The 72089-nt window shown below is 39.8% G+C and overlaps 1 protein-coding gene across 3 annotated transcripts; it reads left to right on the top strand.

Annotated features, from left to right (window-relative positions):
* The first annotated feature begins 23329 nt into the window (after window positions 1–23329).
* On the top strand, window positions 23330–35778 carry LOC132050207 (tubulin-folding cofactor E). 3 transcript variants are annotated; one of them, XM_059441337.1, is made up of 15 exons: window positions 23333–23794; window positions 25305–25475; window positions 28549–28595; window positions 29336–29482; window positions 29556–29630; window positions 30717–30826; window positions 30910–31052; window positions 31140–31201; window positions 32407–32514; window positions 32595–32629; window positions 33510–33575; window positions 34075–34166; window positions 34259–34335; window positions 34417–34600; window positions 34703–34902. In XM_059441337.1, exons 1-15 carry the CDS (start codon window positions 23455–23457, stop codon window positions 34729–34731), a joined length of 1686 nt encoding a protein of 561 aa, XP_059297320.1. In that variant the 5' UTR covers window positions 23333–23454; the 3' UTR covers window positions 34732–34902. The 3 variants fall into 3 exon arrangements, with proteins under 3 accessions (XP_059297322.1, XP_059297320.1, XP_059297321.1); XM_059441338.1 differs by lacking the exon at window positions 34703–34902 and adding an exon at window positions 34935–35778 and having other exon boundaries at window positions 23339–23794; window positions 34417–34494; XM_059441339.1 differs by lacking the exon at window positions 25305–25475 and having other exon boundaries at window positions 23330–23794; window positions 34703–34906.
* The last annotated feature ends 36311 nt before the right edge of the window (window positions 35779–72089 follow it).

The raw sequence follows: 72089 nt of genomic DNA, 5'->3' as shown, positions 1-72089 counted from the left end.
AAATGCTTCTTCGAAAGTACGGGGTGTAGCAGGAAGTCCATGAAGGAACCTGTGGTAACCATTCGGGTGCCAAACGGCTTGGAAGATAATCGAGGGGGGTATTGATGAACGGATGGAAGAGGACGCGAAAAGCTTTGTCCGTAAATGTTATGGGTGCCAAAAGCACGCGCCGATGATACACCAGCCGGGGGAGTTGCTGCACCCGGTCCTGTCCCCTTGGCCGTTTATGAAATAGAGAATGGATATCGTCGGCCCTTTGCTGTGGGCCCCAGGTAAGGCTCGTTTTATTTTATTTTATTTATGACTGATTACTTTTCAAAATGGGTTGAAGTACAAGCCTTCGAGAAAGTTAGAGAGAAGGAAGTTATTAACTTCATTTGGGACCATATCGTTTGTCGGTTCGGCATCCCAGCCGAGATAACTTGCGATAACGGTCGTCAATTCATTGGCAATAAGGTTAATGACTTCCTCGAAGGACTAAAGATCAAAAAGATTGTATCAACTCCGTATCACCCGAGTGCAAACAGACAGGCGGAATTAACGAATTAAATCATAATAAAAAATCTGAGGAAGCGGTTAGAGTCGTCAAAGCACAAATGGAAGGAAGTTTTGCCGGAAGTATTATGGGCCTACAGAACGAGATCAAAGTCAAGTACGGGAGAAACACTATTTTCCCTAGTTTATAGATCCGAGGCTTTAATTCCTGTAGAGGTTGGTGAACAGAGCTTGAGGTTTCGTTATGCAACAAACGAGTCAAATGAAGAGGCTATGGCCGTAAAGCTTGACTTAACGGACGAACTACGCGAGAATGCGCTGGTCCGTTTAGCAGCTTAAAAACAGCGGATGAGAAGATACTACAATCGAAGGACGAACCTTCGACATTTTCAAGTTGGGAACTTAGTGCTTCAAAAGATTACCCCGCACACTAAGAATCTCGCTGATGGGAAATTGGGACCGAACTGGGAAGGACCGTATAAGATGATCGGAATAACCGGCAAAGGATCATATCAATTGTAAACCGGAGACGGCCAACAGCTGCACAACAACTGGAACGTAGCACACTTACAAAAATACTATTGCTAAGGTACGATCCGGTAACCCTTTGTGAATTCCGATAATTCTTACCTTTCTTCTTTGCAGGGTCAAATCGGAGTAAAATCAAAGGTCTTAGAATTAGGTCTGAAAACACGTGTTGCACTCTTTTTCTTAGCTCGGTTTTATCCCCAAGTGGGTTTTTCGGCAAGGTTTTTAACGAGGCAACAAGTACAACGTGTTACCTTAGTTTTGAAGAATGAGGCTAAGTGCCGTGAACTCGAAGACTAACTAATCGGGGTCTGGGCATTCAACAGCATCATTTTCGTATAGTGTTTCTCCGTTCATGCTTCATGAACAAACACTAGGGGACTATGATACCCTAGCTGGAAACAATAAGACTAGAGAAAAGCTCAAAGAAGCGAAGTAAGAAATGAAGTCAATGTCGATACAATTTTCGTTTTCTTTTGGATTTAACTGAACCTTCTGTATTAGGTTTTGATGTAAGGGCCAAACTATCGAATAAATCGTGCCCAGATAGTGTTTGCTACGGCAAAAACAGAAGGGGTCGGATGAAGTCCTTAGTTTTTGTATGAAACAAATATGTGAAATGCAAAGAGAAATATTTTTGAGAAATACGTTTCAAAATATGCCTTTTTATGAATGATGCCCTCGACTGGGGACTGTCGTCAAAAAAATCGACGAAGGCACTAAGGTTATAATTAACCGAAGCCCAAGCTACAAAAAATTCGAACAGTCGGAAGAGGGTCAGATAATTAAAGACCTCGACTTAAATGCCTAAAGTGATTCGGAGACGTCTGAATTCACAAAGCATAAAAAGGCTCCCACGGGCAAGCCATCAATAAGTCTTTAGTCAAGCAGGAATCGGATAAAGTAAAGCCCATAACTCCAAAGTTAAGCTGGCTCAATTTTCTAAGAGAAAATTTGTTAAGGGCTTAAGGTCGAACCTCAGCCACTTGTCACGAAGCTAACATCAATACGAAATAATATCATAAAGCATACCCGACTTAAAGATAAAAAAAATACTGGCAAAAAGAAATGCGAATTTTATATATAGAATAATGGGCCGAAGCTTTACACTTGTGATTTTCATAAAGATCAAAAAAAAAAAAAAAAAAAAGAGGAAGTTCCTACGGGCCCTATTTACTCCGTCAAAGAAGAACCCGAGTCATCAGAACCTGACCCTTTAGGGTCTTTCTCGGAGCAGTCCTCAAGTGATTTCTTAGCCCTATCCTCTATCATCTTTGCGTCGAGTATACGAGCAGGAAGATCTTCAAAACCCCGTTGAACCGCCTCAAGTGTAACCCTTCGAGACTTCCACCTCTCGTGTTCTACTAAAAGGGTAGAACGAGCCTCGGTAGCCTCAATTTCTTTGGAGGCTTCCTCCAGGTCGGCCTGAGCTTTCTTTAACTTCTCCTCCAACTCGGACCTCATATCAACAAGAGTGACCCGAACCTCGTTGGAAGATGTCAGCTCGTCCTGAAGGGCATCATTGGCTAGGACAGCGGCCTCGAGCTCTTTTTTGAGTTCATCGTCTATTCGGGCTCGAGACTCGGCCTTTTCTTCCATAACCTTCAACTTTTCCTTTTCCGTGGTCCTCTCGACTTTAAGCTTCCTGAATTTCTCCTCCATTTTTGTAGCCTCTCCTTTAACTGAATCGAGCCCTTCCCTCAATTGGGCAATGTAGCTTCAAACGCACTAAGTTTGGTGGCATATTCAGCATTCTCTCGGCTGAGTTGTTTGTTGTCCCCTTCCAGGACTTTGCTTTTTTTAACTATATCGTCGAGCTCAGTCTTCAACCGGAGGTTCTCTTTTTTGGCTGCCTAGAGCTCGGATTGGAGAGTTGGAGGAGCAATGATCCGGCTCAGTTGATCCTCTTTTTGTTGCAAGAGAAGTTTGAACTTCTCCGTCTCTCGGCCCTGAGCATCTAACTGGGCCCGTAAGTCGTCTATCTCGTGCTGGGTTCAGAGGAAACTTTCATTCACAAGCACAACACTCTACAAGAATAAAATAAACAAGGTTAAGAAATCGGCAGACGGTGAAATTTACATCAGATAAGTTTAAACTTATTAGAATGGGTAGATAAGAATGCTTATCGGTTGTCGGCATGCATACCCTCGTTTAAAAGGCACTGCCACAAGAGTCCCTCCATCTTCTCTTTGTCCAAATCTGAAATAAGAGGTCTTACATAACTAACAACCCCCACGGGGCGAGATGAAAAACTGCAGTCCTCAGGGACGGTGACCATAGTCGACCTGGTCCTCTTCGGCTCTACACTTGCAGCCGAAAAAATATCTACGAGTCTAGATCTCTAACCTTACTCAGTGGACCGGCTAGCAATTCTCATTGCCCATGGAATAGGGAGGTGTCCGAACCCCGAGGCTTCCGCCGTTGCAGGAGGAGTATTGGCAAACATGTCATCAAGATTCTCATATTCCGAAGACGGAAAATGAGGAGAAGTTGGGGCTGTATTAGCCCTTGGTGGTATCTCGACAGTAATAACTGGTTCAGCCCTTGGGGGCAGGTCGGTAGTTGTAGTTGTTTCGGCCCTTGGAGGTGACTCGATCCTTGAAGTTGTGTCGACCCTTTTGGTCCTCTTTACCAAAGGCACCACCTCGGGTGAAGTGTCACCTGTTATATCGATAAAATTAACAGATCTTGGTGGAACTGAGGCTTGAAGGTATTCGGTTAACGGGGGAAAAGGGGCCTCGACTTCCCCACCTGTGGCCGGGCTCGGCAAGTCAGCAGCAACATTTTCTTATGGGAACTCCATCGGAGTTACCTCGGCCCCAGTGGCAGCAGGACCCGTGGTGATAGTCGCAATCCAAATATCATCCTCGGGGTCGTCTCTCAGACCTCGAGCTCCGGATGAACCTACGACATCCTTTGAGTTTTTCTTTCTCTTTTGACCCCTAGACTTGGTTTTTTTCCTTTTCTTTTTAGCCTCGGCAATAAGCCATGCTGATCCTGACATATCAAAATTCGAACTTGGTGTGGCAGGCTCGTCTGCTGGTGCAGGCTGTAGGGTCGAAAAGCCTTTACCCAAACCTGGATATCGAAGGATTAAATCAGAGTAAAGTGGAATGAAGAAGAGTGGCAAGAATTAGGGGAAGAAGAGGATACCGTGGTTCTGCGCTATGCATCGGTCACGAGACAACTCTCCCCATGTCCGATCATCGTGTGGGTGCTGACCGATGATTTTTTCAATCCACCTGGCTAATTCGCGAATTGCTTCGGGAATCCATGCTTCGCTCTATAACAATAGAAAAGGTTAGAAGAAGTGCTCGAAGACACGTAAAGGAGATAAGCCCACAAAACTTACGTTTGTTATTTCACTTTTTAGGGAAATACATATATTCGGCCGGTAAATGTCCTCGGTCTTAACCCGGACAAAATGCTCGTACTAGCCCCGATCCCTGTTCTCGTCGACATAGGAAAGAATGGGGTACTTTGCTCGTTTGGAGACTTTTATAACACCGCCTCGAAAGATCCTCGGGACATATAGTCGGATCAGATGGGACAAGGTAAAGTCAATTTTGGCATTATTGGCAAAAAGACAGAGGCAGGCCACGATCCTCTAAATGTTCGGGCCTATCTGAGCAAGGCGTACCTTGTATGTCCGGCACATTTCAAGAATAATCGAATCTATTTTAGGGTTGAGCTTGAGGGTGAAAGGATATGTATAAACATATAAAAACCCCTCCTTGAACTCGGTGACTGACTCGTCATCACCGGGAGCAAAGATGTCTACACGGGGGTTATCCCAGCCACATTCAGCCCGGACTCGACCAAGATGCTCTTCTTTGATCGAGGATGGGTAACGTCTCACGTCATAACCCCGGTCAAATGTCTTTGCGGCCTTCTCAACGGCGAATTCATGGTTAAAATTGTATTTCACGAGTATAATGTCTTTGGCCGTCGGTTCGAAGGGAGTGGTTTGTGTTTTGTCACCGGGATTGGCGACAGGCTCGGTAACCGAAGAAGAACCCAGAGGAACATTCTGAGAAGTAGAGTCGGTGTCCGTTGCCATTTGTTGAGTTTAAATGATGAATATATGAAGGTATGAAGATTTGGGATGAAGGTATGAAGATCTGAGTTGAAGATATGAAGATTTGAAGGCTAAAAATATGTAGATATGAAGGTTTGGAGATGAACAAATGAAGCTAAGGAAAGATTTAAGAAGATTTTGCAAAAAATGGTGAAGGTTTTGGGACGCCGGGGGAATTCTCTTAACAATTTTTCGAAGAAACGAAATTTCGGAGCAAAGAATTCAAAAGAGAAGCAAGAACTGAACAAGATGGGTGATATGATCGAAGAAACGAAGGATGAAAGAAGGAAGAGAAAAGTGAAAGTAAAAAAAAAAAAGATCACTGTAACGCCTTATATAGAGAAAGTTTTGAGGCGGTTACCGAAGTCATCCAACCAAGAGCGAACACGTGTCCGAAGTCAGAAAGACGTGACATGACCCTGAAGCGGTTATCGAAGCCGTCCAACTGGAAGGTGACACATGCCCGAAGTCAGAGGGACGTGACATGAAAGGACGTTTTGTTTACCGCTTATTTTCAAAGTAAAAGCTTACTAGAGAAGTCACCGAGGCAGTTGTTCCACTTCCCGTCACTTCGGTAAAACTTCTATCCGGAAAGTGTGAGGACTATCTGTATGCGGTAAAAACCGATGCAATTTGTACCCGGTAGGAACCGTGGTAAAGTTTAAGGCCGTCCGATATGAGATCGAGGGAAAGCAAGGTCGTAACAACCGGTAGGAATGAAAACCGAGGAGTCGTAGTACATTCAACTTTACGCCAAAACCGAGGGTATTTTGATGTGTACAGATAACCCGAGCCAGAAGAGAGCACATTCAACATAGATCCGGAGAATCCGCTATGGAACAGGCCACGCGTCATTTGACCGTTCCGCCATTTGCGCTCACAACTGTACGGGTGTCAGACCATACGAACGCAGCCTTATCTATTTTAGGATTTTTTTTTAGAAAGGCTTTTTCTTACATTGTACTATGGCCCATATATTGTTAGCTATAAATAGGGGTCTTCTCTTTCCTTTTTTTTAGGTTAGTTTTTTCATTATTCAACACATTTGTAATCAGTAAAGTGGCAGAGAAATCTTCTTACGTATTTTGGCTCGGTTAAAGGGAGCATCTTTCAGACCGGACCAGTTTGCAGAGCTTGCTAACTTGTCTTCCTAAGTTTTCTTTGCTATGAATTTATCAATATATTACTATTTGCTTGCTACTATCTTATACTATAAATTAATCTAAACACATATCCTATCAACCACTTACAAATTTAATTGTTATCCATTTTAAGGGGAAACATTGTGCTTAAAACACAAAATGAAGAAGTACAGAAAAGATCTTCTCTGCAGACCGCAAAATCGAATTTCGAGCCGCAGATGAGGACTCAGCATTGCAGAATTTGACAGAGAAAGAAGAACTTAGGACCTGAAATGCGATGGCCATCTGCGGTTCGCATTCCAGTTCTGCAGACCGCATTTCGATCTGTGATCAACTACTTAAGCCCAGTCAAGTTCAATATAATCATTGTGAAATTTCATTGCCTTATTTACTTTTATGTTTTGTCTTTCATAGACTATGAGTAGTTAATTTTAAACTTTGGGTTGTGGGTTTAAATAGGCCTTTGTAAATGGGTTGAGTTTTAAAACATGATAATGTTGTTGTAGGTATGGATACTTAATTACCCCTCATAAATATAGTTAAGTGCCGGTTACAAAAACACCCATTGTACGTATGGTCTTTACTTAAATTTGAAAAAGGAAACTAGAGTCTAAGAAATGTGTAAATTAATTAGGACTTGGGGCTTTAAACCTCATTTAATGAATCCCAACTAGATATAAAAGGGATTCAACTAAGGGTCTGTTTGGAAAGCCACCTGGTAATTGAAAGTGGTGTAATTACTAGGGTAGCAATTACGTAGTATTGTAATTTTAATGACTTGTTTGTTTGTCATAACGTAATTACAGTGTAATTACAATGCGTTTGTTTGATTGCACAAGTATAATTACATAGTTAGTTTAATTTAAAAATAAAATTTAATTATCAAAACTTAAAAATTAATTTTTTAAAAATATGTGCCTTTATAAAAGATATTAAATTAGGTATTTAACCACACATTGTTTCTTAAAAATATATTAATTAATAATTATATATTTGTAACTAATATTGTAAAAAAATAATTGATACATATTTTTCAAATTAATAATATGTTAATTTTAATTAATTATAAAAATTAAAAGCACACCTTTTTTGTGAGAACATCATGGATTGGATGTTTAACAAAAAAAAAAATTAATATTTATAAATATAATACTATAACATTATTCAAATGTTTGACAAAAAAAATCTATCAACTGTAAGTGAAAAATAAACAATATCCAATGTGAAATAACAAGTGAATAGTACTAAAGCAAATAAATTAAAATCGCAAATATAACCTAAATTCAAAATCCAAAAAAAAAAAAAATTTAACATAATACTCTTATGTCAAATTTCAAGATTACATCAGTAAGTTCCAACGTAACTTAAGTAAATATAATTCAAAAGAAAGGAAAAATATAAGTCCATAACCTCATTCACAACGAAATTCTACTTTAATAGCATCACTCATGATATGCCAAGTTTGTCAATGACTCATTCTTTCTAATATTAAGAGCGGTAGTTTTAAAAATTAGAATAATAACACAGTTGTGCTAAATGAATAAAATAAGAAAATAAAAAAAATACGAGCAATTACATGGAATTTCAAGAAGTAAAGGTTAGGAATGACAAGAAAGGAAATGAAAGATAAATAATATAAAGAAAAATATATTTTAAAAATAAAACTAAGTAAAAGTAAAAAGACAAAAGAATTTAAAATAATAGAAATAAAAATAAATTAAAAAAGAAAAGAAATTAAAATAAAAATAAAAAAGAAAGAAACTAAAAAGTAATCCTGTAATTACACCAATTCTCAACCCCCTTGAGAATTGGAGAGTGTAATTACACCATCTCAATTACACCCAATTCCCACCTAACCAAGTAATTACTTGCTCAAACAAACAGGCCAAATTGTGTAATTACAACCCATTCCAATTGCCTTGGTGGCTTTCCAAACAGACCCTAAGGGGTTGTTTGGTAGGAGGGATAAGTTATCCCATGTAGATGGGATTGGGTGGGATAAGATAAGATAAATTATCCCACTCTATATGTGGGATGACTTGTCCCACCTTTTATCCCATGTACATGGAATTGGGTGGGATACCAAATGAGTTATCCCACCAACTAATCATGGGATTAATTTCAATCCCATGAGACTAATAATCCAATTCCATCCTATCCCTCCTACCAAACGACCCCTAAGGGTATTAGTGAGAGTTTGAGAATTCAACACTTTAGGCTTAAAAAGCCTATTTGTGAAATCAAGTGGGCGATTGCGACCCAGTCTCTCATGATCGCAAAGCACTATTGTTGCGCTCAAAAAAAACAAAAAAACACATTCCTACCCTACCAAAATGAAAACTTTTTAGTTTCAAAACTCACCTGAGCCCCTCTGATCCCAACCTGAACCTCCTCAAACAAGTTTCAAATAGTAATATTGACTTGTACAAAGTCTTAAGTTCTAAAATAGAATGTTAAACTTAAAGTTTAAGGATGAGTTGTGACATGAAAATACGTCTAGAATCAATAAGGAGAAGAAAGAAGAAAATGAATATAGTTAATAGAGAGTGGATCTTAAATACCCTGCGAACGTGTGAAATAGTTATTTCAAGATATATATATATATAATGGGCTTAATCGTTTTAATTATAACCAGTATGCATACCAACGCGATGCGCGGATCGTTTCAAAGAAAAAAAGAGTTGAGAGAGATAATAAAAGAAAATGTATATGAACCATGTGTGATATATCACATATTTTATATTCTCATTTTTTAAGATCACTCTTATTACAGACTAACATTTTTACGATATATGTAGCTGTTTCTGCTTCATTACTGACCATGTAAAGCGATATTGTTCATTGTCTTGCGTTCGAAGGGATTTCTAGCAGAATAATATAAGAACTATTTGAAAAAATCATAGTAAAAGATACTAGAAGTGTAACTTAAAATAGGACAGGGAGGAATAAGTTTTGAAATCTTAGAGTAGCAATTTAAACTAAATTTTTTATGTTATCTTTATGTGTGATTTCTTTAACTATATGTTCTACTCAATAAAAGTTTCCACTTCCACCTTAAATTATCTCCAACTACCTTCAATAATGTACTTACACATGAATATTGAAATATAAAGATATTCAAAGATGATACAAAGGGGTCGATCACTTCAAAGAATGTATATGTGAAGCATTGCCTCCAGTGGCGTACGCAGGATTTTTTGTCAGCGGTGTCACCTTTTAAAATGAGAAACAATAAATAGAATAATGTAACACCATAAAAAAAAAAAATGTACAAAATATATATAAATAAAACACAATTCGGTACATTACTATAACACTTTTGTTTTGGAAATTTACTTTTCTTTTTTGAAATAAATTCAAAAAAAAAAAACTCATTAGAAATAATATTAAATACTTAGTCAAAGTGATTTTGTACCACTAATTTGAGTTTGGACAAATTGGTTAATGTTTTGTTGACTTTCAAGGGTTCGAACCCAAGCATGTATCATTTGTAGAGAGGGAGCAAAACCTTAAATAAAAGAAAATGTGATGCTGTATGGTTAAAAGAACCGTTCATTTCTCATAATACTTTTTAAACATTCGTCATGCGTACTTACCCCCTTATTCTCCTAGAGATACACTTGTTACATCCACCTGCTTACATATACAATAACTCTACAATGCAAGACATCCACGTGCCGGCCATATAGGCTCGGTATCACCCAGACTCGGCCCTTCCGGGACTCGATAGTATCCGCACTCGGCCCTTTCGGGACTCGATGCTATCCGTACTCGGCCCTTCCGGGACTCGATGCTATCCGTACTCGGCCCTTCCGGGACTCGATGCTATCTTACTACATTTACTGCGCTATACGGCCTTAATTTTCCTTGCGTTTGAGTACCTTAAGCTTGAAACTCTCGCATAATCCATCAAATTTTTCTTCTAAATGACCATACATATCTTTTCCTTTTGAATTTAGGTTGCTACCATCTAGTATTTACACGCTTTTAGATAATTCATTTCCATTTTGCCTCTCTTATCAAGTAGCGCCGCACCTTTCCGTTGGCAAAGGCATTACTAAATTCTGAGTCAAGCACTCCGCCTTTAAGGCTTTCACTGTACAATGCTTCCTAAATTATTATGCGACATTGAAACTTCACATCCATGTAACTTGCTCGCGGTGACTATTGCACTTGACTTCCCATCTCAATCCATCATTTACTTCCCCCCTTTTTGTCCGAATCTTACCCTCGTCACCTGGAACTCCTTGCTATGAAATCATTCGTGTGAGCCCTTATTATATGGAGACACCAGTTTATTCCTGTCTACCTTACGCTTGAGCTGAATCCGCGATACTCACGCGATGTATCTCCTTGGGATTAATACTACTCTTACGTCATATGCTCATCCGTTAACTCTACCTCATAATATGCCTTACTATTGTACGACTGCCACATTGGATTCTCCGCCTGTCTTACGTTCTATGGCCCATATCTTGTATTATCTCCTCATTACGCCTTCGGCGGTCACCTTGCCCCGGATAGTCGGAGGCTACTTCTTTGATGATCTCTTTTGGTTACCAGCTTATTGCCACCACTATCAAACCATAAGGGGATTGCCTTTAACCCTATGCTTCTTTCATTACTTCTATCAACACCTATAGATCAGCTTGTATGCTTGCCATTTCCACTAATATAACTCATATCCACTCTATACTCCCTATACCGTATCGTCCTCAACTTACCCTCTCTTGGCTCACCCTTTTCTCAATAATCTTCCTGAGGACTTTCACTGCGTAACTCACCGGGAATGCGACTCCATTTGTTGCTGTCTTGACATATATATAAAGTCAGTTCATTGATCATTCACAATCAAACCTTGTTTCTTCATTTGTCTTAATTCTCATCCTTTTTCTCAAATGATTTCATTCATAGGACAAAAATCCTGAACATTGAGTATCATTGACTTCCTTTTGATAAAGGCGCAACTTAAGATTCAACGCTCTTCCCATAGTCTCCTCTCGATCAATTCACGCTGCCATAGAAGTACTATCCTCTACTACCTCAACATTTTAATGGCAGGGTAATACATGGCCCTTTTAGAATTCTTCGAAAAGACGTTGTGTAACGTCGCCCTCCACACATAAGATATCTTACTCGGTAGTTGGTTCCATGCCTCGGGTCATAATTTAATTAGCCACACCGCTCTCACGACTTGATTAAAAGTTTCAATCGCTTCACGACACCTACTAACATTTCCTCGTAGTATTAGGGGATCCGCAGGGTTTGATTCTCTTCCATCCTCTGCTTATCGAGTTACCACTCTAGTGGACGTCTCTCCTATTTAACTCGTTCCTACCCTTCCTTCTTTGTTTCTAACACCTCTACCCCGTACATCACATGCGCTAAGCGTTCATCACTTGTCATCCTTTTGTTTCGCCGATCACTTTTGTCTTAGTTTCGCTTTTCCTCATATCTATAATAGCAATCCCTGTCGTAATATCGTCCGAACAGATTCCTGGAAGTATAACTTAAACTATAACACAGAACACCACTGCGATGACAAGGTCAACCAATTACTAGGCAAATAGCTTTTGTGAACACATCTCTTCTAATCTCTCTCTCAAAGTATCGCAAGGTCATTAAGGTTAACTTATAGTGACATGAAAGTCTCTCCCACTCTATTCCCAGCGGCATAGCTTAATAATCGGTTTGGCATATCGTGCATCGTTTACCACACACATCAAGTTTATCTTATAACTTAATGCTTCCCAAAACGAAGGGAACTAACCAAACTTTCTAACTTGCAACTTCTTCTGAAGTGCTTATCCCTTCTAATCCTCCTTAGTGTATAAAAATTCATTCTATTCCGAGCATATGATTCTCTCTTCCTATGTTCTTTATTCCACCCTAACCTATTCATCATTCCCTTGGTATAATACATACTCTCTATGTCTATCCTGCATTTTAACCAATAGCTCCGTTCTCAATCACTCGTTGCTGGCCTTCTCTTCTTTTCACGACAATTTTGTCTACGGTTCACTCGCAATTTCTTTTAGATTCCTAGGAAAATTGCAAGGTTTCTCTTGTAAACATAACAATCCTAAACCCGCACATAGCCCAAAAAACACGTCCCATGCCTTAATAGGACATATATCTACACACACATAATACGCAACTCAAAGCAACACAAAATCACTTACCATTAAAGGATATAAATAATGAGCTTGTCTCATAAGTTGTGGCTCGCACACTCGGCCTAGAATTCCAATATATATATATATATACATACACATATTATTATATATATATTTTCACACACACCGTCAATCGACTTACTTGTAAATCACGATTCGCTATCACTAGGTCACTAACAAATATAGTCATCTCAATTTGTTGGGTTGGCTCGCATTTTCACCTCAACACAATCATCACATCGGAGTAATATATGACAACGTAGGACCCGAATCAACCCGCGCATACATATCATAAGAGATTATCGAAAATATACCTGGGACAATATCGCAGTGGATACTCAAGATCCCGTCGCCCGCCCAATGTATAGGTATGGCGCCGGGATCCACTCGACCGGGCATTTTCTTTCGATCTCTATCACAACCCGGCTACTATTTGCGCCCTCCGCCCAGGGAGGCGCATCGATGATGAAGAGCTGGGCCGCCTACCACTCCCGTAGACCGAGCCCTATCTTTACCACGTATCGATGGACAATCGCGCTAAAATGGCTCCGGCCGAGCACCGGTGCATAACAAACATCCGAGCCCAAGCGGCACGGTCCCCAATGTAACTTTCTGCATTGACTACATCATGGTACGAGTAATCTCATCTGGCTTGAATCACCCCTAACCCGAGAACTGGGAACTCTGAGGCTCTAGGGCGGCCTAGAATTAGTAGATCCATCAAACACGGGTCCAAGAAACTGTGGAGGAGCGCTAGTTGTTGAACGAACCGAGTGTCTGGAGAATTGTTATCTCGGAGCGCCCCTAAACTCATGATCAAACCCTGGAGAATTAACTCTCTTTCTATGACCCTTGTTACCGTGGCCCACATCCTGCCGCTGAGCTTGAGTGGCTACTAACCGAGCCGCAAAAGAAGCGGGCTCGTCTCATCTCTTGGCCCGAGGCATCCGGAGGGAGGGATTGGGGGTGCGGGAGCCAAAGTGCCGAGGCTCCCTCCGATCCTCAAGCCGGGCGAGGTATGGGAAAATCGAGATGGGGGCCTTATTTTGGGGTTCACTCTCCCCGCATATCCGTAGACGGCCCCCGTTCAAGCCCTTCGCAACCACCGCTTGTCTCTTCCGGGGTCGGGCAGTAGCTTTTTCCTTTCATCAACTTTGCCGAAATCATAAACGCACCATTGTGGAGGGAAAATCTTATAAATACGGCTCTATAGCACGATCTAGTAAGAAGAAGAATGGTCATTTATCCTAAATGCCCTGTAGCCTCCTTTTTATTAGCATGGCGCGAACACACCATAAACAAGACACTACTAGACGGCTCGTAGACACTTAGACCGAACCTGCTCCGATACCACTTTTATCACGACCCGACTGGGGCCACGACGGCACCGGGCTAACCACCGAGTACCGCTCATACTTTTATCCATCGTACACATCAAGCGTTCATTCATTAATCTTATACTCAAATCATAGGAAAACCATTTTTTTTCACCTTGAAACATAATTACCTTTATATACATAAGCCCTTCGGCTATTAAAATAATATACATACGATAAGGACATCGTGAGACCATACTACCCACATATGCGTATCTACGAGCCTCTACTAGAGTACTAGACATATGGACGGGACAGGACCCCGTCGTGCCCAAAACATATATGTACACAAAATAATAAATCAATGGCACCTCCGGAATAATGGAGTGCCCTCAAATCTGCGAAGCGCTGTGAATAACGGGTCGCTTCCCGTCTACCCGCGGGCATAAACACAATGGGCCCAAAGAAAACGACGTCGGTACGAGTTAGCAACGACCGAGTATGTAGCGAGCTGGATAATAACATGATAAGAGCATGAGGAATAAGATAAGATAAAATAACCGTTCATTTCTCATAATACTTTTTAAACATTCGTCATGTGTACTTACCCCCTTATTCTCCTAGAGATACACTTGTTACATCCACCTGCTTACACATACAATAACTTACAATGCAGCACATCCACGTACCCGGCCATATAGGCTCGGTATCACCCGTACTCGGCCCTCTCTGGACTCGATAAGATCGTCCGCCCTTTCGGACTCGACGCTATCCGTGCCGCCTTCCGGACTCGATGCTATCCGTACTGAGTAGTGGGAGTGCTATGCATACATACATACATACATATACATAAAAATACATAAATGAAATCAACATCATCCTTAGCATTATCATACATCTGTCATTAAAGCATACATTAGAACATCAAAGCAAACTATAGGCGATGTCAAGCGATACGAGGTCGTGGACCCCCGATTACATTATGGAATAATCATAATCATCATATCTCACCTTGAAGGGACTAACGTTTTAAGGTGAGTGTACACAAGAAAAAGCATCAATGGAACCATACTTAGAATCATTATCTTCATGGGCATCATATCTCACTTTAGGATTCTTTAGACTTAAACTCATCATCATCATCCATTATCATACTCGTGTCTTATCTCTTTTCTTTATCCTATACATAAATAGGTCCTTATAGTCATAGACTCATAATTGCCGTTATGTAGGAAGATCATGGAAAAATGGGAAGATTCATGCCACAGGAGTCATGCCATAGAAGGAAAGTATTAGCCTTACATACCTCTTTCTTTTAACAATTCTATCGCTTGATTGTTCTCCTTCGAGGCTCGCGTTTCTACCTTCAAGAAAGTTCGTATTAACATTAGCTAATCGATTATAAGAACGTGCTTACTAAAGCTAGAGAAAATCGGGCAGCATTTCCTTTATTTATACCACTTTCCCTCACGTCACATATCAACTCCCAAATGTCTATAAGAACATTTACAACATTATAATCAACACTCTTTATTCATCTACAAATTTCACTCCAATTCATCTATAGTCATGGTCATAGCACACTAGTACGTTTTCTCACATATAATGTTTATCCCGTGTTCTAAATGTCATTCATAACATGCTTACAATCACAACATATCAATATTCATGACTCATTCCAAACTATTATTCACAATCTCATTATTCTCATCTTTGTGACCCATTTTCTATCTCCTTCCATCATCTAAGTCTTTCAACCTCTCATTACCCTAAACAACATGGAAAGATCATAAAACTTACCTTAGATAGTGTAGGAATAAGCTTTAAGTGGAAATACTTCTCTTGCACCAAAACCCTAGTTCACTTTCAATGGAATTTCTTGACTTGGATGAACTCTAATGAGTTTCTTACACTTGATTTCCTTGGTTTGATGAAGTTGATCCTTACTCTCTCTTGGATTCTTGTAGGTGAAGTGTGGAGAAATGTTTAGAGAGTTCTAGAGAGAAGGGAGTGAAGGGAAATGAAATGAAATGAACTTGATCCCCTTATTAATAATACATAATCTGTCCCGCCTTGTTTCTACGGACCAACATACGGTCCGTATAAATTATACTGATCGTATGTCTGGCCGTAGATTTGGTCCAGTGAATGCTGCCAATTTGGGCTAAATATACGGCCTAACATACGGCCAGTATGTTGGGCCGTATAATGCCCAGCTATTCCGATTTCATTCTCGTCGATTCGTTTGATCTCCACTCCTTATGGAACCTTCTTAACACTTGTTTAACACCTCATTAACAATCTAAGGGATGTTATAGCTCTTCTCCAAAACATCATTAAGTCATCATTAATTCGTTACTCATAAATCCTTTCCGATACATAACGTATGTCTTGCCTTTCTTGGCAAACTTTCTTCTATTACCTCGAATGCCTTCGAAATCTCAATTAGGATCATCAAATGCTATTTCTTACTTATCGAAACATTGTATACTTCGTGCCCTTCGTTAGTCTATTCACTGTGCATGAACGAAAATTTTTCGAGGTGTAACAATTTAAGGGTGATAGGGTCACTATGCTATTCACACACAAAAGGAAGAACGAGGGACAAGTTTGAGAGTCGGAGTCGTAAGTGTGTCTTCTTGAGATATCCCTACAAAAAGAAGGGTTGAAGATTGTATGACTTAGAGAACGATGAATATTTAGTCACAAGATATGTGGACTTCTATGAGACTAAGTTCCCCTTTGCTGTAGGATCAGGTAACTTGGTCGATAACATAGAAGTGATCCCGGAAGAAACGGAGGGAGAAAGAAACCAAAACAACTTCGAAGACTACCAGACTGATAATGTAGGTACGAACGAAACTCGGATAGATAAAGCAAGAACATCAGATACCGAACCTATAGATCAGCCAGAATTAGACCTAACATATGCCGGTCCAGATAGAGAAAAAGTGGTGGAAGTACAGACGGAAAGTGTCCGGGCTAATAAAGTGCCACCGAAAGAACAATTGGGTCGGGATAAACGTCAGAAGCATGAATCGATTCGATTGTCCGACTACGTCACTGAAACATTCCTAAAAGAAAGTCCATCAACGCGTCCGCCCGATCCTCAGCAACCCTCAGGTATGCCTTACCCTTTAGCTCACTATATATCTTGTGATAATTTTTCCTCGCAACACCAAAGCTTTCTTGCAGCAATCACCGCAGGAACCGAGGCAAAAACCTTCTCGGAGGCAAATGAACATTGGAGAAAAGTCATGCAGCAAGAGATCCAAGCATTGGAGGACAATGGAACGTGGACATTAGAAATATTACCACCGGATAAGAAAGGGCTCGGATATCGATAGGTGTACAAGATCAAATACAACTCTAGCGGCACAATCGAGCGTTATAAAGCTCGATTGGTCATTTTCGAAAATAAAAAGGAGGTTGGAATTGACTACAATGAAACGTTTGCCCCAGTTTCTAAGGTAGTAACCATTCGGACCTCCCTGGCAGTTGCGGCTGGGCAAAATTGGGAGTTGCATCAGATAGATATTCATAATGTCTTCTTACACGGTGACTGTATGGAGGAAGTTTATATGAAATTGCCACCAGAATTTTATGTTCCTGGTCCGGATCAAGTATGTCGACTCCGAAAATCTTTGGATGGTTTGAAACAAGCCCTACGGTACTGGTTTGCAAAATTGTCAAGTGCTTTGCTAAAATAAGGGTTCAAGTAGTCGTACTCGGATTATTCTCTCTTCACGATGCACCAAGGATGTATGCAACTTAAGGTCTTAGTCTATGACTTGATTATCTCTGGAAATGACCATAGTGCCATTGAATGATTTAAAGACTATCTCCGAGCATGTTTTCACATGAAGGATTTGGGCCCTCTGAAGTATTTTCTGGGAGTTGAAGTTGCATGTGGACCAACAGGGTTATTTCTCTGTCAACGGAAATATGCCTTAGATATAATATCTGAGTCCGGATTACTAGGAGCTAAACAAATCAAAACACCTATGGAACAGAATCACGGTTTGGGGTTGGCCGAATGAGCCAATTTGGGAGATCCGGTAGATTGATATACCTACGCAACCTGAGTTGTCGTACTGTGTGCATGTTCTGTCCCAATTCATGCAGCAACAGAAGGAAGCACACTGGAACACGACTCTTTGTGTGGTCCGCTACTTGAAGAAGAACCCAGGACAAAGCATTGTGATGAGAAAAGATTATGATCTCCATTTGTACAGATGGCGTGATTCGGTGGGGCTGGATGTCCGTTGACTCGAAAATCACTTCCTGGTTGGTTTATCTCCCTCGGGAATTCACCCGTGTCATGGAAAACCAAGAAGCAGCACATTGTCTCTCGCTCGTCAGCGGAGGCGGAATACCGATCACTGGCAATGAAAGTCTGTGCATTGAATGGTTAAAGAGAATTTTGCATAGTTTGGGCGTTGAACATAAATCTCCGGTGAAAATGTATTGTGATAGTCAAGAAGCATTGTATATTGCACAAAATTCGGTGTTTCATGAACGGACTAAACACATTGAAGTCGAATGTCACTATGTACGGGAAGCACTCCAATCTGGTATAATACTTCTCAGTCATATGTCAACCAGTGAGCAATTGGCTGATGTGTTTACAAAGGCTTTGGGCAAATCGCAGCATCAATATTTGATTGGCAAGTTGGGCATTCGAGACCCTCATGCTCCAACTTGATTTACCGGGGTTGGGGGGGGGGGGGGTGGTGGTTATGGAACCCTATTATAATCTAATTGTAATAGTTTTATTTATGGTGAAATTGTAGTTATGTTAGTATAGGATGTGTAGTCCTATTATAATAGGGTTATCTTATTAGATTAGGAGAAGGAAGACCTTATTTCTATATAAGACGGTCATTATAATGAATACAATGTAAAAAGAATTCATTAATTATTCTTGTCTCTCTAAATTCTCGTCCTTGTCTCAATTTTAACAGTATGCATCAAAAGGAGCATCTACGACTTCTAATGGTTTCAATTTAGCCTAATCATCCAACTAGCTCAAGAAATGTTGGTACCTTTTTAGGCCAAGAGGTTGATTTTTAGAAAAAACAATAATGCAAAGATGATTTCGATACTTAATTTTTCATGGATACCCAAGATAATCTCATTTCAGCATTTTGCTCTAATATTAATTAATTGTTCACTAACGCGGTTGAAAAGAATTCTTCAAATATGTAAAATAGATTAATTAAAACTTGACTGGAAGAAGCGTATTTGACATTAGCACTCAAAAAGACTGAAAGAGTAATGGTAGATGTTTTCTCTATCTCAATATATTTGTGAAGCTTGTTGATAGTGATTTATATTAAAATTTGATGAAAATTTCTTTTAATTTATAACATATTATAACATAAAAAAATTTAGAAGGAATCCTATAATTTTGCATGTGAGGGTTTATTTCTTTGGTTTGGTCCAATCATAAATAATTTATGAGTTCAAGTAAACAAAGAAATGGTTGAATCAATTTTTTTTAATTAAAATTCAATTTTTTCAAAATGCAAGACAGTAACAATTTTTTATTTTTTCAAAATTCTTAACACTATTTTAAATATAGTTAAAACTATTAATTCACTAAAAATTGGTACAGCTCACTATCGAAACTTTAAAAGGACAAAAAATAGAAGAAAAAAAAGGCTAGACATATTGATACTTCCCATTTAGGGTGTGTTTGTATGAAGGAAATATGTTTCAAAAAATGATTTATTCAGCTTTTTCATGTTTAGGGTGGTTCAAATATTTGAAAAAATATTCTTTTCTAAGAAAAAGAAATTTCTTAATAATTACCAAAATTATGAATTTGAGCTGAGGTTCTACCTTAAACGACATCTCTATTTTTCAATTCAGGGGTAAGGTATGCGTACACTCGATTCTCTTCAGACCCCACTTTGTGAGATTATATTGGCTATGTTGTAGTTGTCTAAAGATATGGAAAATAAGTTTCACAAGTGACGGTAATCCAACTCATTTCTAGACACTTATTTGAGATTAAGGGAATTTATTTACCCATTCAAAATGTGAAGGGGGTATTGTTTCCCAAACCCAAAATGTTAAGAGCATAAAGTGACCTTTACTCTATTTGTTTAATTACCCGTTTGGCCATGAGAATTTTTCATTTTTTCCCAGATTTTTTTTTTCTCTTTATTTGAAAATCAGCGTTTGGGCATGAAAATTAATTTTGAAAACACCTAAAACTCTATTTTCACTTTCAGTACATTCAAACAAGGCCAAAGTCATAGACAACCCCCTAAACTTTTCCACATATTCCTCATGACCACCTAAACTGACTCTTATTCCGATTGAATATCTAAACCCCTCCAATTTGTACCATTTAGACACCTTTTGCTGATGTGGCAAAGTGTGTGTAACACACACAACAGAGGCGCGTGAAAGGCATTATTTTGCCAATTTCTCCATTTTTTTAATCTCTTCTTCTTCTTCTTCATCTTCTCTCCTTACCGCTGACGCTGACGCCACCGCTACGCCGCCGCCGACCATCTTTCTCTTTCCCCTTCTTTCTCCAACCACTCACCACCTCATTTTCCTCCAGATCTGTCGCCACCCACGATACCACCACCATCCACCCTTCTCTCTCCCTTCCTCCTTCTCTTCTATAAAAAATGGAGCTTGTTCGCTAGAAAAAATGGAGCTGCCACCACCATCATACCCCTCTCTCTCCGTTCCTCCTCTTCTGTCAAAAATTACTCTATCAAATCTAAACCTAAAAGCAAAATAAATCCAAAAACAAGGAAGAAGAAGTGGGGATGAAGATGACCGATGGAACGGCGGCGGCGGAGGAGAAAACATGTTCAATTTCAATTTTGGGACTGCTTTGATCTTCCGTATTGCTCTCTTCCCACCAAACCTAGTAACATTCATTTTGTTCCTTCCAGCACCATCTAGATTGTGATATCTTCTTCTTGATCTCCACTGCTTATTCACGTCTCCATGGAATATTTTTGAAATTAATTCCATCCCTTCTACCTAGTCTTGTTTTGTGGTAGGGCTTACACACCACCCATGAAGATGATCAATGGGTGGGTGATTTAAATTGGTGAAAATAGAGGAGATTGGCGGCGGATTTTTGGTTTGTTGTGGACATGGAGGAGAAGAAGAGTTGTGGGGGGCGAGGGGGAGGGGGTATGAATTTTTTTTTTTTAACTTATAATTATTTTGGACCTCAATTGCCACATGTCATTTTTTAATTAGTTATTTTGTCACGTCATCGCGAGTGTATCACACACAACTAATATTTTTTGCTCATTATCAAAAAGGTGTCTAAATGATACAAATTCGAAGGGGTTTAGATATTCAATCGGAACAAGAGTCAGTTTAGGTGAACATGAGGAATATGTGAAAAGTTTAGGGGGCTGTCTATGACTTTGGCCTTCAAACAACCAAAAATCCATTGCAAAAATTATAACCAGACACCACTTCATCTTTAAAATTTCAAATAAAATAAAAAGTATTTAGTTTTCATGACCAAACGCCTACTTAGATTATATATAAATTTTTTACGTTTATCAAATACCAAAAGATATGATAAAGAACCAATTTTTTCAGAAAAAATATTTTACTTTTTCCTTCAAACACGACCCTTAGTTTATGAAGTTCTTCAAAACCAAAGCCACCAACGTTAATACGTATAGTCTTAAATTTGCCATGTAAAATGTTAAAATCGGGAAACTTATTAAATATAGAAAAAATACTCTATTTGGGACAAATAAAGAGGAAAGTAAACTCTTGCTCCCTCCGTTTAGTTTTCCTTGTCCACTATACAAAAAATAGTTGTCCAATTTTACTTGTCCACTTTAGAAAATCAAGAGATAATTTATCACTTTTTTCCTATTTTACCCTTAGTATTAATAAGTCAAAATTTTCAATTCTTTTTTCTAACACTTTGGAATTATACTAGTCAAACTTGGCTTAATATGAAAATTTTGGCTCCAAAACTAACTTTTTATAGGGAATACTAGACGGCGTATGCCCGTGCGCCCAACACTTTGGATTATAGTGTATCTATGTGTATGTAGTTATGTTTGGGTAGTGATAATATATATATTTTATATTGCTAATAAACATACATAAGTTTGCACCGTTTATATATATATATATATATATATATATATATATATATATATATATATATATATATATATATATGTTCAAAACATGATTAATATAACATTATAGTTTGTCTTTCGTATCCAAAACTTTATTATAGTAGTGTTTGCTACGAATACAAAGTTGGCAAAAATTTATTAATACTTTTTAAAGAGAAGACTTGTTTAAAAGAAAACTATTTTCCTCTCTTTGAGATAAAACAATAGAATTTTTAAGATCGGTTGATACTTGAAATTTTAATTCGATTAATTTAAAGGTGTAAAATATTCTATTAACATTGTTAATGTATGTAGATTGGACCTAAACAATACTTATTATTTTTTATCAAATTTTGATTTGGATAATTCTAATTCAAATTATTAAATTAATTTTACATGTTTAAAGCGAAACAAAGTAGAAATTTGATTTTCTATTTAAACGAAGAACTACTATTTTTTAATTTTTGGTAAATATTCTTGGTTTAGCTCATTTTACTTGTCATGTTGTCTTTTGCATGGTTTTTTAAGGAAATGTCAATTAGAATTATTTTTGACTAATTGACCTTATTAATTATTTGATCTCCATTGAATGTATTTTTTTTACGACATTAATCTCTTTTCACATTTATTAGAGTAAGGAAAAAAAATGAAAAAGTAATTAAATTCTATCTTATTTTAAAATATAAATATTTTAAGTATATTTATTTTAGTAAACATAACAAATAAATGACATGGCAGAATAGCAAATACAACAGTTAAATATCTAGATTAGATCTCAGGCTAATATAAGAAAAGAAAGAAAATTGTATGGTTTGGCTACTTAACCTTTTGAAGAAAAGTAATAATATGGGGTCTATGTTTTTTACTGTACAATAATTTCATTTACTCCCACTAATGGGTTGATACGCATGTGACTATGAATCCACCATTATTGACTTAATGGGGATACATTGGGAATTACATGAATATTGTTTGCTTTTTTAATATGGGGTGCACATTTTTTTTTCTTGAAATTGCTTTTTTTTTTTAATATGGGGTCCACTTTTTTTTTACATTGCTTGATTTTTTTAATCTGAGGTTCACTTTTTTTTTCATGAGTTTGGAGATGGTGAGTTCCATTTATTTTTAATATTGCTTGGTGTTTTTAGTATGTGTCCCACCTTATTTTTTTTATATTACTTGGCGTTTTTTTTATATTACTTGGCGTTTTTAATGTGAGGCCCACCTTTTTAAATTTTTTTTTTTAAGGTTGATGACTGACGACGAAGCATGACCCATGCTTCTATATAGTAGTAATGTGAATTGTTGGAACCAATACTCAATTGGCTGCACGTTTTCTTTTTGTAAGCTTTAATTGATTTCAATTATTAAATAATTAACAATAATTAGGGATAATATGGTAAACTTTTTATTTTATTTTTGGTTCATTAATAGGCGTGCCAAACAAGTAAAAGTGGACGGATGGAGTAAATTGGGAGGGAGGATGTATTTTATTTTTTTGATAATAACAAGATTATTTAATTTAATAATCACAACACACAAACAGAGAGTAATCACAATAGTGGTGTCACAAACTGGTTTGTGCCAAAAATGCAGAATTGTATGGACTCTTCAAACCCCATTTCAAGTGGATCCAAATCCGGGTCAGACTTCGTGATGGGTCAAAGGGTCCATTTCGTTGGAGATACTCGCAGGATCGGAACAGTGAAGTACGTGGGAGAAGTAGAAGGGTATGAGGGGAATTGGGTTGGTGTTGATTGGGAGAATGCTGATGGTAAACATGATGGCTCGCATAATGGAGTTCGCTATTTCCAAGCTCAAGGTCCTAAAACTGCTTCGTTTGTACGACCACACAATCTTAGCTCTGGTTTCCCACTCTTGAAGGCCCTTGAGTTTAGGTATCACGGACAATCCACTAAACAAGAAGAAGGTAATACATATTAACTCTACTTCATAATTGCTCTCATTGTTTTGACAAGACTCTTTTTCTTTACTAACACTCTTTTTGGATGGTTGTTACATATTGTTTCATAATGTATGCATTATATTGTAGTTGTACTTTGTTGTATTGTATCACATTGTATTATTTTGATGAATACAAGGTTTGGATACATTGTATCATTTCCCCTCGTTACATAATCTCACACATCGACAATATGAAGGATAAATGTACAAGAAAATAGGGTATGGGGGTAGAGCTACTATGCGAAAGGTAAAGTAAAGGATAAAGGATAAAATAGGATTATTAGATAATAAGTAAAGACCAAATGAGAAAAAGAAATAAGGCAATGACGCGATCACACCAAATTGGTCGTTACACAAAATGGGACTTCTTACATAACGATGGATTTAACAACAACAACATACCCAGTGAATCCCACAAGGTGAGGTCTGGGGAGGGTAAAGTGTACGTAGACCTTACCCCTACCTCGGAAGGTGGGGAAGCTGTTTCCAAAAGACCCTCGACTCAAGAGAAAACATGACGAACTAACGAAAGCGAAAATCCATGATAAAGCAGTCTGAAAAAAAGAGCAGTAGCTACCACAGAAAAATAAGATAATCGAAGTACAAGAAACAACAAATAGTAGCAGGAATGAAAGGACAATAAACTATAGAGCAAAGCTGCGACTACTAGTGTGAAGGCATAAGCGGGACTACTTACTAGCCTTTTACCCTAATCTGAGTCCTCCATAACCTCCTATCTAAGGTCATAACGATGTATTTAACAATAAAATATAATTAAATTTAAATAACAATCAAAACAAATATTGTCCTTTTTGGTGGTTTCTTGTGTTTAATGAAATTGATTAGTCAAATTAGTATGCAAAGTTTGGATTTTTCAATATATGTTACCTGGGTGCAGAAGACTGTTGCTTTCCCTAGAGGGTGATTTGTTTTTTGGGTGCTTGATGAACATGGAATTGTAGAGTAGTATGCTAAGTTTAGTTTGTTCTTTCTTCTCGATGTGTTTCAAATGTCTATTTTATTTTGTTTTCCTGTTTATTTTTACAAAATAAAATGCCTTTTTCTTATCAAAATAAAATTAATGTTTTAAGAGTAGCCTTTTTAGGTTCTGTTGACAAAATAAAACTTATGAGCTGAAAGATATGTGATTTAACCCTGTTAAGGAAAGACTACAAGTGTCTGAATCAACAACTAAAATAGTTCTATCAAAGTGAACGAGCCAGCCAATCTGACTGTGTAGTTTCAGAAAGCATAGGACCTAGGAAGTCACTCTCCCGGTATTTCAACTATACCTACTAAATGAAACACCTGTTGTTAGTTTCTTGGGCTCGGAATCTATGCTTTTCCATGACGGGTTCTATTTGGCTCCAGCTTTTACCTTAATTTTGCAATCATTTTTTATCTTGTAGAACAAAGACATCGTTCTTTGAACAGTTCTATACTTCTTAATTTTTTTTCCTTTCATTATGCTCCAGATGAGATGTATGTTCTTTCTGCGACAAACAAAAAGGTATCTATTGAGCTACTGGGTAAAGATAAAATTCAAAACAAGCTGAGCCGATTTGATGAGTTGACAAGTGCATCTCTTGCTTACTTAGGGGTTAGCTCAGCTGGACCCCCAGGTCAAATCAATGCAACTATACCAAGTAATTATGTGCTTCTCCACGTCCCTAGTTTTTCCTAATTGTACATGATCGTTCCTTCATATTTTAAAGCTTCGATCTGTCATTCCCACTTATGCGTTACTTGCATTTTCTGTTAACTGAAGTCTATGACTTTAATTTTGAGATAGTCGATTATGAAATTTCTTATCTTCTTTTGTATCATTCTGATTACTGATTTATTAAGGTTTGGCCAGGAAGGAAGATATGAGTTTGTAGGCTTTTATTTTCTGAAGTGTTTCTCCTGTCAGCATTCACATTTATAGTTGGGTCTCCATCTTTTTAAAAGTTTCTTGCTTATAGTTATTCCAAATTGAGTTTCCATGTTTGACTTGATACAATCATAAAAAAGAAGAGTTCCCTGCAAAGTATGATGTGTCATATGAATATCTGTACGGGATACATCAGCTGGCTGGATTCTACCGATACCTGCCTGGTACTACTCAATACTGATGGAGCAGCCAAAAATAAACCAGGTAGAGTTGTAGAGAAGGCTTTGGTGGTATTATCAGGGATTTCAATGGGAATTGAAATGTTGGATTGTCGAAATGGATCCTCTTCACCACAAATGCATTTGCAGAAATCAGTGCAGTCTTGAGAGGCCTCCCAATAGCCCTTAATTTGGGTTGCACCCATTAACTATTGGAATTGATTCGCAGGAAGCTATCAACATTATCACTCAAGGCAATACATTATATTGTATCATTGTAGATGACTGCAGATCAATTTTGGTTTAGCACTCAGCCCCCCATTACAACATGTCTACCGTGAAGCTAACCAGGTGTCTGATGCTTCGGCAAAGGAAGGCTGCAAGTTGGATGTTTTGGGGGGAACACAATGATAGATTTAGTTCCTCCAGTTTTTGTTTCCTCTTGTTCTGGTATCCAAGGAAGATCAAATGTTTGTACTAGACTTTATTATTAACAAAATGTTATCCATGTTACCAAAAAAAAAGAATTACTACTGTAATGAGAGTTGATATTGCATATTGTTGAATATATGCCGCAGAACCAAGGATAGGAAAGGGATAAAGATGCTTGAGAAATGTTGAAGATGGACCAATATATCCTTGAGTATTATGTAAACTATTGTGAATTTTCCTTAGGAAAATGGATGGTGTTGGGAACGGAACAAAGATGAAAAGTGGATGTTTGATTGGGTGAAAGAATTAATAGATGATAGCATTTGTTCTTTTTAAAAAAAAATTACATGATGGTAACTAGCCGGGCCAGCTTGCGTGCGCGTAGACTAATCAATCGGGAGCCGGCTACAATGTCCAAGCCTGCTACAATGTGCAAGCACAGATGTTGAGTACATATATGCACCAAGGTTAAAGCAGCTGTGTTCGCACTGAGTGCTGTAGATGGGAATTGAACTTAGGATCTCGAGGCTATTGTTTATATGCCTCAACAACTCAACCATCCCATTGAGGACGATAGTATTTAAGTTCTTATCTGGACGGAAAGCTTGTTTTTGCATTTGTAGTTGAGTAGCATTCATTTGTAGAGTATCAATATTTAGTTAATTTCCAAACCTTGGTCGTTCTTTTTCCTTAAATGGATGTGATCTTTTCGATTCAGGACCAATCATATTAAAAATATATGAGAACATTGCTGGTGAATGCAGTAAGTCCTGCTAAGGTTAAAGGTTGGGTTGGGTGATCAAGGAAAAGAGAGTTGAGAGTGGAAGGGTTGAAAGAACCAGGAACTAGGATTGCCTAATGCTGATCAGTTTTGTCTAGGGTTTTAGGTGTCTATTGCAGCAGGTAGGTTTGAAAATCAGAAGAGCATGCAATTTAATAGGAAAGGCTATTGAACGCCGAGAGGTTGAAAAATCAGGTCTAATCTAGCAAAGTTTTTGACGATTATATTTGCTAATTAATCAATCACTTCAGCAGTATGGCCAAAATACTTATGAATACCGCTGAACTTTTTTTTATTGTCTGAACATGGGAATGCAACCTAACATATACAGTTGTAGTTGTTGCAATATTGGGGTTAGTAGTCTTGCTTCCCCGATATTTGTTTGACTTGCATATTTCGAAGCTGTTAAGTCTACAACCTATTATTGCACCCTAGGGTGTGGTCTAGTGGTCAATGAAGTGGGTTGAGAACCCTGAGGTCTCAGGTTCAAATCCCAGCAGAGACAAAAAACTAGGTGATTTCTTACCATCTGCCCTAGGTACCTGTTGCTGGTGGCAGGTGACAGGTATCCCGTGGAATTAGTTGAGGTGCGCGCAAGCTGGCCCGGACACCATCGCTATTAAAAAAGTCTACAGCCTACTATTAAAAGTCTACAACGGTGTAAAAATTGCAAATACATTCAATACTTGTGAAATTGAACATGACTTTAGTGAACTGAAAGCAAGAAAGTAGTCTATCGAGCTTTTCCCGTATACTATTTATTCTAGTATTTTCATTATAAGAGTCAAAAGACCTACAATCTCTAAATTCCATGTGGTCTTAAGAAGAACATAGTACAATGAAACAAAAGATCCATATAGGCGACACCAACTAATCGGGATTAAAGGTTATCATGTTGGTACACTTACATTAGGTGAGATTCTGGAATTAGTCGAGGTGCGCGCAAACTGGTCCTAACACCACGGTTATCAAAAAATAATTATGTGAGATGTACCGAGGAGTGTTTAGATTTATATATCAGTAAAAAAACAAGAATTTCTAGTGGTAGAGAACCCTTAATTTGTCTTAAAAGACAAGTTTTTGAGTGTTTGAATGAAACGTGTGCAAATCAAGCAAATGGATATTGAGGATTCATAGCTGATCCTAGCAAATTAGAGATTGAGCTGCATGGTTTTTGTTGTTGTTGTTGCTGCTTTCTATCTAGTAACATTTTCTTACATATTAGTTGGTTCAGTTTTCCCTACCTTCACAAGGTAGTTGGTTGTGCGTACACAGTACACACTACCCTCCCCAGACCCCACTTTTGGGATTACACTGGGTTTGTTGTATTTGTTGGTTCAGTTTCATAATTCAGCCATGTGAGCTTCCTAACAGGAAACAATCTTTTACCTGAACTTTACATGCATTTGTTGCAGGATTAAAGGAGCTTGATTTGACTGGAAACCTGCTTTCTGATTGGAGGGTAATGCATTGCTTCTCTGAGTGATATTGAATCCTATTCTGTTTGGTTGTGTAATTTTAGCTTATTGCAGATTGTAGCTAGATCCTTTTCTGAAGCACTCTCTACCTATTGACTGGTTATGCGACGTGATGATTTTTACTCTGTCCAATTTTGTGGTGATATAGTTTTATTTTTGGCATAGATTAACATGACATACTCTTCATAGAAGACAAACTTTTGTGATAAGTTATAAAAAAGGTGAACTAGCTAATGGGAAACATCAGATCATGGTTTAAATCTGAAATGGTTAATTGCTTCTGAAATTGAATAGTTTCAAAGATCTGTTGGGTTGTAAGTGTCTTGAACATTAGACTGAAAGCTTGTCATGTGAACTGGGTTGAAGTTTAGATATCAACATGGAAGGAGAGGGGAAGATTGTTTCTGTGCTGATTTCCTTTTCCATAACACCTTTCCATTCAGAGTTTTTTTTATTAAATATATTGCATTTTCAACTCTAAAAGGTCCAATTCAACTTTGACCTACTATCGAGAAAGCATTTTAGTCCCACTTTTTGGTCATAATACTTAGTTGGACTGCAGAATGTAGAGAATCAAAGTCGAAAAGAGTACTCATATTATTAATTGCATGACTCTCTGTGTTCATTCATTTTTGTGCATTGTCGTATGCAGAACTATGGTACCAGTGCTTTTGCTCTCTCTAATCTAAAAATACTGTTTAGCTGAGCAAGCATATCTTCGCAGGAAATTGCTGCAATATGTATAGAGTTACCAGCTCTTGTAACTCTGAACTTATCATACAACATCATGTCTCACGATGTAAGTGGGATGCCCGTGCTAAATCACATCAAAGTTGTTGTCTTGAACCACACTGGTATAAGCTGGAAACAGGTGAGAGCAGCCTTGCTGTCTTCTTGCGTTTAAATTTAATCGTTTATTGAGTTAGAGGTACTTCATTTTTCAGGTCGAAATGCTTAAAGACTCTCTCCCTCTTGTTGAAGAGCTCCATCTGAGGGGAAACAAACTGAGAAGAATAACGGTGTGTTTTCCCCTAATAGAGTTGTTGGCAGTTGAATATCAAATTTCTGATGTTATTATCCACAAGTTTTATTAGGTCTTCTTTACTGAAGATAAAGAGCTGATTTGAAGCCCATGAGTTTGCATGATGATTCATCTGTTATCTAGCAGAAACTCTGTTGTGACTCCAACCTTTGCTTTTGCTTTTGTACCTGGATCATTATCATTTCCTATGAGGGAATGGACCATATGGGAGATAGAGGATAACTACTGGCCATCAGAGGATTTTGGGGAGGTTCTCTTAGCGATGGTCAAAAGATGATTGTGGGATACACAACCAAATACTCCAGATAGAATGCCAAATTTGGTTTTGTTATGCCATTTCTTATAGTTGAAAAGGAAAATTCATATATCTCGACTCTCGTATTGACCACTCAGATTTTTATGGGATTCTGCATGGTAATAACAAGTAATTACTTAAGTTTGTTTGCCACATGAAAAATAGGGCGATGAAGTTTGCTACTGCTGTCAGCCCATTAGGATGGAGAACATTTAACCGGGTGGAAACCAATTTAACAGATTATGTCTAGACAAATGTCAGTTCCAGATTTACCAGAGCCAAATTTTTAAACTTTCAGATGAAAGGCATATAGCTCTATTCTCTGATTAAAGTGCCGATCAATGATCATACTTCATTTCCTAGTAACTGACATCAAGAACAATTATTATTCTACTACTCTCTCGTTTGTAACCAATAGAGTACTAAATGAGCTTTCCATATGAAGTACAAGGATGAATTTCTTCCTATATGATCTTTAAAATATAAATTTTACAGCAGCCTAGTGGTCAATGAAGTGGGTTGAGAACCATGAGCTCTCAGGTTCAAATCCCAGCGGCGCTAAAAACACTAGGTAATTTTTTCCCATCTGTCCAAGCCTTGGTGGATAGAGTTACCCTGTACTGCTGTACTTGTATTGGTAGGAGATAGCCCTGTACTTCATGTAATTAGTCGAGGTGCACGCAAGCAAGCCCAGGCACCAAGGTTATAAAAAATGATCTATAAATTATTCACTGATTGCTTAAAGATTTTTTTTTCCTTCTTTTCCAGCCATTTTCTTCAGATATTGTTCATGGATTCGATTCTCTTCGTCTTCTCAATTTGGAGAATAACTTTATAGCCGCCTGGGATGAAATCTTGAAGCTGTCACAGTTAAAAAGGTGCTGCAAATTAATGTCCTCGTCAAACACATTACTGTTATGTTGCATCTCATTGAGATTTTAGTTTGCCGTCTTGCATTCAGATTGGAACAGCTCATTTTGAATAACAACTGTATCAGTCATATCTGGTACCCTGATCATAATTCATCATCTGAACCACCCAACAGTCATGAACTTCTTGGGGAAAGCTTTAGGCCTTTCCAGAATCTTCGTTGCCTTCTTGTGGGTAATACTACAAACTCTTTCTAGAACTAACATTAATCCTGGATATTTAATTGGGATTTAACTGGTAGGTTACTTGTTGCATTTACAGGAGATAACAAAATTGAAGATCTTGCTTCTATTGATACTCTTAATCTTTTTCCTAATTTGCTGGTAAGATTTTTTAAAGTACAGACCATTTGATTTGATTGCAATTTTTTCATGAATAAATTGTGATAATGATTTGTTATTATAGGTTAAACATTTATCTGGAAAACGAATGTAATAAACTGGTGTTTGGATCTAACTTTTTGTGTTGGAGCTTCCTATGAAGTTATCTAAATATATAGTATTACACATTAGATGCATATGTTGAAATCATGCAACCACTACATGTGTGTCTTTTTCTCTATCCTCCAGTATCTTCCAGAACACGTTGCTGGTATGGTAATTATGGCATAATGTGGTTGTTTCCAGTGGACCTCACTTTGTATCCAAATGTTTCCTGTAATTTAGAACTTTGCATTTTACTCGAGGGATAAGTTCATCTCTTTACATTTATTATGGGTTTATGAGAACTATAAACCAGGGTGGTTTTTCTTAATTGTATTAGTAGCTGACCTTTGTGTACTTGTATTTGAGACAAATTCTTGGATTGGTAGAATAAAAATAGTTTTTCCATCAATAAGTCTCAACGAGCTAAGTGCAAGCTAGCTTTTAAAGCTATAGCCATGTTTAGCTGTACGTGTCGTCACTAATTTGAGCTATGGTTCTGTCTCACACATTGTAGTTTGTGCTACTTTTGTTTTACCTCTCTCCAACATTCAAGGTTCTTCTTGAAGCGTTTGAATCTTGAGTGGGTATTTATCAGGCATAACTATAATCGAACAAATAAATTAAAGAATTGTTAAAAGAATCACTGTTGACTAACAACTATTCTAGAGATAGTATTTCTTCTCAAAGAAAACTATTCTAGAGATACTACACTTGTCAAAAATGTTCAAAAATCAAAATTTCTGACTACTTAAGCCCTTGCATTGACATGCACAAGGTAGGGGTAAGGTCAGCTTACACGCTACCCTCCCCAGGCCTCACTTGTAGGATTACATTGGGTATGTTGTTGTTAAGACCTTGCATTGGTCTATTTGGTATAATATAATGGAAAGAGCTAACTTAACATGTCAGAAGGGGTGGCTATGTGCAATTCTTGTAACTGTAAGGAAGAAAATGAAGTCCCAATATTGTCTTCTTTTGTCGAAGTTCTGTTATCATTAAGGACCAAAGGATTTCTAACTGCAGTAATCCACAGTTTACTAGCCTGCTATCTATACAAGTGTAGCACCTAGAAAATTCATGTTTTTTGGTCAAATTTTTGGTAGGATATAAGGCTTTCTGAGAATCCAATAGCAGATCCAGGGAAAGGTGGTGTGCCCCGGTTTGTTTTGATTGCCCGCCTTGCAAAAGTTGAAATTTTAAATGGAAGCCAGGTAAACTCCTCATTTTCTATTGGCTCATTTTGCAAGCATTTGAAGTTGCTCAAGTCTTCCGTTCCTTCTATTTCTTTCAGGTTAGTCCTCGAGAGAGGAAGGAGTCTGAAATCCGGTATGTTCTCTCTTTCTTATGTAGCATGTGGTAATAAATTCAGAGTGAATACATTAGATCGTATTATTATTTACCTATGCATCTAGAAATCTTACTTCTATTTATTACCATTCTCACTGGCTCTTTTCTTATCTTAAATTTATCATATCCTCTAGCTTCACTTATATAGTCAAATGAATAATCATAAATCCGACATGTAGCTGGTTTATTGTTGAGAACCATGCTTTAACTTATCTTTGTTATCATTAGTGAAAAGGTGGCACCTGTACCTGTAAATTTAGTCATCTATGTTAGTCCCTCGTTTCTTTTTGTCCTTTTTTTCGCTTTTGGGAGGGGTTGGGGGATAAACCTATATTAGTCTCTTTATGTTTGAAATATATTTACCGAGTACCCAACAGGTACCGAAAAAGTGTTCAGACCATGTATTAAAATTCAACTTCAAATTTGTTGGAGATATTTATCGAAATTATGGGAACTTCTAAACTGAAGCCAAAATACTAAAGGAAAGTTCTTATTCTTCTTTCTCTTAATCCTACATCAGCTGCTCTTTGAGAAGCTAATATATCTGTTATACATACTGTGAGATAAATTAAAAGCTAAAGCCATTTGCCTCATTTGAGGTAGCCTATTTATATGGCTAAAGCCATTTGCCTCATTTGAGGTAGCCTATTTATACGTCTTCTTTGAACCCCGCAAATCTTGAGGCAAATTATTTGTTGGTTATTGTTATATTCTTATTTTGTTTTGATATTTTTTTCCTTTTTGGTTTGCAAGCATTGGTGGGATGAGGCTAGTGTTGTTTACATTGTTGAACTTAAAGGCACTTTACTAAATTTTAGTGGTCATTGTTCACATAGTAGACTTTGAAATCCTTCTGCAGGTATGTCCGTTTGGTCATGTCTAAATGCCACGATAACCCAGAGGAAACTAAGAAGCTTCACCCCAGGTATTTATTTACGACATAAATATATCTTCAGATACTTTTGATATGGCTCGTATATCAAGAAGCCAGCGTTTGGTATATTTGGTCTCTGGGCAAATGTTAGCTTGTGCCGTTGGTACAAATTGTTTCGAGGATGTTTTGAAAAAAGCTGCAGTTCCTACATTGAAAATAATTACCTCTAACCTATTCCTCTGTTTTTCGATTTACTTGCTTATATGTAAGTTATATGCACTGACAAACAACTTTTACACGATCAGTGTATTTTGACCTTTTATAGAAGATTGTTTCCCTTTTTTTAATATTACCAATTTAATGTTTGTTTGTAAAATTCATCTACTGTTACATTTTAAGTGACCTGATAGTGAATTTTTTTCAAACCGTCAATGCATGGAACTTATACTCATTTGATAACTACATTTACTTTAGTATCCTTTTGTTTCTTAAGTAGAGAGTATTAACTAGGACCCCTACTAGCACTCTCAGTATGTGTTAATTGATGCAGATTTGCAGAGCTGAAAACATTTCATGGGATTGAGGATGAAAAGGCTGCAAGTGGAGCAACGGGTCCACAAAAAATGTCATTGAGCCTCATTTGTATGGACTGTCAACTCTAAACTTCTCCACATATAGATTTTATAATCTGATTCATGAAAATGCTCTTACCGCTTATGCTCGCCTTTGTGCAGCTATTACCCTGAAGTGTGTTGCAGCATCAATTGGTGAAAAGGCCCCATTGACTAAAAAGCTGCCTGTGACAACAACGGTATGATCTTTTTCATTTACTGGACAAGCATTTGTTTCCTGTATGGTTTAAGGTTTCTACTCATCTCTCTGTTCAATTCAGGTTGGCAAGCTGAAAATACTATGTGAGAGTTTCTTCAAGATAAAATCTATTAAACCGAAGTTGTTTCTTCAAGAAGAGGTACATATAAGTCACTTAGATTTATTAATAGATTATTGTGGTATCTTGCTCTCAAAAGTGTGGCCTAGTAGTCACTGGACTGGGATAAAAACCATGAGAGACCAAGGTTCAGATCTTAATAGAAAAAAAAGCTAGGCATGTGTGGCACGCTGGTGTGACATGTATGGAAGTAGTCACTGGACTGGGATAAAAACCATGGGAGACCAAGGTTCAGAGTTATCCGGTATGTGTTGGTGATAGGTAGCAACTATTCAGTGGAATAGTTGAGGTGCACACAAGATGCTCCGGACCACCGTTATTAAAAAGAAAGATAATTGCACTATTGTAGTTTCTTTAAATTTCCACAACCAAGTATTCTCAATATTTTGATGAATCACTGCATATTTATCAGTTTTAGAATTTTGTGAATTTATGTTAAGAAGCTTTGTTGGACTTCTCAGGGCTCACCATTACCAACACTGCTTGATGATGATATGGCATCCATAATTGATTTTGGAGTTGGCAATGGATCAACAATTCTTGTGGAAGAAGAGTGTTAATATCATAAGAAATCTTGGAACTTCGTCATGCAATATACATTCTTGTAATTTGAGAATATCTTTTTTGACTTGCATTTTAAGTTTCTGCTCTAAGAGTGTGTTCATCAGCCTACTATCTCCCTCCTTCCCTTTTCATCCGTCTCAAAAAGTAATTGTACCAGATTGCAGGATGTGGTTGGTTTTCTGGCTCATACATGTAGATGATGTTTTTTGGACACTATAATATACCATCGCTAACTGTCAGAATTTGGGAAAGTGTAAAAGCCTCTCTACCCCGACAAGGGTCTGCGTACATCATACCCTCCCCAGACTCCACCTATGGGACGACACTGGGTATGTTGTTGTTGTATAAGCCTACTGTTTTATGAACGAAAATAAACGCAAAAAAGCAATGTGGGCTCAAGTGAAAAGTGGGAATCAAAGAGCAAGCTTCTTCGAAATGAGGTGCACATTTTACCGAGAAATGTGTGCAGAGCGTGAGTGTCAAGGAATTGTCATTTGGCGCCAAATTGGGATTTGGGTGCCAAGGCTTACAATTGACAAGGCATGTGTGGCACACTGGTCTGACATGTATCAAGCACATTGGCACATGATGGTTTTTACAATTTCTATTAATCAGGTGATGGACGTTTCTACTAGGTTATGAAAGACTCTTAAACGTAACCTAGCAATTGCATGGTAATATTATTATTATTATTATTATTATTATAAATAAAAAGTTTTGGGAGTATCTCCCTTAATATGTGTCTTTACATTTGCTCTGTGGCTCAAAAATGTCTTGAGTCCATAACGAATCCCTATTAAGTGGAGAGGCTGAGTTGACCGACTTGACTGTCGCACAGAAAATTGAGTACTAGCTTGTACTCGATGCATGCCACTTCTTACATCCACCCTCTCACGATTAATAAAGAGGTTAACTATCTCGAAAAAGTTTATATTGTTTATCCGAATTGTTTCAATTACAGCTAATTGATTCTAGCCAATCGTTTAGTTCGCCTAAAGCTTAAAGAATGTGAATTTACCACATCAAGTCAATGACTGCCACATGTCAAGAACTCAATTTCTTTTGTACATCATAATTATTTATACTTGAATACCAAGCTAGCTTATCAATATATTTACAAAAGTCTTTAATGTAGTGATGAAATATTGTGATACATAATCAATCCTATTTGTTTTGTTCATTAATAAAATACTTGAGGGTTTGATTGATACGAACAAAAAAATCGGCAGAGCAAGATGGGAAGGGAAACATGAGTATAAAAATCATTTTCTTCAATAGTTGGAGGGTATTTCAAGTAGAAGAGCTGGCGTACTATTTCAGTTTGAATTTGTCTTATTTCTACGTCTTCAGGAAGAGCAGACGGAACGAGAAGACCTTTGTTCTATTTGCTTCTTCCTCTTCGGAGGAATGAAGAATTTATTTAAAAATGATTTCCTTAGCTTAAGGAAATGACATATAAAACAAAGAGAAGTTTAAAATAAGTTATATTCTTGTCACCTACAGCAACTAACAGGGTGTATATTCAACATATATGAGATTTTCTTTCCTCTATCTATGCTATATTTGGGATTCACTGGCAACCAATTCCAAGTGCATCCTCCCTCCCCTTGCTTCACTTTGTTTCACTTGTCCTCTATTTATTTTTGTCTGGAAAAAAGTCTCAATTCGAGCAAGATTCCGAATGGGTGTGGTGAGAAGATCTTGATCGTCTAAAGCTCTACTATTCTAAACAGTGAGAAAGAATTAAATTCGACTATCTAGTTTATAGTTGAATCAAGAGAATATGAACTTCCCACATTCTTCTTTTTGGTACATTGTTACAAACAGCTCTGGTGATAGATTTTGGGTCTGAGGTATGGGTTGAATCATGATAATGAAGGTTCAGTGGTAGTATAATTCTCAAGGGGAAATTCGTATACTTTAAAAGTAGATGGGGTGATTAAGCGGCCCTTCTTGCACCAACATACATCCAACGACTTTTCCCAGAAGAGCAGAAGGGACAGTCTTTGGCCCAAGTAAAATAAAATCTAGAGTGATGCGTCAGTATGAACATGGAACTCCTTTTTCCATTCCGAATAAAATTGAAGGAGTACGCTAACTACAAAAACTCATTTGCATTCTTAAAGGCTTAATCTTGTTCTGACGAGCGTACTTTTGTTCGCTTCTTCTCTACCACTCATGGCAGTTTAAGGACAATTGTAGGTCCGTGGCTCTCTGAAAGCCCCCCCCCCCCCCCCCCCCCCCAAAGTAATGAAAGCACTTTGCTGGGCCGACACTGATAAACGAAAGTTAGGGGAGCAAATGGGATTAGATACCCCAGCAGTCCTTGTCGTAAACGATGGATAATATTGAGATTGAATGCCATCACTCTTATATGTATGCTACTTTTTATTGGTGTTGTTGAAAAATGTTACACCCCGTGATTTTGTACTTGGAGATTCGCCGTGCATTAGTGGTTCTAGTCTTGGATACGGGGGTTATCAAGGTTAAATGAGATTAGACAAGCTTATTCCATGGGTGTAAAAGATCAAGTTCATGTTTAGTAGGTGTTGGAAGAAGTAGAGGTTCAATGAGTTAATGAGAGAATATTTAGCAAAAAGTTGAGATTTACGGTCAAATATACAGTCCGTATATTTTATACGGACCGTAAAATCCATGAACCCCACCATATAATTTAGTTTAGTAGTTGGTGCCTTCTGTTGAGGATCTAAGGTCCAATATACGGTCCGTATATTGAACCGTACATCTGAGGCAGTGTCAGTTTTAGTTTTTGGTTAAATACCCGACCCTCCTTCATTTTAATCCATTTCCAACATTTTCCAAGTCCATGAGAGCTCTAGAAACTTCCTCTAAACATATCTAAGCAAATCCAAGTGAAATCAAGGATCAAAGGGCAAGGATCAAGAGATTCAAGTGTTAAAAGACTTGCTAGGGTTTGTAGAACCCAAGAATTTCTTTGGTGTTGAAGTTGGGGTTTCACTCAAGTGGGATAGCTGATCCAAAGCTTGCTCTTGTATGATTAAGGTAAGTTTTCACATCCATTCCATGTTACTAAGAATGTCTAGTTGTTGAATAACTTGATTGATGGAAGAAAAGCAAAAGAGGAAGTTCTAATGTGGGTTTGAGGATGTTATGAGTAATAAATTGGCTTGAGTTGTAATTGTTGGGATGTTTTGAGTATAATCTTGTTATGAATGGTGGTAATGATGAGGGGGAAACGTGGTATACGAGCGTATATAGAGTTGTGTTGGAATTGTTGTCGTGTGTTGATTATGAAAAGGAGTTTTGGGCATTATATGAAATCTCTTGATTATGAATTGATGATAATGTTATTGTTGATTGGGAGTTGTTTTATGATATAGTGGAAGTCGATAAAATAGGGAAAATCTTTGTTTAAATTTCGTTAATTCGTTAATTTTGCTAGTTGGAACTTAAGTAGTGTTTTCTAGACCTAACCTTAGTGCGATTCCTTTTGAATGTAGACCTCGCGAAACTTGGAGGGAGAACGTTAAGTGATTAAGGAGACGTTAAGGTATGTTAAGGCTGCCCCTTCTTTCATTTTTGGCATGATCTTATGATATGGACCAACAAGCGAGTAAACGAGCTTCCATATCCCTCTACTCTTAGAAGCACTAGGAGTATCGCAGTCTTTGATGTTCCTATATCCCTTTTCATGATTGTTCATTCTGTTCATGGGTCTTGGAAGTTCTTATATTGATGATATTAGCTTAAAAATGCATATCAGAGGTAGTACGACCTTATGTCACTCCGAGAGCCCCATGTGTTCATCTTATTTATGCATTGCATTCACGTATACATATGCATATTGACCTATGACCAGAAGGCGTTATATACGCGTATATTATATGTATATGGGGTATGGGGAAAAGGGATAGGCGTATTATACGCATTACCACCTGATCAGCTGGTGCACAGTGATGATGATGATGATATATGGATCGGGTCGTACGTTCCACGGCACTATTATTTGATATATGGATCGGGTCGTACGTTCCTCGACACTAACATATGGGATATGGATCGGGCTATACGTTCCACAGGACTAACAGTTATATTGTGACCTATGCATATCACGCGCCCTCAGAGGCACTTTCATGTTATACAGAATTATACAGATGTTCAGCCAGATGCATTCAGATACTGAGATTTGCATTCATGATCCTATATATTTGTTGTTCTTATGCCTTACATACTCGGTACATTATCCGTACTGACTCCCCTATCTCTCGGGGGGGCTGCGTTCATGCCCGTAGGTTCAGGTAGACAGACAGACGGCTCAGCTCAGTAGGACTTTCATCCAGCGGTGGTCAGTGCGCTCCATTTGATCCGGAGTTGCAGTTCATTTTGGTAGGCTACTTTTGAGATGTATATACATGTATGGGTATGGCGGGGCCCTGTCCCGTCCTTTCTACAGTTTTCTATCCCATTAGAGGTCTGTAGACAGTTGTATGTAGATGACATGTGATGGGGTCTTGTCAGCTCCTATTCTTTTGCGTACAACATATGTAGCGGCCTAGTTGGCTTGCATTGTTCTTTCAGTACATATATATATATATATATACAGATTGTACAGAATTCATGATAACATCCTTTCATGAGTCGGTATAAGTTCAGTTTGAGTTACTTATGGGCCCTTGTTATTCAGTATTATCCAGATACGAGTATAGAGGTGTTTGGTTACTAAAGATCAAGCACTCGTCGCGACTCATCGATTTGGGTCGGACAAAAGGGGCATCGAGCGCTCGCCCTAGGGTTGTCTGCGCGCACCGTGTCTAGCAGAGTCTTGTTTATGGGTGTGTTGTGCAACACACTTATAATCAGGAGGCTACAGGACATTTAGGAAATTGTCATTCTTTCTCTCTCTTAGATCGTGCGATGGAGCCGTGTGTTAAGAGTTCGTCTTCTAATAATTTGTTCTGATTTCAGCGATGCCTCGTAAGAAAGCTACAACCGTCCAGAAGGGCAAGGGAGTGACTGGTAAGGCCACTAGCCATTCTCAGCAGGCTACCAGGGATCGAGGCGAGTCTCAGAGTGAGAGCCCATCTCAGACTTCGCATACCCTACCTCCAACACCTGCCCCAGTGCCTCCGGTTCCTCAGCCAGATGCACCGGGCCAGGATATGCGGGATGCTATACAGTTATTGACTAGATTGGTAGCCTCTCAGGCTCAGCGATAGGGAGTTAGTGTTGATCAGGTAGACCGACCTGGTAGTGCGAGGGTTAAGAATTTTTCGGGTTAGATCCTCCAGAGTTTTCTATGTTGAAGCAAAATTTGGATCCTCAGTACTTTATTGATAGTATGCAGAGGACTTTGAGGGTTATGCACGCTGATGAGGTCGAGTCAGTGGAGCTAGCTTCTTATAGGCTTTGTGATATTGCAGTGCAGTAGTATCAGACATGGGAGCTATCTAGGGGAGAGAATGCCCCTCCAGCCATTTGGCGAGAGTTTTCGGATGCTTTTATTCACCATTATTTACCACCGAAAGTTTGACGGGCCCGAGCAGATAGGTTTTTGCGTATTGAGCAGGGTAGCATGAGTGTTCAGGAGTACAGTGCATACTTTGACTCCTTGGCTAGATATGCCCCAGCTATGGTGGTTGAGATGGATAATCGAGTGCATCGTTTTGTGGCTTGTCTAGGACCACATTTGATTGATGAGTGTACGACAGCGGCGTTGCAGCTGGGTATGGATATTTCCCACATACAGGCGTATGCACAAAATTTGAAAGATCGTAAGCGTTAGCGGAAGACAGAGCGTTAGCGTGACGGGGGCCATGGTAAGAGAGATAGATCATTAGATATGGTTGGTGAGTTTAGGGGAGGACAGAGACAACAACATTCTCGGTATCCCTTTCATTCAGCAGGGAGTGCACCTCAGCGGTTTTTAGGTCAGAGGTTTGATCGGCCTTCTTATTCCGGAGCGGGCCAGAGTTCTAGAGCATCAGGTTCTCAGTACAGACCATTGTCAGGCCAGGTGAGACCACCTTTGTCGCGATGTACCCAGTGTGGTAAGTTACATGCTGGACAGTGTCGGCTGGGATCAGACGTTTGTTATGCTTGTTATCAGCCAGGCCATAAGATGAGAAAGTGTCCGATGAGGGGGTGGTGCAGGCATCGTTCAGCCCACGGGGTCCATAACTGGTTCTTTTTCTGCAGCACACCCCTCAGGGCAAGGTTCTCAGACATCAGCAGGACGTGGTAGAGGGAGGAGTGGAGCGTCTAGCTCGAGTGGGCCTCAGCACCGCGTCTATGCATTAGCCGGTAGACAGGATCATGAGTCGTCTCCTAATATGGTCACAGGTATATTATCAGTTTCCTCCTATGATGTATACGCACTGATTGATCCAGATTCTACCTTATCATATGTTACTCCATTTATTGCTGGAAAGTTTGGGTTAGATCCTGAATCGATTAAACCATTTGAGGTGTTGACGCTAGTTGATGATCCAGTTATAGCTAGGTGGGTATATCGAGGCTGTATAGTGATAGTTTATAATCACTGTACCTTAGCAGACTTGATTGAGTTAGACATGATTGATTTCAATGTTACTATGGGCATGGATTGGTTGGCTTCCTGTTATTCTAATGTTGATTGCAGAACAAAGATAGTTCGATTCCAGTTTCCCGACGAGCCAGTCCTAGAGTGGAGGGGTAATGCTGCTTCGCCGAGGGGTAGGTTTATTTCCTACCTTAAGGCAAGAAAGGTGATTAGAAAATGGTACATTTATCACCTAGTTTGGGTACAGGATGTGCAAGCAGCGTCACCGACCCTTCAGTCTGTCCCTGTGGTTAATGAGTTCCCAGAGGTGTTTCCAGATGAGCTTCCAGGCATTCCGCCAGAGCGGGAGATTGATTTCACTATCGATTTATTGCCAGATACTCAGCCAATATCTATTCCTCCTTATCGAATGGCACCTGCGGAGTTGAAGGAACTGAAGGAGCAATTGAAGGATTTACTTGAGAAGGGCTTTATTAGACCCAGTACATCACCGTGGGGAGCGCCGGTGTTATTTGTAAGAAAGAAGGATGGCTCTTTGCGAATGTGTATTGATTATAGGCAATTGAATAAGGTGACTATAAAGAATAAATATCCATTTCCGAGGATTGATGACTTGTTTGATCAGCTACAAGGCGCTAAATACTTCTCGAAGATAGACTTGAGATCGGGGTATCATCAGGTTAGGGTGAAGGAGGAAGACATCTCGAAAACGACATTTAGGACTAGATATGGGCATTATGAGTTTCGTGTTATGTCATTCGGATTAACTAATGCTCCAACTGTGTTTATGGACTTGATGAATCGCGTATTCAGGCCTTTCCTAGATCTGTTCGTGATTGTGTTTATTGATGATATTCTGATTTATTCGCCATCGGAGGCGGAACATGCAGAACATCTATGAGCAGTGCTTAGAGTTCTTTGAGGTAGAGAGCTGTATGCCAAGTTCTCCAAGTGTGAGTTCTGGTTGAACTCTGTGTCTTTTCTTGGTCACATCATTTCAGATGAAGGCATTAGAGTAGATACTCAAAAGATTGAAGCCGTGAAGAATTGGCCAAGGCCCACGACACCAACAGAGATTCGTAGTTTCTTGGGTTTGGCTGGTTATTATAGAAGGTTCATAGAAGGATTTTCTTCTCTTTTAGCCCCGTTGACCAAGGTAACTCAGAAATTAGCTAAGTTCCAGTGGACGGATGCATATGAGCGGAGTTTTCAGATATTAAAGGACAAGTTGACCTTAGCACCTGTTTTGACTCGTCCAGAGGGAACAGAAGGCTATGTGATATATTGTGATGCTTCGGGTATCGGATTAGGCTGTGTATTGATGCAGCACGGTAAGGTTGTTGCCTATGCTTCTAGACAGATGAAGAAACACGAAAAGAACTATCTAACTCATGATCTTGAGTTAGCTGCAGTGATCCATGCCTTGAAAATGTGGAGACATTATTTATATGGCTTTCATGTTGATATCTATAGCGACCATAAGAGTCTCCAGTATATCCCTAAGCAGAAGGACTTGAACTTAAGATAGAGGCGATGGCTAGAGTTGCTGAAAGACTATGATGTTGATATTCTGTACCATCCTGAAAAAGCTAATGTAGTAGCCGATGCTCTTAGTCGTAAATCTATGGGTAGCTTGTCATATTTGCAGCCAGAGAAGAGGGAGCTAGCCCGTGATGTTTGTCAGCTAGCCAGTTTGGGAGTCCGGTTGTTAGATTCGGGTGATGCAGGAGTTACGGTTCAACACACAGTGATGTCATCTTTGGCAGCGGAGATAAAGGAACGTCAGTACAAGGATCCTGTTATAGTTCATTACTGAGATACTGCTCCTCAGAAAGAAAAGACACCCTTCGTGATCACAGGAGATGGAGTACTCAGGTATTGGGGTAGATTATGCGTTCCTAATGTTGCAGGTCTTCGCCAACAGGTTATGGGGAAGCCCATTATTCTCGCTATTCTATCCATCCGGGCACAACAAAGATGTAACATGATCTCAAGGAAGTGTATTGGTGGGATGGTATGAATAAAGATATAGCGGAATTTGTCACTCAGTGTTCGAATTGTCAGCAAGTCAAGATAGAGCACCAGAAGCCCGGAGGTTTATTGCAGGCTATGGAGATTTCGACATGGAAATGGGAGGTAATCAATATGGATTTCATTACAGGTTTGCCCCGTACTCAGCGGAAGTATGATTCAATATGGGTCATAGTTGATAGGCTTACAAAGTCTGCTCATTTCCTACCTGTTAGAACTACCTATTCAACTGAAGATTATGCGAAACTCTACCTTAGAGAGATTGTACGACTTCATTGGGTTCCTACAGCTGTTATTTCAGATAGAGGAGTGCAATTCACAGCTAACTTCTGGAAATCTTTTCAGAATTAATTGAGGACTCAGGTGAGTCTTAGTACTGCATTTCACCCGCAGACAGATTAACAAGCGGAGCATACTATACAAACACTTGAGGATATGTTGAGAGCTTGTGTACTTGATTTTCAAGGTAGTTGAAATGATCATTCACCTCTTAGCGAGTTTTCCTATAATAATAGCTATCATTCCAGTATCCAGATGGCTCGTTAAGAGTCTAACATTCGAGGACGAATGTTCTTAAGAGGGGGAGAATGTTACACCCCCTGGTTTTATACTTGCAGATTCGCCTTGCATTAGTGGTTCTAGTCTTGGAACGGGGGTTATCAAGGTTAAATGCGATTAGACAAGCTTATTCCATGGGTGCAAAAGATCAAGTTCATGTTTAGTAGGTGTTGGAAGAAGTAGAGGTTCAATGAGTTAATGAGAGAATGTTAGCAAAAAGTTGAGATTTACGGTCAAATATACGGTCCGTATATTTTATACGGACCATAAAATCCATGAACCCCCACCATATAATTTAGTTCAATAGTTGGTGCCTTCTGTTGAGAATCTGCGTGTCACGCCCCGAACCATGGCCTGGGCGTAACACGACACTCGGGCCTTGCTTGCGTGTGTCCGAGCGAACCTCATGGCTTGCTTGTCAACATGGGCATCAAACAATATTGTTAGAACCCGTATTTTTGTACATTGGAACCATCCGGACTAATTATGATAAGTTAAGGACAAAACTATTTCGGGATACAAAGTCGGGATTTTTGACCTTCGATTTTTTTTTCGAGATATAAGTTGTGCATGAATTTATTGGTATGGAACAATTAGGAGAATTTGGGACCAAAAGTGATAAAAATTGGAAGATGAAAATCATCCACAATTCCATGTGGGCCGTGTATAGTGGAGTGTGGTGCCCACACATTTTTGTGTCATCTTCTAAGTGGAACAACTCATTAATGTGGGCCAAGGGATATTGTACACTCTTTATATTAGATAAAAGATGACTCCTAGTCATTATTCTTCATTCACCACACTTGAAAAAAAAAGGGCAAAGCTGAAAACCTCCAAGGAGGCTCACGGCCAGCAGCAACAAAGATCAACTCCCATTTCTTGTTCTTCCAAAATTTTTCCGTTGATGTAAACCCATTATTTTGAGGTCCCTAAGTAGCGTGGAAGCATCGTTGGAGCGATCAACCTATTATTTTTCATCTTTTGGAAACCCTAGGCTATTGGAAGTTGAAGAGAAAAAGGTAAGATTTGATCTTGTTTTTGTGTTATGAAGGTTATATTCATGTTGTAGTATCTTATAATGGTTGAAAATCATGAAATAAAGTATGTTGAAGTGGAGGCCATATGTATGAGGGTTGGGCGTGATGGGTGTTGTTGTGTTGTGATTGAAATTATGAATTAATGTTTAGTTAGTTGATTATGATCATTGTAAGGTGAAGAACAATTGGGAATCATCCATATATGTGTATGTGTAGTGTTGATTGAAATGGGTCACATAATATGACAATGAACGAATGAATATCGCTTAATGCTTTAGTCGTCGTCGCTATGAATTCTAGGTTGGAAATGAATGGTTATTGACTCAAAATGATGTTGTTAATGTTGCGGACTGTTTTTGGAGGTTATTGTATATTTAATGTAATTGGTATATTGATGAGATAGCATTGTTAGAATGTAAATTGTGGATACAAATCATGATTTGAAATGAAGAGAAAAAAAATAAAGGAAATTTTGTCTCGGTTGGGGCTGTTTTCGGCCAGCTTGGAGAAAAATTTTGGATTGTTGAAAATGTTGTATGAATTGCTTAGAATGCCTTTAAATATTGTTGGTATGGGTTCGGGTTAGTATGCGGATGTATAAGCGTCGATGTTAGCTTGAAGTTAAGTCGTTGAATTGAATTTATGTAAGTTGTTGAATAATGGAAAAGAAAGCTATTGTTGTTGTATTGCTTTCCGGATTGGTTGTTGATGTTGCTAGGTTGGTTATTGTTGTTGTTGTTGATTGTTTTGGCCGAGTTGAATTCTCGGGGTAGCCTATTTACAGGGGAAATGCGCAAATTTCGTAGAATTAAGGGGCGAAATTGGAATTTAATGCCCAAAAGTCTTTAGCTAATATTTGGCATTTTATGGCTTGTTTATAGATCGTGGCAGCCCGAATCGTAGGTTGGACTTGTCTTGAGTTGGGCTATATTGGAGAGCGTTTGAGGTATGTAAAGTAACCTTTCTTTTTGGCATGTCTTAGTTAAAGTAAGCTATGATACAAGCCTCTAGGAAACTCTACTCTCGAAATCCGAGCTTGTTTATGATTCGCTTGTGTTTCCTTGGTATTCTTGTGCTCATATGCCATAACATTGATCCTTATATCCTTGGAATTCACAATTTGTAAAGATGTCATGAAAGCTGATTTTTGGTTTTTAAAGCTTATTCTTTAGCGATTCCAAAAGTTCAAACGCTCATAACTTTCTCTTAAAAGCTCGGATTGCTTTGAAATTTTCGTAGGAGTTTGTATGATATAGAATGAGTATGTTTTTCAGGCGGGCCCAGCTCGGGTCTATACCCGTCGTGGGTCCCGCGACGCCCTTTTATGTAATTTCGATAACTTTTGAAAGGAAATGTTGTAATTATTATTCCGATTTCAAATATGACTATTTTACTTATCTTTTAGATTATGACCATGATTTTATGCATATGATTTTTATACGTAACTATGATTTCAAAATTTTATTTGATTTGTTCCCGAGCGACGTTCGGAGGAAAACTTGATGTGACTATTATCCTGATTTCAAGTACGGTCAGTTACTTGACTTTTGAGTTTATAATAATGATTCGATAACATATGATGACCTTAGATTTCACGGGCGGGGCCGGATTGGGTTGACGCTCGTCCGTGGGTCCCGCGACTTTTCTATGTTTGATTCCAACGACCTATTTTTAAAAGAACTTCGTGTGGCTATGATTTCAACCCCCGAGCATGATTACTTAAGCGTTGTCGAGTTTGAAACGAAGATTTCTATGCATATGAATTTGGTACGTAACCGTGGGTTCCGAGAACCGACTTGATATGTGATAATAGGATGGTATGATGATTCTATACACCGAGACCCTCACTAGAGGGCCGGACACGCTATGTATATGACGATGACATGATTCTATACACCGAGACCCTCACTAGAGGTCGGGACACGCTATACACCGAGTCCCTCACTAGAGGGCCGGGACACGCTATATGTATGTATATATATGAGAGGATGATATGATCTTACTTACCGAGTCTCTCGCTAGAGGGCCGGGACACGCTATATGTATACGCATGTGCAGAATGATTGTCTGATTGGTATATGATATGAACATGTATGAATTATGTTCTGAAGGTAAGTTTTGTGGTTTCCTGGTTACTGTATTCATGGATCTTACTCCTTATTTAAAAGCACGATTCTGCCTTTATTTTATTTCTGCTTTACATGCTCAATTACATATTAAAAATCGACCCCTTGCTTCCGGGGTGCTTCATGCCCGCAGTACCGACGCACAGCTTGGTGATCCACCGGTTTAGGACACCCCCTTCTGCTATTTGAAGTGCTCCCCCTTATTTCGGAGCCTACTTTTGGTATATATTCGTCCGTTGCATTGTATATGTTTGTTCATGGGGTACGGCGGGGCCCCGTCCCGTCATATGATTCGTCGGGTCTGTTTAGAGGTCCGTGGACATGTTTTGTGGGTTGTGCCTACTTCGTACGGTTGTGTTTGTATATGTTGTGTTTGGGCGATTCCATTCGGGCCGATGACACTGTCTTTACCGTATATGTATATATGTTGTTTTGTTGGCCCCGTGGCCTTGTTGGTATTTTACGGCACGGGGTTATTTTGGATAGTCGGTAAAACAAGGGAAACTTTCTGTAGAAATTTATTTTGAAATTATCTAAATTTGGAATACGGCCTTGTCGACTTGTTATGTACTTGGGTGCGTTCGATATATTTGAGATAGCGTTGTCGTCTGTTTGGGTGCCCCGAAGGATAAGACGCTAGTCACGGCCTACGGGGTTGGGTCGTGACATTGGGGTAATGGTTAGGAGTTGAGGCATTAAAATAGGGGCGTTACGCGCTTAATCCTTTGTAGTGGCCGATTGGTCAGCTGCCGGCTGATCTGTATAGCCGCCTTATGGTATTTACGACGGACCTACGGGGAACGATCTGCGCTAAAAGGCGTACCTCACCATCCGGAGGCAAAACATGATGATTAGTTTTTCCTATCGCTTCATAATTTCAATACGGATCTAATGGTTTAAACCTCACTAAAGGTCGTTTGATCAATGCGGAGTCGTTTCTATCGACATACACATGGCGAAAACATCGAATACGAGCGCGACAAAACCCAAACCCATCTGAAACTCTTCGGAACCTCACCAAAACTTGTGAAAAGGTTTAAAATTGTCATATTAACATGTTGGAGATTTTAAAACATTGAAACAGGGTCATCCTAACCTGGCCTTGACCGTGGTCAACTCTAACTTGTTAATTTAACTAGCTTCTCCATAAATGACTCAATTGACACTCGAACCTTGCGAAAACCAACCCAATGACTTCATTAAGTCATAGATCATACTAACGGGACTTGGGGAGGTTCCTAATGGAATAGGCAACAAAGCCACCTTGCCACGAAACGTGCCACTAAATCACCACACCCCCCAAGTTAAAGCGGGAAATGCATGTATATAGGAGCCGTTGCACCAGTGCTAAAGCATGGGTGTTTTGTATCCATTGAGCAAAACGGAGGGTCAACAAGGTTAAATGGGTCAAGACACTATAACGACCAAAAACGGTCATTACACCTTGCCGGGGTATAAGGTGTAATGTGCCACCGATGGATCTATCGGTGTAAAATTGAGAAATCATCCTAACCTGGCCGAGCGATCCTTGTCCTACAATGGCTACATTGTTTCAAGCTATCCGAGCCCTCTCGGTAACTTGTGAAACTCCCAAAAATATGAACATGATATAGTTGGCTAAAAAGCCCATGATTTTCGTGAATTAACTTGTAGATGACTTGTAATCATGATTCCACGAAATAACTTGTAAACATGATTTCATGAAATAATTTGTATTTAGCATGTATGTATCTTGAATCATGGCATGAAGATAATTATATATCAACTGCATGAAAACTTGTAGACATGTAGGATATTCGTGAAATAAGCATTTTTATTAAAAACATGCATGCACGAACCTATGGAATACGAGATATGGGTTTTGATGGATACGTAAGTATTTTCAATAATCAAAATGAAATATCAAGAACACAATAACGAGATTATATCACAAAGCTTAATATAATATAGTACGTGGACATAGGGTTGTCATGAACATGAGCTAAAACCCTAGTTTCTAGAGAACTTGCGTGTAATTATGGAAGAACGTGGCGTGGGGAAGAATAAAGATGTTCCCACACGTGGATAGAAACTTCACATACTTGGTAATGCTCCAAATGTGTAATAACAATATGATTTTGGAAGAAGAATTCCAAAGTTTAAGTCTTGAGTCCTTTAAATAGGTTTTCTTGGAAACCCTATGTTAAGAACGATGATTTCATGGTTAGATTATAAGAACACATGTTAGAATTGATTTGGAAGGGCTTGGTTTGACTTACCTTGATGTTCTTAGTGTTGGAGGAGAGGAACGAATGTCATTCTAGGGTTTAAGGACTTGTAAAAAATAAGATTTAGAACTGAAACTAGGTATTTATAATTTCTGTGCGACGGGTGAAATACGAACCAAAATACACTCCGTATTCTGAATTACGGTCCGTATTCTTGGACCGTAATTAAGTATATTTAAAAGCAGAAACTCTGTAACACCTCCTCCCAAATGCGACCATTAAATACGAACAATATTTCAAAATACGGTCGGTATTTAACAATATACTTTCCCCAAGCCAAATTCCAGAATTACGTAATCTTAGATGCACAATTACATTCTAAAATACGGGCCGTATACCGAAATACGGCCCGTATTCTAGGGCTCAAATCCCCACCGATACCGAAGAGAAATTTCCAATCTTCGACATTCTCTATCCGGTTTTCTAAGTCCGTAATCATCTAAGGTTTTGGTTAAAGGTGCGGGGTGTTATATGATCTCTTTGAATAACTAAAGCTTAAACAATTTTATCTCACCGATTAATATAAAAAGAATCTGCTATAGAGAAACTGGATGAATACAACTCTTTCTGGACGATTATAATATTAAAATAGAAAATCGATTTTAGAAGTAGGTTGAAGTCACGTACCTTGAAGGCTATGATGATTTAAGAGCATTTGCCCGATTAGCCGATCACATCAAACCTGCCAATATTAACTAAAATAATTATCGTAATCGATCTCTTTAAATAACTTGTAACGACCCGTTTGGTCGTCATAGTTCTTTCGGTATTTTCGCCCTTTTTTTCGAGCATTGATTAGCTTGCTTTTTGACCCGAGGGGACCGCCGTTATGCTTGCCGGGGTGCCTAGACCAAATTCGGAGTAACTTTGGTGAAAATATGGGCTTTAAGTGAAAAGGTTGACCCGAAGTTGACTTTTGGACAAACGAACCTTTTTCGGAGTTTTATCGATTCCAAGAGGTTCGGATGGTCGTTTAGAACCTTTATGTGCATTTGGTTTGGCTCCCAATGCATTCAGATGCATTTTGGGACATAGGATAGGAGATTAGAATTAGGCATTAGGGGTTGACTTGGTCAACGAGACCTCCTTTAGAAATTTTGAGACCACGAGCTCGTTCTCAACGTATTTTTGTATGGGTTTAGGTGGTCGGGTTGTGAGCAGATGACCTCGGGAATAACCCAGGATTTCAATTGGAGACTTAGGAATTTTGGGATTTACGGTATACGTACCCGCAATGGCGGCACGAGCTTACCCCACGGCACCGCTTATGGCGGTGTGATGACCGCCGAGGCGCCCATATGTGATGTTGTCCGAACCGCCGTGGTGACAACAGTTATATTTCATAAAATGTGTCTTAAATAAGTCTTAGATCCTCATTATTTCATATCTCGATATTGGAGCTTAGAAAATTGTTCTTGGAAATAAATGGAAGACATTTTTAGAGGTAAACTTTGCGTAATCCTTTACTTTCTTCCTTAATCGCAATCATTCTAGATTCTTTCCCTTTCCTTTAACATTTCCCTAGAGATGGAATTCGGAAGGAGGGTTTTGGGAAACTTTTCCTTAGGGTCATGTACGAAAATTGATGATGTTAATGCTAAAATTTGATGAATCTAAGCTTATTAATCATATATCTCCCACTTTTAACATTGAATTTCAGATTTGGAGACTTAGGGTTTATACCCGATTTGGGGTTTTTTTACTTGAAATCAGATTTAGACCAATTCTTGAGTTAAATCAATAATTAATGGTTGGGTCATGATTCCCTAGTATTTAATTTGGTAATTTGCCCGCGAATTTTCGGTTTACCCCTCGTGGGCCCGTTTTCCCAATTTCTAGGGTTAAAATGGACCTAGCCGATATCATAGCAATCTTAGTATCATTCTTCATGATTTCTAATATAGAATTCAATTATGTTTAGACTACTTTGGTTGAGCTTCGAGAGGAAGGGAAAGGCAATAGAGTGACTTGTTGGTGTTGCGATTCGCTGTTATATCCCGTGTTTTCGTACATTGGGACAATCCGGATTAATTGTGATAAATTGGGGACAAAACCATTCCGAGATACAAAGTCGAGACTTTTTGATCTTCGATTTGATTTCGAGTCATAAGTTGTTCATGAGTTTGTTGGTATGGAACACTTAGAAAAATTTGGGACCAAAAGTGACATAATTGGAAGTTGAAAATCATGCATTATTTGGCCCTTTGGCCGTGCAACATAGAATGGTCCCACACACTTTGTGGACAATTTTAATTGGTCCAACACATGTGTGTGGGCCATGAAACATGTGCAATTCTTGTGGGAGCTTAAAAGATGAAATCTAAGTCATCTTTTATCATTTCAACACTTAGAAAAAAATAGAAGTTGAAGAACCATCAAAGAGGGGCTCTCGGCCACAAGCAAAAAAAAAAAAAATCAACTTCAATTTGAGCCATCCCAAAATTATTTCTTTAGTGCTAATCCACTAATTGGAGGTCCCTAAGTAGCGTGGAAGTGTTGTTGGAGCGATCAACCCGCTAGTTTTCATTATCGCAAACCCTAGCCTATTGTGAAGTTGAAGGAAGAAAGGTAAGATTTGATCATGTTTTATATGTTATAAAGGTTGAATGCATGTTGTAGTATGTTAAAATGGATGAATATTATGAAAAATAGTATGTTGGAAGTGAGTTGTGTGCATGGTGTGCTAGCCGTGCAAGTGGGTGTGTGTTATGTTGTGTTGAAGCTATGAATTAAAGCTTAGTTAGCATGTTGTGATCATTGTAGGGTGAAGAAATGATTGAGAATCATCCATATTTGTATATGTGTAGTGTTGGCCGAAAATGGGTCATGTTATGTGACGAAGAACGCATTAATGTCGCTTAGCGTTTTAGTGGTTGTCGTAATGAATTCTATGTTGGAAATGAGCTTTTAATGACTCTAGATTGATGTTGTAATTGTATGGGCTGATTTGAAGATTATTGTGTATTTAATGTAATTTGTATATTGATGAGAATAGCATTGTTAGAATGTGAATTGTGGATGCAAATCATGATTTGAAAATGGGGAATGTGTTAAAGTGAGGTTCTCGGGTTTGGGGACCGATTTCGGGTGGATTGGAGAAATTGTTGGATTGTTTGAAATGTTGTATGAATTGCTTGGAATGTCTTTAAATATTGTTGGTATGGGTTCGGGTTAGTATTTGAATGTATAAGCGTCGATGTTGGCTTGAAGGTAAGCCGTTGAATTGAATTTATGAATGTTGTTGAATGATGGAAAAGAGGCTTATTAATGTTATATTGCCTTTCGGGTTGATTATTGATGTTGCTAGGTTGGTTGTTGTTGTTGTTGTTGATTTTGGCCGAGTTAAATTCTCGGGGTGGCCTATTTACAGGGGAAATCGCCCAAATTTTACGTAGAATTAAGGGCTAAATTGGAATTAAATGCCTAAATGCCTAAGTGGCTATAGCTAATATTTGGCATCCGTTGACGTATTTGTAGACCTTGGGGAGCCCGAGGCGTAAGTCGTGATTAGCTTGAGTTTGGAGTAGCTTTGGAAGCGTTCGAGGTATGTAAAGCGCAACCCTTCTTTCTTTTGGCATGCCTTAGTCGTAAATAGGCTATGATACGAGTCTCGAGGAAACTCTACTCTCGCGATCCGACCATGTCTGTGATTATTATTTGTTTCTTGGTCTTCGTATGCATGATATGATGAAATATTGGCTCTATGGCTTTGGTATGACTACGTTTCAAAAGTTGCCTAAAAGGTTGGTTTAAAAAAGAGTTTCGTTCCTAAATGATTCCGAAAACTACGAAAGTCCGTAACTTTCACGTACGTAACCGGATCGCTTCGATATGCTCAAAAATGATTCCATGATGTATGATGATTATGTTTTCCATAGGCGGGACCGGCTCGGGTCGACACCCGTCCGTGGGTCCCGCGACTTTTCCTTTACTTCTGACGACTTTTGAAAGAATGTGATACGATTATGATCCCGATTTCAAGTACGATCAATCTACTTACCTTTTGAGTTTATGATAATGATCTTATGTATATGATTTTGATGAATAGCTGTGGTTTCGGAAGTTTGGATTAATATGTTCCCGAGTGGCATTCGAAAGAAAGTTCGATTTGACTAATGTCTTGGTTTTGGAAATAATAGTTCGCTTCGACTATTCTATTGAGTACGTAATGATGACTATGTTTTTGACTTCCACAAGCTATGTCATATGATCTTGACACGTACCTACAATTTCTAAAGTACTACTTGATATGTTCTCGAATGATTTTCGGAAGGAACTTGACTTATTTTGTCATTTAGCTTTAAAATGAGATTTCGTTTGATTATGTCGTTGAGTCCGTGATGATGATTTGTGTATGTGGTTTCTCACTACTTTCGCTCGTGCGAGCTATTATGATCTCTTTGTTGCGTCCGGGCCAGGGCATGTATTCGTGCACGATTCTACGGCATGATTCACCGCGCCCCTCACTAGAGGGCCGGGGCATGTTATATGATATGATAATGATATGATGATGTGGGGAGGTGGCCAGGATGGCATATGATGACTTCATTCACCGCGTCCCTCACTAGAGGGCCGGGGCACGATATATGTATATGATATGATTATTTCACTCACCGCGTCCCTCATTAAAGGGCCGGGCACGTTATATGTATATGTATCTGATGATTTTACTTACCGCGTCCCTCATTAAAGGGTCGGGGCACGTTATATCTATGCATGGGTACGAGATGATTTTCTGACTCTGTTTCTCAGTTCCGTGATGAGCTGTATATGAAATGGATACGTATGATTTATGTTTCAAAGGCAAGTGTTATGATTTTCTGGTTATTATGTTACTTTTCTGTCCTCCTCGTTTCAGTACGATTTTGTTTATGGTATTCCATGCTTTACATGCTCGGTACATATTTTGTAACCGACCCCTTCTTCGGGGTCGCGTTTCATGCCGCAGTACGGTCTGATTTTGGTGATCCGTAGGCTTAGGATTCCCATTGCCGTTTTGGAGTGCTCCTTTATTTGAGCTCACTTTTGGTACATATTCGTTCGTGGCATATGTATTTGTTGCTCGGGGGTACGACGGGCCCCGTCCCGTCATATGATTCTCGTGGCCGTTTAAAGGTACGTAGACGTATATGTGGGTTAGGCCTATTACTCATGTGTGTGTTGGTATGTTACGTAATTGGGGCGATCCTATTCGGCGTAGCGACCCTCGTCGGCTTGCTTTTGTATATGTTTTGGGCCGTCGCGCCATTTGATAGCCTTAGGTTTCATATATATATGAGCGTGTTTGAGTAATACGATGCGGCGTTTGATATTTGTATGCGTATAAGCTATTCGTATGTGTTTGTTCGATGAATGTGTTTAGGTGCCCCGTCTCGGGCACTAGTCGCGGCCCTACGGGATTGGGTCGTGACATCGACGTCCCGGAGTAGGTTATGGTTTACTTTTGATGAGACTTCGTATAGTGAATCACATATTTAGATTATGAGGTCGGAGACAGCATGTGAACCTTCGGGTATGAAGTTGGGATGGATATTGCCTTAGGTTGGGCCCTGATGTGTGTTGGGATTAGCCACCCCGTTATGTGTGCTTAATTGTTCAATTGTGTTGGCTTGATGCCATGTGTAATTGGTAAATATCGACTTCTGTCTTGTCATCTTGATTTGGATAGAATTGACATACCCATGGCTTCGGGTATTTGTACTGATGCTATTGTTACGTACTCCACTGTCAGTCCTTGACTTATTGATATATGTTGGCATACCCACTGTTGGTATTGTGATGTGGTGCGTTGTTGGCGTACCTCGTTGTGGTACTTGTGATATTGAACCTGATTGTTGATGATTGACATATGCATTGCACACGTTCTCTCATATTCATGCATGGCCGATACACGGCGATGATCCGGTGTCATTGATTGAGCGAAACTGATATTTGATAAACTCTTTTACTTGAGTGATTGTGAAAAGGCCGATGTACGAAGATCCATTCCGGAATCGTTGATTATATGAAACCGATATTTTGATGAACTCTTTACTTGAGTGATTGTGAGAAGGCCGATGTCGAGGTTCAATTTCGAAATCGTTTGATGTGTGAAACCGATATTTGACGGACTCTTTTTTGAGTGATTGTGAGATGGCCGATGTCCGATGATATTCGGGCATTGTTGTTGCATGACCGATTTCGATGTTATCCCAAAATCGTTGTTAGTGCATGGACTCCGCGGGTCCCCGGCGGCGGCGCGGGTGAGACTCACCCCGCGAGCAATTAGCCGGGGTCTCGTCTGTATCGTCGCGCAAAGATCCGGGATGGGTGGCACTTAGACTTTGCGAGTCACACTGGGTTGTGCTACCGAGACGTCGATATTTCCATCCGGAGTACATGTGTACACCTCATTTGCATGGCATGACATCACATTCATACCATTATTGCATCACATTGCATTATGACTTGATTAAGATGTTGTAATGATTGGATTGTGATGATTCGATTGATGATGGATTGTGATGATTCTATTGTGGTGATTGGATGGATCGGAATATCCTCGGACTTATATTTGGGTTTAGATGCTTACATAGGTGGTGACGGATACTTAGTTGCGATTATATTGTCTCATGCTTGATTGGTTTATTTGCTTATCCGCTTTATCTTGTGAATTGTGTTAACTATACTTAGTTGTCGATGATGCCTACCGCATCGTTGATTGTACTCCGACCCGCACTTGCCGCATTCTTTATGAATGCCTAGGACGGATCTACTTCCGTGACCCGTGGCCGATCGACTCTTGCCTTTCACTCGAGTTTTCTGTGGTGAGCATGGCGTCCGGCCGACCTTAAAGACCTTCCTATCATATGTCTTACTTTTATTCTAAGACAGACATGAGACATTATGTATTAGTGTTCGGATCGTATTATTCTTCGTAGATACTCTTGTATTACGGACCGGACTGCCCCGGGGGGTATTTCATTTACTTTCGGCATTTTACTATATTATATTTATATATCATGTGAGACTTACATTTGTTCTACTTTCTGTTTTCGATTTCCGCTATTTTCTTATTATTTATTCATTGTTGGGATAAGGGTTCGCTTACCGAGGTGGGAAGGTAAGTGCCCGCACGACCTAAGCAAAATGGGTCGTGACAAGTTGGTATCAGAGCCCTAGGTTACCCGGTCTTTAATACAAGAGCGTGTCTAGTAGAGTCTAGCGGATCGGTACGATGAGCTCGTACTTATTTGCGGGTGGCTATAGGACATTTAGGAATTCTCATTTTCTTCTTTCCATCATGCTACTTTATTCAAATTGGTATCTGGAAAGATCAAATTGGTATCTGACTCTTATCTCTTCTCTCATAAATGGTGAGGACTCGAGCTACTATGGCCCGAGGTCGTGTGCCGTAGCGCTACGGGCCGGCATCGAGGCGAGAGCGATCCAGTAGGGAGGATGTACGAGAGGTTGACCCTACCGATGGGTAGAACGGGGGCGCGACCGAGAGAGATCTCCACCCCCGAGCCCGAGGATAGGACGGGCTCCCCGACGGACACATCGCCTTCGATCGTGCCGTGCATGATACTATGGCTAGAGTATTGCTTCATCTCGATGCCCCGCAGGCGGCCACCGCTACTCCATGAGGTTCACATACTAGGGTCGGGGGCAGACCCTCGAAGGACCTTGGTAGCACATCCCGCTCGTAGCTATGGCTCCCCGCATATATGCTATACCCACCCGCGAGGATTAGGGCCCATGGAGGGCGCCGTTATGAGTGCCGCCGACTCAGACCCGGCGGGGAGGCGTGCAGAGCCACCGCGCCCGGTACTTCGTCCGAGGACGCCCTATGAGTTTATTCTTGATATGAGTTGCTGCACCGTTGCAATAGTGGAGACCCACGGCATTGACTATGTGTCCACGTTCGCGGAAGGGATGGAGGCATTTCGGCGCATACCCTCGAGGTTCTCCTCCTTGACGATCTTTATCGGATTTTGAGAGAGGCTCGTAGGGAGCAGCTTTTACACCTTGAGAAGTTGCTCGTCCTTGGAGTCCTATGACTCGTTTCCTTTTTTGTCCCGTTATTCTACTCCGTTGATCCCTACCGATTTCGATAGGATCGGCGCTTTACCGGGAGGACTCCGAGCTCTCTATAGATTCCTTGGTTCGTTAGCGTCGGGCTTCCATCCATTCCATTATTGGATGGTCCTAAACCAAGGCCCGTCTCCGGACAAGAGGCCTGTCGAATCGGACAGCTTTTGGGAAGGCCGAGGGGCGTGCTTTTTCGAGGACCTCACTTATTGGTGATTATACCGTTGAGAGTTGGAGCCGCTCAGCAAGAGCTCTAAGAGTTCATTTTCCAAAGCCGTGAAGGTTCATTCGGCCTTCGTATGTTTCGGCACTCGACCTCTCCTGCTTTCTCTTATGGAGAGGTTGGGCATGTTGCCAGGAGATGTCCTCGACCTAGGCGGGATTATCAGCCGCCAAGGACTTCTGTATCATCCGGTGGTCGAGAGGACTTCTCGTAGAGGCGGTGCTCGGTCGTGCCGAAATACACTTCCCATGGTTCTGGTGAGGGTGAGTCCCCGACCAGCAGAGGTAGTACTCGAGTGTGAGAGGAGGATCCCCACTAGGCGTGGTGAAGCCCATTGTTACTCATTTCCTGGTAGGCCTCAAATGCTGTGATCTCAAGTATTATTTTTGTCCGTCATAGAGCAGCATCTGTGTTATTTGATCCTGGATCCACTATTTCGTATATATCTGCATTTCATATCGTTGGTTGGGATTTACCCTGTGATAGCATAGATATACTTGTTCATGTGTCTACTCCGGTTAGAGATTCTGTGGTTGTTGATCGAGTCTACCGATCTTGTTTAGTTACTTTTATAGGGTACGACACTTGGGTAGATTTGATGATTCTTGATATGGTGGACTTTGATATTATATTGGGTATGTCCTGGCTTTCTCCTTACCATGCTATCTTGGACTGTCACGCCAAGACAGTCACTTTAGCCATACCGGGCATTCCTAAACTTGAGTGGAGAGGTACTCCTAGTCCTACTTTGAAGAAGATCATTTCCTTCCTTCGGGAAAAGAAGTTAGTAAGTAAGGGTTGTTTAGCATAGTTGGTGCCTGTTCGCGATACGACAGTTGCATCTCCACCCCTTGAGTCTATCCCTATTGCAAGCGAGTTCGCGAGGTATTTTCGTCGGACTTGCCCGGGTATGCCACCTGATCGCGATATTGATTTCTGTATCGACGTGAACCCGGCACTCGCCCCCATTTCCATCCCACCATATCGGATGGCACCCGCCGAGTCGAGAGAGCTTAAGGAACAATTAGGTGGATTTATTGAAAGCAAGTGTGGGTTCATTGGGGACCGGTCATTTCCACTGGGGCGCTCTCCGTTGTTATTTGTGAAGAAGAAAGATAGGACCATGAGGATGTGTATTGATTACCGCCATTGAACAAGGTCACCATTTGGAACAATTGCCCTAGGCCTCGTATTGACGATGTGTTTGACCACTCTTCCGGTGCAAGTTGTTTTCTAAGATTGATTTACGCCTTCGGCTATCACCGCTGAAGATAGGGCGGGAGGATATTCGAAGACAAAGATTTCGACGAGATATGGCCACTTGGCGAGTTTCTAAGGTGATGTCTTTTCGGCTTACCAATGCCCCTTGCCGCATTTATGACTTTAATGAATAACATATTTAGGTCGTTCCTTGATTCTTTGTGATTGTGTTTATTGATGACATCTTGGTGTATTCCAAGAGTAGAGTGGAGTATGAGAGCTATCTTCGTACCATCCTTGGGTTGTTGAAGAAACATAGCTTGTTTGCTAAATTTTCTAAGTGTGAGTTTCGTTAGAGTTTGTAGCATTCTTGGGCCATGTGGTGTCTAAGGAGGGGATTATGGTTGATTCACAGAAGATTGAGGCTGTAAGGGGTTGGTAGAGGCCCACTACTATTATTGAAATTTGTAGTTTTATGGGTTTGGATAGTTATTACCGTCGCTTTGTTAAGGGTTTTGCTGCCATTGCTTCATCCTTGACCAGATTGACTCAAAAGGATGTTCCTTTCCAGTAGACGGACGATTGTGCGGACAGCTTCCAAAAGCTCAAACTTCTTTTGTCTATAGCGCCGATCCTTGCCTCTTACTCGTGGGAAGGCAAGGATTTTCACGTCTACGTGCGACGCTTCCCGTACGGGCTCGGTGCCGTTGACGACGCAGGCGTGTAGTGATAGCTTATGCTTCCCGTCCGCTAAAAGTTCACGAGAAGAACTACCCTACCAATGATTCGGAGTTGTTGGCCGTAGTCTTCGCATTGAAGCTTTGGAGGCATTACTTATATGGTTGCCCATGTGAGGTTTTTACCGATCACCATAGCCTTCGTACGTGTTTACCTAGAGAGATCTTAATTCCGTGCAACGCCGGCGGACGAAGCTCCTAAAGGACTATGACGTTCTATTCCGTATCACCCCGGTAAAGCCAATGTGGTGGCCGATGCCTTTGCAAGCAAGAATGAAAGAGGGAAAGAGTTTAGCTCGATTGATCGAGCGTCCGTTGGGGAGGTTTAGCTCAGCTTTCACTCGACATCTTAGCCCCCAAGATTTTGGCTTGTGGAAGAGGCGAGATTATCGTCGATCAAGGCTCATCGGGCCTCGAGGATTCTCGCCGAGCGCATCCGAGAAATCGACAGGGGAGGCCAAGAGGCCCGTTTTCGAGAGCATCCCCGAGGATTGTGAGGACGCGTGTGCCGTGTGGGGCCCGTTTCCCCAATTTCTAGGTTAAAATGGACCTAATTGATATTATAGCAATATTAGTATAATTCTTCATGTTTCTAACATGCAGTTTGATTACGCGTACTACTTGGTTCCTCGAGTCAGTATATGGCAAGGCAAAAGAGTGGACTATTGGCAAGCTGCGGTTCGATAGTCCAGGTAGGTTATGGTTTACTTTTAGTGAGACACTATAGTGAATCACATTTAGATTATGATGTCGGAGACAAGGTATTTTGCCCGGAACCTTCCTGTGTGAAGTTGACAGATATTGCCTTAGGTTGGTCTCACGTGTATCGTGGGACTAGCCAAATTTATTTTCTATGTATGTGTTTAATTATACAATTGTGTTGGCTTGATGCCATATGTAGTTGGTAGATAATGAATGTCTCTTGTTGTCTTGATTCGGATAGGATTGGCATACCCGTTGTTGGTATTTGTACTTTGATATATTATTGGCGTACCCACTGTTGGTACTTGAGATTATTGATACATTATTGGCGTACCCGCTGTTGGTACTTGATTTATATATGTTGGCATACCCACTGTTGGTATTGTGATGTGATACATTGTTGGCGTACCCCGTCAAGGTACTTGTGATATTGAGCTTGCTTGTTGATGATTGACATATGCATTTCACGCATTCCTCATATTTATCATGCATGGCCGATATCCAGTGATAATCCCAAGATTTGGCTGATCGCGGAACCGATATTTGATAAACTCTTTTACTTGAATGATCCGTGGAAAAGATCGATGTCCGAAGATCCATTCCGGAAGCCTGTTGATATGAAATCGACACTTGATAAACTCTTTTTACCGAGTGATCGTGGAGGAGTGCCGATGTCCGAGGTTCAAGGCCGCCTGTGCATGCCGACAAAACGCGGGCCCAAGTGATCGGTCGGCCTAGTACCAGAGCCCGTGACTTCATGAGTTTGAATCCTTCCGGAGTTTTTCAGGTCGAAGCCCGATAAAGACCCGCAAGGCTTTATTGATGATGTCGAGGACATTAATGATTATTCATGCCTCCGAGACCGAATCTCGCGGAGTTTGCATCGTATAGACCCGGGATGTGGCGTTCCTATGTTATAATAATTGGTTAGCGTCGAGAAGAGAGAATGCGCCTCCCTCCCATTTGGCAAGAATTTGTAGATGCTTTCATTTCGCCATTATTTGCCACCCGAGGTTTGCCGAGCTGTAGCCGGATAGATTCCGAAATTTGAAACAAGGGAATGGCCGAGTGCCCGAGAAAGATAGCCTTCAATTCTAATTCATTGGCGGATATGCCTTCGACTATGGTGGCCGATATGGGAGATCGTGTACATAGATTTGTGAGTGGCTTAGGGCCACATTTGTTCAAGGATTGTTTGACGGCTTGGTTGCAAGACGGGATGGACATTTTTCGTATTCAAGCCTCCATGCCCAAAATCTAGAAGCGGCAACATCATCCGCAAAGCGTGTTCGTAATATTGATAGAAAGGGCAAAACAAAAGGGCCCGATCTATGGGTACAAGGTAGTAGTGATTACAAGAGGGTGATCAAGGCGGTGCATATATTCTGCACGTCAGCGGCTATGACTAGTGCACCCCTATCGATTTACAGGCAGGAGATTTGATCAAGCCCCTATCGTTCAGACAAAATGTGGCGTGAGTTCGAGGGCCCTCAGTTCACATCCTGGGGAGACTATAGCCAGAGGAGACCTCCGCATCGCGATGCACGGGGCCGCAGTAGATTACATTCCGGACAGTGTCACTGTGGTTCGGATGCTTGCTATGCTTCGTGGCCGGTGTAGGCATCACGACTTCGAGAGATTGCCCGTCTATGAGCGGAGTTGGGGGTCGGGGGTCCAAAGACACGTGGTCGCCGGCCGGTTCATCTTCGCACGCACCCGGCAGGGCGTACCCCTTCCCGCATTCCAAGAAAGGCCGAGGTAGGAGGCCGAGGGGGAGTATCTACTTCAGCGCTACTCACCCCCGCATGTATGCCTAGCCGGCGACAGATCTCGAGTCCTCCCGTATATGGTTACGTACATTGTCCGTATTTTCCTACGAGGTGTATGCATCGATATATCCCGGTTCAACCCTATCCTATATTACTCCATATGTTGCTAACCGTATTGGGGTGAAACCCGAGCCAATTAAACCTTTTCGAGGTATCTACTCCGGTTGCTGATCCCGTGATAGCTTGACAAGTGTACAAGGATTGTATAATTGTGATGTATGACCGCCAAACTAAAGCTGATTTAGTTAAGTTAGAAATGCTAGATTTCGATGTAATTATGAGTATGGATTGGTTGGCCTCATGCTATGATAATGTTGATTGTCGAATGAAAGTAGTTCGATTTCGGGGAGAGCCCGTGCTTGAATGGAAAGGTAATATCAACATCTCCAAGAGGTAGGTTTATTCCCTACCTTAAGGAAAGATGATAGCTAAGGGCTATATTTATCATTTAGTCCGAGTTCATGACACCGAAGCAAAGTCGCCAACTTTCCAATCCGTTCCGATAGTGAATGAATTTCCGGACATATTCCCAGATGAACTACCAAGTCTTCCTCCAGAAAGAGAAATTGATTTTGCTATTGATGTGTTGCCGGATACCAAGCCCATTTCCATCCCTCTTTACCGATGGCTCCTGCACTGGAAAGTGCCGCGCGGCACAATTGAAAGATTTGCTTGAGAAAGGGTTTATTAGACCTACCCATCATCGTATACATGTCCTATTTGTAAGAAAGAAAGATGGCTCCTACGAATGTGCATTGATTATAGGCAGTTGAATAAGCTGACCATAAAGAACAAATATCCTCTTCCAAAAATTGATGATTTATTTGATCAATTACAGGGCGCCAAGTGATTTTCCAAAATAGACTTGAGGTCGGGTTATCATCAAGTGAGAGTTAGAGAAGAAGACATTCCCAAGACAGCTTTCAGAACGAGATATGGCCATTATGAATTTCGAGTGATGTCATTTGGGCTAACTAATGCCCCGGCAGTGTTCATGAATTTAATGAATAATGTATTCAGGCCTCTCTTGGATCTATTCGTAATAGTATTCATTGATGATATTCTGGTGTACTCTTACGTAATCAGAACATGCCGATCATTTACGTATTGTTCTTGGAATTCTTCGAACTCGAGAATTGTATGCTAAATTTTCAAAGTGCGAGTTTTGGCTAAATTCTGTGACATTCTTGGGTCATGTGATTTCAGATGATGGCATTCGAGTTGACACTCAGAAAATTAAAGCTGTGAAGACTTGGCCAAGGCTACAACGCCTACGAAGTTCGTAGTTTTCGGGATCGGTGTTATTATAGAAGATTCGTAGAGGCCTTTTCATCTATTTCAGCCCATTGACGAAGCTAACCCAGAAGTCAACTAAATTTTAGTAGAATGATGCTTGTGAATGCAGTTTCCAAGAGTTGAAGGACAGCATTGACCTCAAATAGGGCTAACACTTCCGGTAAGGGCCAGATGGTTATGTGGTGTATTGTGATGCTTCTGGCATTGGGTTAGGGTGTGTATTGATGCAGCATGGTAAAGTCATTGCTTATGCTTCGAGGTACTGCGTTAAAACATGAAAAGAATTACCCAACTCATGATCTTGAATTGGTCATGGTTATTCATGCATTAAAAATGTGGAGACATTACTTGTATGGTGTGCATGTGTATATCTATATAGACCACAAGAGTCTCAATACATTTTCAAACGAAGGAGTTGAATCTGCGCGGGCGGTGGTCGGAATTATTGAAAGATTATGATGTGAATATTTTATACCACCTCGGGAAAGGAAACGGTAGCTGCCGCGCTTAGCCACCGATCAATGGGCAGCCTATCGAAGTTCCTTGGAGAAGAAAAGAATTGATTCATGAGCTCCACCAATTAGCTAATCTGGGAGTACGTCTAATTACTTCAGGTGATGCAGGAATTAGTGTTAATAATCCCACAGTTTCGTCTTTGAATCTGGAAGTAAAAGAGCGACAATATGAAGATCCTCAATTGAGCCATTACAGAGACATATGTCATGCAAAAGAGAAGTCTCCATTTGAAATTTCTATAGAAGGAGTTCTTAAGTACCGAGACAGGCTATGTGTTCCGAACGTTGCAGAATTGCATCGTCGAATTCTAGAGGAAGCTCATTATTCTCGATATTCTATTCATCCAGGAGCGACGAAGATGTATCATGATCTCAAGATGATATATTGGTGGGATGGCATGAAAAGAGACATAGTAAAATTTGTAGCTCAATGTCCAAATTGCCAGCAAGTAAAGATCGAACGTCAAAAGCCAGGAGGATTATTGCAAGCGATGAAAATTCGTACCTGGAAATGGGAAGTGATCAATATGGATTTTATTGTAGGATTACCTCATTCTCGAGGCAAGTATGATTCCCTATGGGTGATCGTAGATAGACTCACGAAAGCAGCTCATTTTCTTCTTGTCAGAACCACTTATTCAGTAGAAGATTATGCAAGGTTGTATGTCAAGGAGATTGTGAGGTTCCATGGTATTCCGATATCCATTATCACATATAGAGGGGCACAATTCATAGCTAAGTTCTGGAAATCCTTCCAAGAAGGTTTGGGTACTCAAGTAAAGCTCAGCACGACATTTCATCCGCAAACGGATGGGCAAGCCGAACGTACTATTCAGACCTTGGAGGATATGCTGAGGGCATGTGTTTTGGATTTTGGTGGTAGTTGGGATGATCACTTACCCTTTATTGAGTTTGCATATAACAATAGCTACAATTTCAGTATCTAAATGGCTCCATATGAAGCTTTATATGGAAGGAAATGCAGGTCTCCAATTGGATGGTTTGAAATAGGAGAAGTACCGTTAATAGGCCCTGAGTTGATTCAACAAGCCGTAGAAAAAGTCAAGGTGATCCGAGATCAATTGTTGACTGCCCAATGTCGCCAAAAATCTTACGCGGACAACCGCCGGCGAGACTTAGAATTTCAAGTTTATGATTGGGTATTTTTGAAGGTGTCCCCAATGAAAGGGGTGATGAGATTTGGCAAGAAAGGAAAGTTAAGTCCTCGATATATCGGACCATATAAGATCATCCACAAGGTGGGCCAAGTAGCGTATGAATTGGACTTGCCTCCAGCACTTGAATTAGTCCATCCAGTTTTCTATGTCCCAATGCTCCGTAAGTGAGCTGGATATCCCACGAGGATTGTGCCAATAGATGATGTACAGGTGACAGAAAAGCTAGTTTATGAAGAAGTGCCCATTGCCATATTAGATAGGCAAGTACGGAGGCTTAGGAACAAGGAAGTAGCTTCAGTCAAAGTCTTGTGGCGAAATAACAATTGAGAAGAGATGACTTGGGAAGCGGAGGAGAAGATGAAATCCACATACCCGCATTTGTTTCAGCCCCCGGAAGAGATCTATGATGAGACATCGAGATTTTGAGGTATGTATGCTTTTCTTTTATGCACATGGGCTGTGTGTGGCCAATTTATATTGCTATTATGTTGTGGCCCTATGAGGCAATATATATATATATATATATATATATATATATTAGGGGTTGTTGTGACGTGATGATGGTAGTACCATATTACAGGGAGATTCTCGGCAAAATTTTTTATAGAATCCCCGATGACCTAACATTCGAGGATGAATGTTCCAAAGGGGGGAAGAATGTTACACCTTGGAAATTTCCCCTTAGCGTACAGTAAGTAGACTAACGAAGGGTACAATGTGTACGGTGTTTTGATAAGTGAGAAATAGCCTTTAATGGTCCTAATTAACATTCCCAAAGACATTGGAAGTAGGAGACGAAAGTTGCTAAGGAAAGCGAGTCATAAGTTGTGTGTCGGGCAAGAATTACGAGTATCGAGTTAATGACGTTCTAATGATGCTTTGGGAAAGAGTTATAACGTCCCTTAGATTGATGTGGAAGTGTTGAACAAGTGTTAAGAAGATTCCATAAGGATCGGAGATCAAACGAAGTGACGAGAACAAGATCAGTGGACTGATGGGTTATACGGCTCATTATACGGACCGTATAATGGACCGTAGAATCATCACAAGCCAAGGATCCCTCACTGGTGGGATTATATGGTCAGTTATACGGACCGTATAAATTTATACAGACCGTATAATGGTCACAGAGAAGAGGTGCTGAAGGGTCCAATTCACGGTCACTTATACGGACCGTATAAGTTTATACGGACCATATAAGTGTCCGTATAATTGCTCGACGGATCAAATTCTGAGTTATTAAAAAGGAGACCCAAGTTCATTAATCCATTTTATTTCTACTCCACTTCTCTCTAGAACCCTCTAGAACTCTCTCTACTCTTCATCCACAAGAAAACAAAGGAAATCAAAGATCAATATCAAGAATTCAAGTGAATCAAGTGTATGAAATTCATCAAAGTTCATCCAAGTTAAGAAATTTCAAGGGAAGTGAACTAGGGTTTTGGGTGCAAAAAGAGTATTCCACTCAAGCCTTATTCTACCATTATCTAAGGTAAGTTTTATGGTATTCCTACATTGTTTAAGGTCTTGAGAAGTTGAAACACTTGGATTTTAAAAGAATAGAGAAAGTGGGTCATAAATGCAAGAATAGTGCCATTGTCGAGCCATAGTTTGGAAGGAACCATGAATATGAATATGTTGTGATTGTAAGTAGGTTATTAATGACATCTAGAACATGGAATAAGCATTGTATGTGAAAGAACGTAATAGTGGAATATGACCATGATTATGGAGGATTGAAGTGAAATTGTGAAATGTGGGCAATGCAAGTGAATGATGATTGTTGTTTATAATATTGTGATTGTTGTTATGGATGTTTGGGAGTTGATATGTAATATGAGGAAAGTTGTATAAACAAAGGAAATATTGTCCAATTTTCTTTAGCTTTAGTAAGCACGTCCATGTAATTGCTTAGCTAATGTCGATGTGAATTCTCATGAAGGTAAAGACGTGAGTATTAAAGGAGAACGAGCAAGCAATAGAATAGTTAAATGACAAAGGTATGTGAGGCTAGTCCTTTTTTTCTAAGGAATGATTTTCCTCTTTCTTTATGAATCTCCTATCTTCAAGAAAACTAAGAGTCTTTGTTCATGAATAGCCATATGAGATAAGAGATACTCAATGAGTACGATAATGATGATGATAAGCTTAAGTCTAAAGATTCTAGAGTCCATGATATGATGTTCCTATACAGCTCATGATGCTATCTATAATCTACTAATGTTGATCATTATATACACTCACCTTATGCTAATTCCTTCAAGGTGAGGCAGAATGCTTATGAATGTTCCATAATTTAATCGAGGGTTCACGACCTTTTGTCACCCCGATAAAGTATAGTTGTTTTTTTTAGTTTCCATGCATGTATTATGATGAGTATATAATGACGATGTTACACCGCGCCTATATGGCCGGGCAGTCACCGCTAAGGCGGGCAGCGTATACACCATGGCCGTATGATGGCATGGGCGTACACCACTGGGCGGCATGAGATAGTACCCGGACACGGGAGGCCTGGAAGCAGGCTAATGCTAATGATTGTTACACCGTACCCATATGGTCGGGCAGCTTATACATATATGCATACATGATATGATGACGATTATGAAGTAAGCCAGCATGCATTATTTCTTTTATGATTCGCAGACAGTTACAAATGGCTCCTCATTTGATGCCTCCTCTTTTCATTGATATATTGTTATTGCTTATGCCTTATATACTAAATACAATGTTCGTACTAACGTCCGTTTGCTTTGGACGCTGTGTTCATGCCCACAGGTAGACAGGGAGGTGATCCAGACTCGTAGGAGCTTCTAGCTGATTTGAGAGCACTCCATTTTCCCGGAGGTGCTATCGATTATTCTTTTGGTACATATGTATATGTATGTTTTGGGCATGGCGGTCCCGTCCAGTTCGTATGTCTAGTACTCGAAGTAGAGGCTCGTAGATACGCGGTTGTGGGTAGTATGGTCTCACACTTTTTCAGGTATATATATATATATATATATATATATATTATTTAAATAGCCGAAGGGCTCATATATATAAAGTGAATATGTTTCAAATGAGATAGCTTTCTATGATTAAGATCATAAGAAATGTGAATGAATGCAGGATGAGTAATAGAATGAGTAGTGCTCGGTAGTTAGCCCCGGGTGCCCGTCATGGCCCTAGTCGGGTCGTGACACCGAAAGGCATTACCCTATAATGGTACACTCCTATGGGGTGGTGAATGCTATTTTCTCGCATCCTCTCTATCAATTAAGATCCGGGTGGTAGCCGTCAAAACAATCCACAAACAATTTTAGCTCGTGCTTGGGACAATTATCTATGAGTATGTGGATGTTCGGGAGTGGGAAATTATCCTTTGGGCTAGCCTTTTTAAGATGTCGATAATCCATGCAGATTCTTATCTTGCCATCTTTCTTGGGTACCAGGACTATATTGGCTAGCCATGTGGGGTAGGACGTCACTTCCACCACTCTAGACTTAATCTGTTTCTCCACTTTGTCTTTGATTCGGATACTAAGATTCGGTTTGAATTGTCGGGCTTTCTGCTTTACTGGAGCAAAACCCTCATTGATGGGTAGCCTGTGAGATACTTTGCTGGTACTTAGCCCTAGCATGTTGGCATATGACCATGCGAAGACATCCACGTACTCCCCTGGCAAACTTATCAATTCTTCTTTGAGAGGGGTATCTAGGTGTGCAATTATCCTTATTTCTTTGATATCCTCTTCATCACCTAGATTTATAGCTTCTGATTCGTCCAAGTTTAGCTTCTGCTCATTCTCTAATTGTTCTGCTTCCTTTGTGAGACCCTCGGGTAGCATTGTGGTCTCATCGTATTCCTCATAGTCTTCTCGCTTCTATCTTTTTTCCGACTCATTCGTTTCGCAACATGTCATGATATTTAAGGTTGCTTTATTGTTTTTATTACTGAAAAGAAATTCAAGGCAAAATATGTTAGTATAAAACATGCATGCAACAAATAAAAATAGTTTTGATAAACCGAGGCTTTCATTAATTAAAACTATTTGGGCGTACAAAGCGTGGTCCGGCTTAAATCAAGCCAGCTCTATTATTTGAAAACATTAAGTGGTATGTAAGTGACAAAAAGAGTGAGTAATTGGGCCTCGACCGATTCTCCCTATTTTTAAAAATAAATTCATCTTTCTCTGCCAAAGAGCCAGTAGCGGGGTATAGGTCCGGTTGACCGTCGCTTGCCGGCGGTTCGCTCTCTCGATGGTGGGTGCTTCAGCACATTCTTCCAGAATCAGGGAGCAATCTTCCTCTTGGAATAGCATCCTTATCCCTTCTTCAATGTCAGCATCTTCAGGCATAGGCATTCAATGGGAAATGACTGGTATAGATTTAGAATGGACTTGCAAAGAGCTGCAACCTCTTATTTCTGCTTGGTAGGTATCTCTTCTTCTGTTGGGATGTAGCCAAGCCCAAAGCAAAAATTATCCTGAAGAATGGGAATAGACTCAGTGATGCCTTGCAAATTCTTTCCTAAACCTTTTCCGGGTTCAAACCCATTTAGAATCATAGTGGAAGCAATCATTTTGTAAACCACTAGTATGGGAGTTTCCAGGGGCTCTATCTTGTGGGCCGCTCCCACTAATTCTATGACGTGGAAATCAGTTCCTTTTGGTACGGCTTCAATGGCAGGTACAGAATTTTCTGGGTAATTGTGCATGCTGGCTTCTCTATGGATCACCACTTCTTCTCTTTCCCAGACAAATTTTATAAATTGATGGAGCGAGGATGGTACTGCGCCTGCCATATGGATCCGTGGCCTTCCTAGAAGCAAATTATAATTGGCGAGTATTTCCATGACTTGGAATTCAGTGGTGAACTCAGCGGGTCCTATTTGAATATCCAAATCAACTACTCCAGTGGCATCAAAACGTCCTCCGTCAAATGCTCTTATGTTAGTGTGGCTTTGACGAACCTTTCCAAGGTCATATCCTAACTGGGTTAGGGTAGATTCAGGGCAAATGTTAAGACCACTTTGTTGCGGCACCTGGTAGTTATGACTTAGGCCTTCCTTGGGCAGCTCTTTCTCTGTGAAGGCTATTGACACCTAATTTTCACCTCATAAAATGCGTATGCTAATTTTTCAAATTTCCCGAGTCCAAGATGGAGTAAGGATGCAAAAATTGACGTTTAATTATTATTCTGTAAAAATTGATAATTGCAAGAAATTACGAGTTATTTACTTTCACAAACATGATTTGAAAAGAAATACATATCCTGCTCTGTCTAATTCGGGAAAATTGTTGATTAAAGACGATGTATAAATTACCGCTCATTCTTACCGCATTTGTTTCCATTTTTAAATATCACTCAAAATTATATCAATATTGGGCTCATTTTGAAGCTCGTATTTTAAAACAAGGTATTATAATTTTTATTTTGGCAAAATATTATATCACGAGGGCATTTTAAGTTAATTAATTTAAACTATATACTATATCTTAAAAAATATGTGGTATATTTTAAAAAGGGGGGAAGTAAAATAATATACCTCCCCCCCATTTATTTTTCTCGTTGCGTTTGTCATTTTATTTTACCCAAAATGTTTCCCTTCTTTCTCTTGTGTCACGACCCAAACCGATGGGCCATGACTAGTACCCGAGTTGGGCATTCGTATACGAACACACTAGATATAATCAAACTGATACTAAAGACAATGTGTAAATCTACAAAAGTATGCTATAGACTCATAATGCCATATATCGGAACGAACCTATCTCCTGAGGAGTCACAGTTAACCAAACATAACAAAATATGCAAGCCGACAAGGCTGCCACTATACACGGGAATATCCAAAGCGAACTACATCTGTATAGCTGATTAAACCATATATACAACCCACACATGTCTACAGACCTCTAAGAGTATACCAAAGTCTATGTCAAAAGGATCTGTACCAAAATAACTCAAGCTCCCGAACAATGGAGCTGCGCAAGCAGTGGGCGAAGTCTAAGGTTTGGAGGATCACCAAAGCGTGTATCCGTACCGCGGACATGAAACGCAGCCCCTAAAGAAAGGGGGTCAGTACGGAAAATGTACTGAGTATGTAAAGCATGAAGTACAATAAAGAAGATCATGACCGAGTAAAAGATGGCAGGAGGCAAGTATGATAATCAAGGATATCAACGCATCTGTCCCTTATGAGATGAGTGTCATGCATATATATAATATACCGTACCCGGCCCATTATGGGACTCGGTGAATGAAGTCATATACATATATACCGTACCCGGCCCTCTAGTGAGGGATTCGGTGAAATAATCGTATATATACCATACCCGGCCCTCTAGTGAGAAACTCGGTGAAATAATCATATATATATACCGTACCCGATCCACTAGTGAGGGACTCGGTGAAATAATCATATATATACCGTACCTGGCCCTATAGTGAGGGACTCGGTGAGATAATCATATATATACCGTACCCGGCCCTCTAGTGAGAGACTGGTGAGATAATCATATATATACCGTACCCGGCCCTCTAGTGAGGGACTCGATGACATAATCATATCTATACCGTACCTGACCCTCTAGCGAGGGACTCGGTGAAATAATCATATATATACCGTGCCAGGACCTCTAGTGAAGGACTCGGTGAAATGAGGCCATAACAATGTGTATGAATAGAATATTAGGAGCAATCATGTACAAACTGAATCATCGTTTGAGACTTGATAGAATAATTAGAATGAACCAACACTTGAGAATCAAAGACA

This window comes from Lycium ferocissimum, chromosome 3 (genome assembly GCF_029784015.1).
Source record: "Lycium ferocissimum isolate CSIRO_LF1 chromosome 3, AGI_CSIRO_Lferr_CH_V1, whole genome shotgun sequence".
NCBI classification, from domain to species: domain Eukaryota; kingdom Viridiplantae; phylum Streptophyta; class Magnoliopsida; order Solanales; family Solanaceae; genus Lycium; species Lycium ferocissimum.
This window is presented reverse-complemented; position numbering and strand designations above follow the sequence as displayed.

Excerpts from the sequence above, each read along its gene's own strand:
- LOC132050207 (XM_059441337.1), top strand. The coding sequence starts at position 23,455 with ATGCAGAATTGTATGGACTCTTCAAACCCCATTTCAAGTGGATCCAAA. Across the intron at positions 31,202-32,406 it reads ATCTTTTTCCTAATTTGCTG|GATATAAGGCTTTCTGAGAA; the intron begins GTAAGATTTTTT and ends AATTTTTGGTAG. Across the intron at positions 32,515-32,594 it reads AAATTTTAAATGGAAGCCAG|GTTAGTCCTCGAGAGAGGAA; the intron begins GTAAACTCCTCA and ends TATTTCTTTCAG.